Raw genomic sequence first — 72,089 nt, forward strand, 5'->3', positions numbered from 1 at the left:
AGAAAGGATGCTCCCTCCAGTCCAGGGCAGGCTTGAGGCACAGAGACTGAACTGCTCCCTCCCTCCATCCCTCACCCCCTAAGAGAAAGGGTGCTCCCTCCAGTCCAGGGCAGGCTTGAGGCACAGAGACTGAACTGCTCCCTCCCTCCATCCCTCACCCCCCTAAGAGAAAGGGTGCTCCCTCCAGTCCAGGACAGGCTTGAGGCTCAGAGACTGAACTGCTCCCTCCCTCCATCCCTCACCCACCTAAGAGAAAGGGTGCTCCCTCCAGTCCAGGGCAGGCTTGAGGCACAGAGACTCAACTGCTCCCTCCCTCCATCCCTCACCCCCCTAAGAGAAAGGGTGCTCCCTCCAGTCCAGGGCAGGCTTGAGGCACAGAGACTGAACTGCTCCCTCCCTCCATCCCTTACCCCCCTAAGAGAAAGGGTGCTCCCTCCAGTCCAGGGCAGGCTTGAGGCACAGAGACTGAACAGCTCCCTCCCTCCATCCCTCACCCCCTAAGAGAAAGGGTGCTCCCTCCAGTCCAGGGCAGGCTTGAGGCACAGAGACTGAACTGCTCCCTCCCTCCATCCCTCACCCCCTAAGAGAAAGGGTGCTCCCTCCAGTCCAGGGCAGGCTTGAGGCACAGAGACTGAACTGCTCCCTCCCTCCATCCCTCACCCCCTAAGAGAAAGGGTGCTCCCTCCAGTCCAGGGCAGGCTTGAGGCACAGAGACTGAACTGCTCCCTCCCTCCATCCCTCACCCCCCTAAGAGAAAGGGTGCTCCCTCCAGTCCAGGGCAGGCTTGAGGCACAGAGACTGAACTGCTCCCTCCCACTAAGAAACAGAAAGAGTGCTCCCGCCTAACAAATGATGGGTTTACAGCATATACTTACACATCTGCCTCATTCAAGACTACCTCTCGCTTCAATTCGGAATACAAACTTGTCATGTGACCGAGGTAGCTCATAAGAGCTTCAGTGACGTACTAAAAGGGTGCCCGGCGCAGTGATTTAAGACACGTCGTCGTTTCAAATAAAAACAACCCGATCAACCCCCCCACAGAGTTGTATTTAATGTATTTACATTTTGTTGCGCAAGGCGTGGACAATGCGACGCACTGGCCGATTCAATTTCCATTACAACTCAGACGTGTCAGAAAGCCTAACGGGACAGGAAGCCTCTGCCTGCTGCTGTATTACTGTTAGCCGCAGGTTTTCAGTACGGTCCATGCTTTGTGTGCAGCACAGGTATGTGATACTCTCAATATGGGTGACACGATTTCCACAGCTCAAAACCGGGACACATTGTTAAATAATATACGACTCATTTGTTAACAATTTAAATATAGATTATTTAAATAGTCAAACTCTCACTTTTAGTATTATCTTCCTTTTGTTTTGAGCAGCTAGTAATTTCCCGATCTTGTTTATTCAGGGCTGCCAAAGCTCATACTCTTATGGTCCAACACTGCAAAAGAGCAAGTAAGAGCCGGGATAAAACCTGTCTGAGTTTCTGTACCTATGACCCGTACACATGCGTGCTACACTTGTATTACACGATGCAGTTTACAAAAGCAGGGTAAAATAAAAGCCTGGACAACACACATTGCAAAATATTCAATCATTGCAACACTATCATTTTTCATTAGTTTTAGAATCATGATGAATGTACAAGACAAACCCTCCAGGCGGTTGTCCAGTAAGGACGGTGCAGTCTTGTCTCTGGGATGCTACATACCGGGGTCGGGATACTCGTTCCCATCAATGTATTTATTTTCAAGTCTATGCAGTTTAAATGCTAAACCCTGAAACTCATTCCCCACACTGAGTTATCAATTTCTCGTGACTCGTCCATCAGATGAGGTGCAGAATAGTTTCCTTTCTGCATATTCCCGCTCCCAGGCACTGACTGCATTGACAGCCTGAGTTAAACTGACAGCAGAGAAGCCTCTTGTGACGTGTCCGCGTCTCCGCCCACTTTCTGACACAATCACAGTGCAAGAGAGCTGAAGAGCATTTTGAACATTTAAAAATCAAGCTCTTAGAGTGATACACAAAACAGTAAATTACACAGGATAATGTAAGGTAATGTTTTTTTCTGAATGAACATGGTCCTTAGGGTTTCTCTCCTGTATGAATTTGCTGGTGTGTTTTCAGGTTTTGTAACACATTGAAACTCTTCCCACAGTCAGAGCACCAATACGGTTTCTCTCCGGTGTGAATTCGCTGGTGTGTTTTCAGGTTTTGTAACACATTGAAACTCTTTCCACAGTCAGAGCAGCGATACGGTTTCTCTCCTGTATGAATTCGCTGGTGTCTTTTCAGGGATTGTGTGTGACTGAACCTCTTTCCACAGTCAATGCAGCGATACGGTTTCACTCCAGTGTGAATTCGCTGGTGTATTTTTAGGTTCTGTAACACACTGAAACTCTTCCCACAGTGAGAGCAGCGATATGGTTTCTCTCCTGTGTGAATTCGCTGGTGTGTTTGAAGATTTTCTAAGATGTTGAAACTCTTCCCACAGTCAAAGCAGTGATACGGTTTCTCTCCTGTGTGAATTCGCTGATGTGTTTTCAGGTGTCCTAACTGATTGAAACTCTTGCCACAGTCAGAGCAGCAATATGGTTTCTCTCCTGTGTGAATTCGCTGGTGTCTTATCAGGTTTTGTAACACATTGAAACACTTCCCACAGTCAGAGCAGCAATATGGTTTCTCTCCTGTGTGAATTTGCTGGTGTGTTTTCAGATGTCTTAACTGATTGAAACTCTTGCCACATTCACAGCAGAGATATGTTTTCTCTCCAGTGTGAATTCGCTGGTGTGTTTTCAGGTGTCCTAATTGATTGAAACTCTTGCCACAGTCAGAGCAACGATACGGTTTCTCTCCTGTGTGAATTCGCTGGTGTCTTCTCAGGTTTTGTAACACACTGAAACTCTTCCCACAGTCAGAGCAGCAATACGGTTTCTCTCCTGTGTGAATTCGCTGATGTTTTGTCAGGGTTCCTCTTTCTCTGAAACGCTTCCCACAGTCAGAGCAGCGATACGGTTTCTCTCCTGTATGAATTTGCTGGTGTGTTTTCAGGTTTCCTAACTGGGTGAACCCTTTCCCACAGTCAGGATATTCTCCACCGCCCGCCCTCGCTTTAGCTGCTGGACTGGAACCTGGAAAATATGAACAGGAAAGAAAGTAAGTGGGACTGCTTGTAGGCTTCGGGCATGTGGCTGGGTGGAGGAGTGGATTAAAGCATGTGAATTTCAGCTGTGGGGCTTTGGGTTACACCAGTTTAAAAAAGCAAAGAAACTTAAAAGCAAAGATAAATTTAAAGCCTTTACTTTGTGTAAAAGCAGAGTCCCTAGCCCTCTATTTCCCCGAACACACATTGCAATTCGAAGTAATGTTTCAGGTCTAGTTCCCCTGACAAACCCTACACTATATCTTTCTCCTCAGCGTTAGATTATAATTATAGATATCTTTCTCATGATGGTATTTTATGAGTTTTTTCTAATCTTGGGGTCTGTACAGATGCATACACTGAACTGCAGTGTAATCCGCATCAGCTGTCAATGATGTGCTTGGAGACTGGAACGGCTCCCTCCCTCTCTCTGTTTGGAATCATCTTGTTTATTGTTGTACAGATATACATCACGGTGCATTAGAAATGTGCAGCCCCATGCCATAGCATTACATTACACATGTAGGGTTTATGGGCAGGATTTTCAAACACCAGTGTTATTGTATTGAACTTGCGGTATATTAACGACAGCTTTAGTAGCAAGTGGTTTTCAAACGAAATTTGTTAATTAAATCAATCCGTTAATGCTTTGAAATTGAGTGAGATCGTTAATGAACACATTCCTCATTAAAAAGCTTAATTGTCGCAGGTCACTTACATCACTTCCTGTCTCGATGATTAGATAAGTGGAACTCGTTAATCAAAATGCAGGTTAATGAGCTGAATTGAAACGAATGGAAGCAGAATTCGCTGTTATGGAAACTAGCGTACAGGGAGACGGCTCTCCCACCAGCGAGCAGCAGCCAAATGGAAATGAAGAATGGGAATATCTGTTCTGTGCGTAATGTAAACTTCATTTAAAAGTGTGCATTTTGTCATGCAGAATTGACAGGGTCTTACGTCACGTGCGTGGATAGCCGCTGTTTACAAACTACAGAGAGACAACTGGGGGTGGAGTTGAAACGCCGGCACAGGCGCGCAGGATTTATTAATACAAACAGAAAAGTAAAGGTGGTCATGTGACGTTACCAGCCATGGTAACGCACAGAGGACACATACAGCAAGCTGTACAAAAGGCAAAATAAAACACAGTACAAAAACTACAAATAAAAGGTGCCCCAGAGGGCGAGCGCTAGCCTTATAAACGAGGCGTCCTGCTCCAGGAACCGGCTACACTACGTAACCCTCGCTATACATCACATGGGATCACAATCCCCTAACTAACCTACTGATGAGCCGGTATTCATACAACGACTCGTGCTGCTTCATACGGCCTTGGCTGGGCATTGCCTTCACAAGCACCGCTTGCAGTCTCAGGGTTGCGTAGCTGTCGTTCCTGCAGCGCGGACCCTCTCCTCCCGAGTATACGCCGCTCCCCTCTGGCATGGCGTTACGGTCGCCGCTCCCCTCTGGCATGGCGTTACAGTCGCCTCGAACCATCTCCCGCGGATGCTTTTGAACAGATGGACACTCAATCAAGACCCGCCCACCTGCTGATTGAGGTCCAGCACAGCCAATCACTTGCTGCCCTTCCCCTCAACCAAGCCTAGCAGGCATCAAGTCTCAATCGAGCGCCCGTCTGTAAAACAATAATTCAATTAAACAAATCTACTCCAAAACGACACACAAACCCATTTCCCCATACAAATTATATCCACACTTAATACACACGTGCAGGGCAAGCGCCCTGCTACAAGAATGGACATTTATTTAGAACAAGTCACATATAAAATGATGATTTATGATTATCTGGCGTGTGGGTAGAAATCGGACGCATGGATTAAAAAATTTAATTAAATCCCACTTGTAATTTCCATTCATTCGGAGGGATATTATGCCACAGCTTACTAGATATAACTCTTTTACTGTGCATTTTGCAATTTTGTTTGGTTAACAAGAAAACATTTTTTTGGATGGGGTAGTAAGCAGGGCCCTATGAAATCTGAGAACACAGACGGAACCGCAGAATCAAAACAAACAATCAGACAAACAAACTAAAAGCCCTTTGGCAGTAGAGCATGAAGCACCGATGTGCACAGATTCTGTACATGCGGGGAGGCTCCAAACTAACACACACACGCACGCACGCACACACACACAATGCATAATCAGCTTGTGGCCAAGTGGTTTGTAGTGCACAGGTGCAGTGGTGATGCGGTGCTCAGGAATGAGAGACCCAATAATAATACCCTTCACTTGTACAGCGGTAATGCACTGGGCTGCAGTGTGGAGGTGTATGAACCATGATAACACTTCATAACATTACTTTTTGAAGTCCTTTACCTTGTGACGAGTCACGGTTCTCCGTGTCTGTCCTTTTAAGAAAATTGAGTGTAATAAATGACACGCCCCCTTGAGCCTTAATAAGGCGCCGGTTTCTTTCTAGAGAGAGAGCGTATTTTCTTTTTTTTTCCTGGACTGGATGCATCTGTGGTTTTTCGTTACTGCTGTTTTCTGGGGTAGTAATCTTTAATTCTAAACTCTGTTCTACGTTTGTCACAATAGTATGAAGCTGCGTTTCAGTAGATGAACAAGATTCGGCTTTCGACTACCTGGGTTGAGGCTGGAAGTGGAACCTTGTGAATATGTAAACAATCGTGGAGGACTCTGATGTGGTGGAATTCCTAAATGGGTTTTTTCGCTGCAAACACGGATGGATTATATTACACGGGATACAAAATTCATGGAGGTCTCTTCAGTCCTTAGTAGGAGTGGGGTTGGACTGTTAATTTAAATCTACAGAGTGAATGGTGTGTATTGACAAACGCTGACCCAGAAAGTAGATCAGTGGGTACTTGTATTTGTTCTATTTTCGTTGTTTGTTTTTCTGTTTCTTTTTCTTTTTGTAATTATTACGTTTCTAATGACTCCTTCTTTAATTCTTGTCGTTATACTGTGTTAGTTATTATGCACGATTTGAGAGAAAGTATATAGTCCTTCTAAAGACTGTTTGTTTATTTATAGACCTCTCGTTTTCTGCTAACTTTTATATAGTTTATAACGGTGTCACAAAGACGGCCAGAGTGGGTGGCGTCAGACCAGAAGCAGGAAGGAATACAGACAGAGACGGTGGTGATGATGAGCTGAGTGCAATGGCTGCACTCAGCGTTTATTAACAAATAAAAGGTTTGAACAATGGAATACAAAACAGGACACGGCACTGGTAGCCAAAATAAACAGACAAACGAAACGAACTAAACAGTGCACAGACAGACGCACAAAACACGGTGAGCAGATACAACTAATATTATTATTATTCTTCTTCTTCTTATTACTTTTACCTCTCCACACCCGTTCTCCACTCACCGAACACCAACCCCGAGTGCAAGAAATGTGCGTCTATATATACTATTGTGCTGGGATTCAATTACTAATTAATTATTCACTTGAATCCCAGCACGTGAATTAATTCTGTGCAACCCCGTGCTCACATATTACATTTAACCAGCACGTGAAGTGATTTGTGCTCTCCTCGTGCCTAAATACAAATCTACACTTTTTAAATACACGTGAAACACAGACCCGTTTATATCCCGTGTACCAATCTATACACCGACATTAACATACGCACGCATACATACAAACACAGATCACACAAATGCACACAGGGGCGGGGCACTTTGCCACATATACCCCCCCTTGTGCGCAGCACACATGGCCTCAACGGCCACCTCCCCCCTTAAAAACCCAGCAGTCCAGAACAAAGTCTCGGGCTGGGAAGGGAGGCTTCAGTGGGCCCTTGGCTGGCAATGCTGTCAGCACCCCTGCCGGTAGTGGCACGGCTGACAGCCTGTTGGTCCCGTCCTGCAGCGAAAAAGCTGCGGGGGCAGGTGGTCCCCCGACCTCCCCCTTCTTCGTAGCCGGCAGCTCCCTCCTGTGGGGCTCCGGCCACAAGAACTCCTGCAGCGAAACTGCTGCTGGGGAAAGTGGTCTCCAGACCTCCTCCCCCTTCTTCGTGGCCGGCAGCTCCCCTTTCTGGGGCTCCGGCCACCGTACTCCCTGCGGAGGTACGGGCAGCAGAGGCAGCTCCAGCTCCTCTGCTCCTGGCGGTGGTGGAGGCAGAGGCAGCTCCAGCTCCTCTGCTCCTGGCGGTGGTGGAGGCAGAGGCAGCTCCAGCTCCTCTGCTCCTTGCGGTGGTGGTGGCGGAGGCAGAGGCAGCTCCTGCTCCTCTGCTCCTTGCGGTGGTGGTGGCGGAGGCAGAGGCAGCTCCTGCTCCTCTGCTCCTGGAGGTGGTGGAGGCAGAGGCAGCTCCTGCTCCTCTGCTCCTTGCGGTGGTGGTGGCGGAGGCAGAGGCAGCTCCAGCTCCTCTGCTCCTGGTGGTGGCGGAGGCAGAGGCAGCTCCTGCTCCTCTGCTCCTTGCGGTGGTGGTGGCGGAGGCAGAGGCAGCTCCTGCTCCTCTGCTCCTGGAGGTGGTGGAGGCAGAGGCAGCTCCTGCTCCTCTGCTCCTTGCGGTGGTGGTGGCGGAGGCAGAGGCAGCTCCAGCTCCTCTGCTCCTGGTGGTGGTGAAGGCAGAGGCAGCTCCAGCTCCTCTGCTCCTGGCGGTGGTGGAGGCAGAGGCAGCTCCAGCTCCTCTGCTCCTGGCGGTGGTGGAGGCAGAGGTAGCTCCAGCTCCTCTGCTCCTGGCGGTGCTGGCTCCCTCTGCTGTGGCGGCTGGGCATGTGCGCACCGTGCTGCCTTCAGCAGCATAGCGAGAGGCTGCTGGGGGACACCAGCCTCCTGCCCTTCTCCCCCCCAAAAATTTTCAGGGGGTTGAGCCTGTAACCCCTCCCCTTCCGGCTCTTGGGGCTGAACCAGCAGGCATTTCCCCTCTGCTGGTGGCTTGGGTCCCAGAGCTGTGGAAGCCCCGACTTGCCTCCCTTTGGGCTGTGGACGCACCGACTCCTCCCTTTTGGGCTGTGGACGCACCGACTCCTCCCTTTTGGGCTGTGGACGCACCGACTCCTCCCTTTTGGGCTGTGGACGCACCGACTCCCCCCTCTTGGGCTGTGGACGTTCGGGCTCCTCCCACTCAGGCGTAGGACGTTCGGGCTCCTCCCACTCAGGCGTAGGACGTTCGGGCTCCTCCCACTCAGGCGTAGGACGTTCGGGCTCCTCCCACTCAGGCGTAGGACGTTCGGGCTCCTCCCACTCAGGCGTAGGACGTTCGGGCTCCTCCCACTCAGGCGTAGGACGTTCGGGCTCCTCCCACTCAGGCGTAGGACGTTCGGGCTCCTCCCACTCAGGCGTAGGACGTTCGGGCTCCTCCCACTCAGGCGTAGGACGTTCGGGCTCCTCCCACTCAGGCGTAGGACGTTCAGCCTCCTTCCGCTTGGGCTGTGGACGCTCAGGCTCCTCCCGTTTGGGCTGTGGACGCTCAGGCTCCTCCCATTTGGGCTGTGGACGCTCAGGCTCCTCCCATTTGGGCTGTGGACGCTCAGGCTCCTCCCGCTCGGGCTGTGGACGCTCAGGCTCCTCCCACTCGGGCTGTGGAGGCAAAACCAGCAGGCATTCACCCTCTGCTGGTGGAGATGGGGACAGCAGGTACTCACCCTCTGCTGGTGGAGATGGGGACAGCAGGTACTCCTCTGCTGGTGGTCCTGCTACCTGGGCTGCTGTTCCATTTATGGTTGCCTCCAGGTAGCTGAGGACAAACTCCACACCTTCCTCCAAGGTGTTTGGGGTGTGTTCCTCCTGATATGCCTCCCATCTCTCACAGTCCATCATCCACAGAGCCCGGACGACCATGGGCAGAGACTGGGCCTCCAGCCCAGCATTCTCCAGGAACCAGCCCCGCAGTTTGATGGCGTCTTCTGCCATTGACTCTCTTTTTTTTTTTTTTTTTCCCCCAAAACAATATTTGTAATCCTCTTTTTTTTTTTTTTTTTTTTTTTTTTTTTTTTTTTTAAATCCAGACCCCTCCTGGTCTGACGCTTGGAGGCGCGGCTATCCCACGATGACACCACGTGTCACAAAGACGGCCAGAGTGGGTGGCGTCAGACCAGAAGCAGGAAGGAATACAGACAGAGACGGTGGTGATGATGAGCTGAGTGCAATGGCTGCACTCAGCGTTTATTAACAAATAAAAGGTTTGAACAATGGAATACAAAACAGGACACGGCACTGGTAGCCAAAATAAACAGACAAACGAAACGAACTAAACAGTGCACAGACAGACGCACAAAACACGGTGAGCAGATACAACTAATATTATTATTATTCTTCTTCTTCTTATTACTTTTACCTCTCCACACCCGTTCTCCACTCACCGAACACCAACCCCGAGTGCAAGAAATGTGCGTCTATATATACTATTGTGCTGGGATTCAATTACTAATTAATTATTCACTTGAATCCCAGCACGTGAATTAATTCTGTGCAACCCCGTGCTCACATATTACATTTAACCAGCACGTGAAGTGATTTGTGCTCTCCTCGTGCCTAAATACAAATCTACACTTTTTAAATACACGTGAAACACAGACCCGTTTATATCCCGTGTACCAATCTATACACCGACATTAACATACGCACGCATACATACAAACACAGATCACACAAATGCACACAGGGGCGGGGCACTTTGCCACAAACGGGTATATTTTTTGTTTGTATAAATACTTTGTTATTAGGTGTTTAGGTTAAAAACCCAGGTGCTGAATTAAATGTGATTAGGGTTTTAGTGTGTATTGCTAATTCACCATTACGCTTAATTATTTATTGGTAGTGGTTAGGAGTGTGATAGTGTGGCTTGTGCTGCGGCTTTGATTGAATAATACAATTATTAATTGCCTCAGAACTTTGGTGTCCTGTTTTCTTTATTTCTTGGTATAGTTTTATTAGAGTATGGTACTTAAGGTTATTTCTTATTAGGTGGGTGGGGTTATTGGTGTGCTCTGTATTTCTTTTGGTTTTTGTTATTACAAAAACAGGTACATTTAGTTTTTTGTAATTAATTGTAATCTTTTTTTGTTTACTTGATAGTAACTCTGCTTCAGGGTGCAGGTCAGGTGGCCCCTGTGTCACTGGTATCTGTAATCTGGTAATGGTGCTTATTTCATGTTTTTTTATACGTTTTGTTGTTTCTCTGTTATTGTTGGTTTTGATTACTTTTCTATTGGTAAGGGTATTTCCCTTCCTGGCACCCCAAATGTATTTATTCTAGTAGCACCGTTACAACCTAAATAGCTTGACACGTAACACAAAAATCACATGTACCAGCTCTACAGTAAATAAACATGTAAGAAAACTGGCAAGTATTAATAATGCGATGAAATATATTAGACCACGAAAAATTCCATAAGCAAAACAGGAGGAGGAACATGAATAAAAATAAAGAAGGCTGAGAAAAATCAAGGGGAGACATACAGCACTCACGAACAGAAAAGCAGCCTACACAGCTTGATTTGGCTGAAGATCCGGATTTCAAATGTTGGATCCCTCTACAGTACGCTCAGCCTCCTGCGTTGCTGTATACACGAAACCCTTGATTAAAAGTAACCTTATAAAACTGTATTTCTTTTAAAACACATTTTAATTTTATTACATGTAAATACTGTTCAGAAACATCAAGCGTTCACGTATAGCGATCTTAATCTACCCAGGCGTCAAATCTAAGGGGTACAGAATTCTATGGGGATACAGAAATCTGCATAACACCGGAATCCCCTCTCCGTCTCCTGCTGTGAGCCTCAAGACCAGGGCTCGATACAATATTGTATTCACGTGTACCACCTTAACACTAGCCACAGAGTCATTCTGATGGGTTGAGGTTTCAAATTTAAATTACTCTGCGTGCATGAAAGTGATGCGGTTGTCCGTATATATATATATATATATATTACACAAGCCTGTTGTTATCTCTGCTGGACCTGGCAGCCATCAATTCCTTCTTTTTGTACAAGGAATGCACCGGGGAAAATATCAGTATGAGAGATTTCATCTTGAAGCTAGACACAGCGGTTCAGCAGAAACATTTCAAGCAGAAAACTGCAAAGCTGCAGGATTCTGGATTCTGTGCTGCACCGAATGACACACGCAAGAGCTAACACGTGTCACTTTCGTTTTAAATTAAAAACTACCGTATTTACTAATACATGAGTAAAAAAAAAAAACCTTGTGAGCAAACCTTTAATGTCTGCAAAAGTCATGGCCGGTGTGTGGTTACTACAATCCCTGTCTTTAGGACCCAGGGTAGCCCTGTGCGTGAGGCAAGTTCACATACAGTCTGCTAGGAGGGACTGTCGCTTGTTTGTTATTTTTCTTCATCAATAGTTTGTATTAGCGCTTGAAAAGAAAGAAAGTTTGGTTATGATCAGGTTTACTTAGGTCCGAGAGAACGAACTCGTTCTGTTTCACTGAACATGCTTTTATGATTCACTACACTGCTGCTGTCTTTCCCTTGTGGATTACAAACTAATGAAGATTTAATTTGGACGCTAAAACTCGGAAGATCTCACTGCTACACTTCTCTAACTTTGATTAGGGTCCAATGAATCCTTTAAGATGCAGTAACCCTTTAAAATTGCCTATACAAAAATAACAAAGCATCACGTTGAGATTTTGGAGCTATTCTATAAAATGCTCGTTAATCGAGCGTTTTTATTTAATATGTATCAGGAAATGTAATGGTCTTGTAATATTGCACCTGTATAACAAACATAACATGGACTTACTATAAGTTAGGGATTTTTTTCCTTCCCATTACTGAAGTTTGTTTAATGATATCCTCCAGTAAAAAAACTGAAGTAGAAAAATTATGACAACAGATTTTTTTTCCCAGACCAGTACTACCTGACTGATGTCGTCTTCATGGAGAGCTGCAACCACCACACATTCTCACAAGCTGTTTGAGGCAATGAATAGGATCCAGCTCAGCCTCAGTGATGTTTGGGCAGTTGTAACTGACGATGCAGCACACTGTATCAAAGCACACAGAGAAGCACTGACATGTGTCATGCCCACCAGTGTACACGCGACACGTCTGTCACATATTCAATCTGATAGGCGAGACATGGCATTGTCACTTCTTTAGCGATGTGGCATCTTTAGTTACGTGGATGAAATCTGCTTTCTTAAAGCCAGCCAGAAAGTGAAGATGGGTTGCTTTTCTTAAGTCCAAAGATGTGCACAGCACATAGGTCCCCCCGAAGCAGTACATACAAGACAGAATAGCTGGTTTCAGGCAGTAAAATACCATGCAGAGCACACTGAGCACTACCAGGACTTTTTTGAAAAAGATAAATCATCACCAGAGGCTGTGAAACCTTCCGACATTACTTAGCAGTCAGAAGAAATCAGACTTGCTGAAATTTAAGACAGCTTTCATATCTGAAGCCCCAAACTGACACAGTCCTGACAATCTTTGAGGGTACCCACCGCCCTACTGCTGTCTCAGCGCTCAACATCATGGAAGACCTGGGGTCTCACTTGCATTCTGGAACAGCCAAAACCTGTGGGTTTGGTGAAGAAACTTTTGGATGACCTTTTCACGAGAGAGAAGAGAAATATACTGGGCAATCGGGGTTGGAAGCTGTGAGCCGGGTTGAAATAAACAGTAACTGGGCTTACCAAACTGGGGAGAAAATAAGAAATAATTGGAGATTCCAAATTAAAAAAATAAATAAAATAAAAAACACATGGACAGTTTAACAAAAACAACAACGCAAGGAGAAAAAAAACACAGTTGTTGAGACGCGGTCTGCACTGTCTCAGAACCTTTGTTTGGTGAAGGGCAGTGAAATGAAAAAAAGAAAAATGTTAATTTTAAAAGGGTGCGTGCTGAATGCGGTTAACCACATAGCAAACTGAAGGAGGTGCACATTTCACTTTGATATGGGATCAGTATTAGTGCACTAAATGAATACACAAATGAATATTTTGCACTTCCTAATTTGCCTGTAGTTGCTGTGGGGATTGTTGTGGGCTGTAAAATTCATCTTGAGTGTTTATCAGTAAAAGTGGGTATGGCTGGCACCATTTTGTGGGCGGAGACTAATAGAACCTCGGGTTTACCCCAAAGGATGAAATGAGAGCACTGATGAATATATATATATATATACACACACACATGAAGTGTGTGTGGGGGGGGGGGGTGTCTGACAACATTACAAATCCGTTCAGGCAAAATCCATGTGAATGATCTCGATCACATTCCTAGTGGATCTGTGTGTCCTCATACGCCTGTTCTGTGTTCTTGTGCGGATTAGACACAGGTGTTAAAAGCCAAGGAAATCCGCAATCCCCTTAGGAAACTTTATTGTAATATCTAATATGCCGTTTTCTATATCAAGATCTCATTATTTACTCTGAGGTTTCTATTTGTATAATTCAAATAAAATCTACAGTGGAGGTCAGCTGTCATGTAATGTACGTATCCAGTACAGTTGTTACATTACACTGGGTGCAAATAACAGTATATCATTTTATCAATACAACACAGTAAAGCAAGTAAAACAAGTGAATAAATCTCACTCATAACCACAAGTATAGAAAAGGCTAAAATATTTTCATAACTACAAATATTGAATTATCTAGGTAGTCTGTAAGAAATTGACTCTGGTCCTGTACACTCTCTCTCTGTATCGTTGGTGTCACAACTGTGAGTTATATTCTCTTTCGTTAATTAAAACCCTCCTTTTCCAAGTGCAAATTAACTCCTGATAAATTATGACAATTAACTTTGCTTTTACATTCTCACACAAACAAAAGAAATAGTCTCAAGAAGCACAGCTCAATATTTTGTAAATCAAGAATTTTGAAAATCACATTAGCGTGGTTATTTAATAACGAGATAGGCATAACAACCACGTGAAAACACCAAAATCAATGCTATATACCGATCTGCTGATTAACACTGGAGTTATCATTTACAACCTTTTGAAAATCCTGCCTTCAGGCTTTATTTGATTACATGATGCTAAATAAAAAGGTCTAAATTATGTTTATATATTTTTTATTATGCCTCAATCCTACAATTGTAGGAGACGCAAAGCTTTTGTCCATAGCTGTAGAGCCCTGTCTAATCCAGCCCCTCTACAAACCAGCATTCTAATTCGGTATGATTTTGGGGTCCCGATCAAATCCCTATTGAAATGAATGGTGTGATCCCCTCTACAATCCAGAGCCTGGCTATTCTGGAATCTGTCCCTTCTGTCTGATGTTGTGTATACACTACCATGTCCAGCCAGCTCCATTCTGAATTGTGCAGTTGTTGAACAGCAAATACATGTCTAATCGTCCACACAGCGAGCGAACTCTTGAAAGAAAGGATGTGCTTATCAAAAACTACAAATCAATCAATCAATCAATCTTTATTTTATATAGTGCCTTTCACAGTGGACCACCATCACAAAGCGCTTTACTAGATGCAGTAACAGCAAGAAAATCCATAATACATTAAATACAGAGAAATGCATAATACATGATATACAGTAAAAAAAAACAATGCATAACTCCAAATGGAGATGAGTATAACAACATGGAAGGATATAGGTTAGCTAGGAAAGAGACACGATAAGGGTCGCAACATACATTAAAAACGACTTAGAATGGGAAATACTGGAAAGTGATGGTAACAACAATGAATCAATGTGGATTCAATGAAATGAAATCCAAAGGTTTAATAGTGGAAGTCTGTTATAGGCCCCCAAGTTCTGATGGATCACTAAGTGAAAACTTATATACAAGAATCTAAAAAATAGGTAAGTAAGGAAGGAAGGGGTCACCCGAATTATGGGAGACTTCAATTTCCCAAACAAACTGGGACCACACGACGTCAGACAGCAGTTCAGACATGGGAATGATAGAGTTAGTGTAAGATTGATTCTTAACACAAATGGTGAATGCCCTGACTAGAGACAATTCATGTCTAGATTTGGTATTAACAAACGGGGAAGCAAGGATACACAACTTACAGGTGATGGAACCACTAGGAATAAGCGACCAGAATATGATGAAGTTTGTAGTAAATAAATCAAAGGCAGTATATAAATCAATGACAACGGTTTACAATTTCAGGAGAGCAGATTACAAAGGAATGCAAGAGGAGCTTCTAAACACAGACTGGGATAGAATACTAAAAACAACTAGATTACATTTAGGGATATAATGTTAGAAATGCAGGACACATATCCCAAAAATGAGAAAAATAAACCACGATGGGTAAATCAATCTACTAAGCTGGGTATGAAAAATATATATATATATACTAAATCAAAGGGAGCAGCCTCACAAATAGAATACAGGGAGGCCTGTAGAGACTTTAAAAAGCAGACTAGGAGAGTGAAAAGGTTAGAGAGACAAGCAGTGGCAGAAAATAAACTTAATCCAAAACTGAAAGAGGTAGTCATTAGTTTACAGCAGTGGTGATTTAGTGACTAAAGACAACCAAATCACAGATGTACCTAATCAATACTTTGTACAAGTATTTACAAAGGAGGATTTATACAATATACCAAGGTTAACAGAATGTGCACAAACATCATTACCAGAGTTTGCTATAGAAGAGAATGAAGCACTAATGGAGCTAGCAGCACTGAAAATAAACAAATCCTCAGGGACCGAAGGAATCTGTCCAGGAGTCCTCAGGGAAACTAGAGAACAGATTTTTAAACCAATATGTTACATATTCAATACATCTATAAGTAATGGAGCCATCCCACTGGACTGGAAAATTGGCAGTGTTGTTCCTATATTTAAAAAGGGAGATCAATTTGACCCTGGGATCTACAGACCTATAAGTTTATGTAAAATCATGGAAACTATAATAAGGACCAAAATGGAGGAATATTTATATAGTAACAACATTTATAGGAGACAGCCAGCATGGCTTTAGGAAGGGTAGATCTTGATTAACTAATTTACTAGATTTTTGTCAGGAGGCAACTACTAGAGTGGACTAGGATAGTGCGTATGACATCATCGACTTAGATTTTCAAAAAGCATTTGACAAAGTACTGCAGGAAAGCCTATATCTAAAGATTAAATCAGTAGGAATAAATGGTAAAGTAGCTGCATGGATTCATAACTGGTTACAAGATAGGAAGCAGAGAGTTATAATTAGAGGCCAGGCATCAAACTGGAGTAACGTAACAAGTGGGGTACCACAGGGATCAGTACTGGAACCATTGCTATTCTTAATCTATATAAATGACTTGGACCAAGTGCAGACGACACAAAACCGGGAGGGGTAGCCAACTCCCAATCAGAAACTTTAATAATACAAAGAGATTTAAACAAGATTCAAGCTTGGGCTGACGCATGAAATTTAATGTGAATAAATGCAAAGTCTTGCACATAGGGAACAAAAACATTAGAGTCAAGTATAACACGAACAGTAACGAAATAGAGGAGGCTATGCATGAAAAGGACTTGGGGGTCGTAGTGGATGAATCTCTAAAGAAGCTATAAACAAGGCAAATAGAATGTTAGGTTATATATTCAAGACAGTTGAATTCAAATCAAGAGAAGCTATATTAATTATACAATGCACTGGTACGACCACACCTAGAATAGTGTGTCCAGTTCTGGTCCCCTTATCATAAGAAAGACATTGAGGCATTGGAGAGAGTACAGAGAGCAACACGATTAATTCCAGGACTGAAGGGCATGTCATATGAAGAGAGACTGAAAGAGCTGAATCTGTAGAGCCTAGGAAGGAGGAGAGCAAGAGGGGACTTAAGAGGGATTTAAAATTGTCAAGGGGTTTACCAAAGTAACTGCTGGGAATTATTTTTCAGAGAACAGAACCAGGGGCCACAAGTGGAAGCTGAAGGGCATATTCAGAACCAAGGGGAGAAGGAGCTTTTTCACAGAGAGGGTGCTGAACCATTGGAACAGGCTATAGAAGAGACTATCGAATCCTTCAAGAATAGACTGGATGCTGTCATGAACAACACTGTATAACCTTCCTTGTGATCATGATAAGACCTTTAGCTAGCCATCTGGAGGAGGGGCGCTCTGTTTAGCCATGGTCTCCCAGAGGTTTAATTTCCCTAATAACTAAATGGTTTTACCTCTCCTGAGTGTTAACGGACCATGCTTGCATTAAGCAAGCGAGCATAGGTGGGCCGAATGGCCTTTTCTCGTTCTAGAATTTCTTATGTTATTATGTTCTAAAGTAATCTAACCAATAAGCTCCCTCCCTCTCAACCACACTGTGGATTTCATGCAATCTAGCATGACAATGTCACAGCTACTGGGAGTCACTCACCTGCTAGACTGCATTCTGAATGGGAGCGCCCGTCTTCCTTTCCACCTCCTTGCATGCTGTTGGGAGAGCCTTCCTCTCCAGCGCCTTGCTCTCTCACGCAGATTCTCTCCAGCACCACGCTACACTCTCGCAGGCGTACAGGCTCCAGCTCAGGGATGTTTGGTTTGAAGTCCTCTGATTCTTCCGTCACTGGTTCCATGTGGTCAAACTCTACTTCACGGGGCTCCTGTTTAATACAGACAGTTTCCAGCACCTCTTCTTGTTTCACAGGAAGGGGTTCTTCTGTCTGGGGGATCTCCAATTCATTGTGCTCAGCTTTAATCTCAGAGACCTCTGGCTGACTGCTGTAACATTGCATCTCACAGAGCTCCTGTTTAATGGGGAGGGAAGCCAGCCCAGAGAACTCCACTCTAATGGGGATAAGTTCAAGTTCAGGGAGCTCCTCTTTAATCTGGACAGATTCCATCTCCACACTGTCCATGGCAGCATACGGGATTATGTTTAGTAGCTGCTGGAAAAAGAAAAGTATTTATTTTATTTAAATACAGTGCTATTAATCTTTTTTGTAATTATTATCTTCCATGAGGTGTTCTGTTGAAGGTTAAGGGCTATCAAGAGACAGACAAACTCTGGCAGTAGCAGGAGTGGCTTTACTATTGAAGGAGCACAGAATGTATTGTAATAAGTTTATAATACCATTTGAACGGTTGAAAAAGATACACATTTAACCATTCGATATACAATAATGTGTCACGTATGCAGCTGTGATGGGATCATAGAAGGGAGGATATGTAAATGAATCCTGTTTTAAAGGCCATTATACACATCTATAACAATGACTATTGCTTTGAGATTCAGCTTTTATTAGGGGGCACCCCTAAATCCCTTGTTTATAAGACACAGGGTATTGATGCCTGTGTGCTGTGTGGGTGCGTGGATTCGCTGCTGAGTGACAGGCAGGAGATCGAGACGGAGGATGAAGCTGATACACCCCCCAGGCAAACAGGATTTATTTACATATTGTAGCGCTGAATCTTTGCTTCTTTCTTTCACTTTTATAGTGACTTTTTTGCCCAGAACTTGCTCTATTACCCCTTTACGATTATTTTTAAACAAGGTATTCAGCCCCAGGCGATCGCTGGCATGTTTGCTAGCAGACTCTTTGCTGCTACCCCACATAAAGATGTTGATTTCTTCCAGCCACATTTCAAATCGTTTTCATGTTTTCCAATTGTAATTAAACATGTGTCTATTCCATCAGTAGTTATTTTGGACAAACAGTTATTTTTAATAATATTTGATTTATTACTTGCCTTTCTGCTTATTATTCTCCACATTTACACACTGTGTGTATAACAGCATGGAGCACAACACATCAGCTGTGTTAACATGCTGACAAGACATGTTCTACAACAAGAACACAACACGCAACACAGGACTAAACTGTGTCAAACTAAACTGTGAGGGCATCGCTTAGGCAAAAATCTGATTCCAATAGGTAGTCCTTGATGCTACAGTATTAACACACTTCATAAACCTTACATGTTCCTTTGATTATCTTAACAGATCTAGATACCCACACGCATTTTCTTGAAGGTTTTGCAATGCATGTCACGTTACACGCTAAATGCTTCTCACAAACGTTTTGGAAAGGCAGCCCTCTGATTTAGCAAATGCTGTTCCTTCCCAGCCTCAGCTAGCTGGTTTGCAAATTTGAACAAAGCACAAGACATGCACTTGTATTCAACTACTACACACAAGCTCACTGAACAACACTCTCCTGCTTCAGAGAACACACGCTGCCAGTCTAGAATGTATTTTTAAACACTCTCCTGCTTCACAGAACACACGCTGCCAGTCTAGAATGTATTTCAAAACACTCTCCTGCTTCACAGAACACACGCTGCCAGTCTAGAATGTATTTCTAAACACTCTCCTGCTTCACAGAACACACGCTCCCAGTCTAGAATGTATTTCTAAACACTCTCCTGCTTCACAGAACACACGCTGCCAGTCTAGAATGTATTTCTAAACACTCTCCTGCTTCACAAAACACACGCTGCCAGTCTAGAATGTATTTCTAAACACTCTCCTGCTTCACAAAACACACGCTGCCAGTCTAGAATGCATTTCTAAACACTCTCCTGCTTCACAGAACACACGCTGCCAGTCTAGAATGTATTTCTGATCCTCCTTCCCAGCAACACCACGTGATGAAACTTACTTCATTGAAAAAAACGTGGATTTGAAATGTGAAATAGGTCATGCGTTTAGTTTTTTTTTTTGGGTAGGAGCGGTTGAAGCTGGCACTATAATTGTAGTATTATACAGTGTACTGCGAATATCCAATATCAAAACAACGTCACCCTGGTCTATAGCACTGTATTCTCCATTAAGCCGTGGTACGGTGTATAAGCATATCCACAGCGACAATATCTCATACCTGCGCTGCACAAACAGGTCTGTATTGGAAAGACCATTGAGGCCCGACCGCCATGCCTTGATATTCTGACTGCCACACCAGTAACTAAAACGAAATTTTAAAAATAAAACGTGTAACTTACTTTTTATCGTCTACGTCTTGCAAACTGATGCGCAACAGAATGTACACAAATTAAATAGAACTTCTGACTGTTGTTTTTTATTCTCTTTGGAACGACGCTGTACCTCAAATGACGGCGGCAGGCACCCTTTTAATACGTCACTAAAGCTCTTATGAGCTACCTCGGTCACATGACAAGTATTATGTATTATGAATTGAAGCGAGGGTTAGTCTTGAATGAGGCAGATGTGTAAGTATATGCTGTAAACCCGTCTCTTTGTTAGGAGGGAGCACTCTTTCTGTTTCTTAGTGGGAGGGAGCCGTTCAGTCTCTGTGCCTCAAGCCTGCCCTGGACTGGAGGGAGCACCCTTTCTCTTAGGAGGGTGAGGGATGGAGGGAGGGAGCAGTTCAGTCTCCGTGCCTCAAGCCTGCCCTGGACTGGAGGGAGCACCCTTTCTCTAGGGGGGTGAGGGATGGAGGGAGGGAGCAGTTCAGTCTCTGTGCCTCAAGCCTGCCCTGGACTGGAGGGAGCACCCTTTCTCTTAGGGGGGTGAGGGAGGGAGGGAGGGAGCAGTTCAGTTTCTGTGCCTCAAGCCTGCCCTGGACTGGAGGGAGCACCCTTTCTCTTAGGGGGGTGAGGGAGGGAGGGAGGGAGGGAGGGAGCAGTTCAGTTTCTGTGCCTCAAGCCTGCCCTGGACTGGAGGGAGCACCCTTTCTCTTAGGGGGGTGAGGGATGGAGGGAGGGAGCAGTTCAGTCTCTGTGCCTCAAGCCTGCCCTGGACTGGAGGGAGCACCCTTTCTCTTAGGGGGTGAGGGATGGAGGGAGGGAGCAGTTCAGTCTCTGTGCCTCAAGCCTGCCCTGGACTGGAGGGAGCACCCTTTCTCTTAGGGGTGTGAGGGATGGAGGGAGGGAGCAGTTCAGTCTCTGTGCCTCAAGCCTGCACTGGACTGGAGGGAGCACCCTTTCTCTTAGGGGTGTGAGGGATGGAGGGAGGGAGCACTTCAGTCTCCGTGCCTCAAGCCTGCCCTGGATTAACCCAGCTCTCCAGATCAGGGTTAGGATCATTGAGTAATTTAGTCTCCAGTTTAAACACTGTGAGTACAATGCATTTTGGGTGAATAAAATGTAACATTACCTTGAAGTCACGAGTACTTACAGTAAATACAGTACATGCTTTCATGCTAACTTGGGGCATGCATGAACTACAGCCCTACATTTTCACTGTAATGTTACGACTGTACAAAAAACTTCCCTTTGCTTATTCTCTACCTGAAAAAAAAAAGTTTTTGTTTTTTTTCGCAGAGTTTTTAATATTAATAATATATCATAGTCCAGGAAGTTGCTCCTCTCGATGTAGTTCGCTACTGCGCAGCGCTCCAGATAAGGGGCCGGGGCTGGGAGTAACGTACCCTCTAATTTTAACAGAGAGTAAAATGTATTTTCATGGGTTAAAATGCAGCATTACCTTGAAGTCATGAGTAATCTCGATAAATACTGTACAATGTTTAATGGTGATGGGGTAGGCATTAAAAACAGCCTTCCATGTTAAGTGCAATGTGAACCGCTGTACAGCTGCGAGTGTACAAGCCTCTATCGGATCAGCGCATTTTTCTCGAGGTATCACTGACTGCAAATTAATTATGTTACTTATAGTTAACATTAAATTCCTGGTGAACACGTGACAACTTCAATATAAACACAAACCATACACATCAGTAAAATAAGGACATGCATTCATAAGTTATAAAACAGTTCGTTTTTATAGGAACTTCCTCTTTTTCCAGTTCGCGACGGAATACAAACTTGTCATGTGACCGAGTCAGCTGATAAGCGCTTCAGTGACGTGTTAATTTGTCTGCTGCAGTCATTTAAAGACACAGCGTCGTTTCAAAGAGAATAAGAAAAACAACAAACGTCAGACGTTAAAAAACGACCGAGCCCCGCAGAGTTATATTTATTGGCAGGCGTGGACAATAAAAAAAAAGGTAAGTTACATTTAGTTTTTAATTGAAGTTTCGTTTGTTTGCCACGCAGTGGTGCGGGAGAGCCAGGCTGAACAAGACCATATTCATTCAAATCCTTTTCAGCACGGTCCATGCTTTGTGTGCAGCACAGGTATGAGATATTCTCAATATGGGTGACACGATTTCCAAGCTCAAAACCGGGACACACTGTTAAATAATTGATACGACTAATGTGTTAACCATTTACATATAGACTATTCGATGGTTATTTGAATAGCCATCCTCTTAGCATTATCTCCCTTTTAGTAATGTCAGCGCGTTGTTGATGTGGTTTAACCTGCTGAACTCGGATGCGCGCAACCTCTCGATGCTCTCCTAGTGTCTGGGATAAATCCCGACTGAACTGAACAGATACTGTACGAAACTACACGTGATTGTAGATTCATATTGAATATAAACTACATGAAAACGGCATTGCGTGCTGAGAAATAAGCACGTCTGTCTGTGTTAATGACTTTATAAAACATAATGTTCTTGATTACAATAGTACTTGTTTTGTTTTCACTGCAGGTGCCTTAAACTAAATGATATAGACGCGGTTGTTTTAAACTAAATGATATAGACGCGGTTGTTTTAAACTAAATGATATAGACGCGGTTGTTTTAAACTAAATGATATAGACGCGGTTGTTTTAAACTAAATGATACAGACGCGGTTGTTTTAAACTAAATGATATAGACGCGGTTGTTTTAAACTAAATGATACAGACGCGGTTGTTTTAAACTAAATGATATAGACGCGGTTGTTTATGTTATTTTGACAAAAGGTATTTAGAGTGTGTCGCGCTACAGGAAGTGGCTGAAAGCCGGTGTAGGTGCAGAACGTGGTACATCATCAGAATGTGGTACTGGTACCAAAACTTGACCCGTGTGACGTCAAAAAATGATACACTGCCAATGCTGTGGTCGACTACAAACAAGACAAACTGTAGTTTACCCACAATCCTACATGTTTACAATGTTAGATAACACAAGCTGTTGCTCATCATTTAAAGTAACATATATTTGCTGGATTGTGAAAAAGGTCTTTTTAATCAATCAATCAATATTTATTTTATATAGCGCCTTTCATAGTGGACCACCATCACAAAGCGCTTTACAAGATAGTGAGGAACAATGTATATTACATTAAATACAGTGAAATACAGGGCATGGTACATTAAATACAAACAGTAAAAAACAATGCAAATACATTAAATACAGGCTAGGATGTGAATTCTAAACATTGTGGATGCGTATGTCAAGCAGAATTAAACAAATAAGCTGGAGTGAAAAACCTGAAATAGCAATTTAGACAGCAGCTAATAACAGATATCGGGCTTAAAGAGCATGGAAAGCAAGAGAGAACAAGTGGGTCTTGAGAGTTGATTTGAAGCAAGTGACTGTGGGAGCTGCACACACTAAAGCTGGGAGAGAGTTCCAGAGAGTCGGGGCCATGAAGCTAAGAGAGCGATCCCCGAGTGTGGTGCACTTTTGCTTGGGTATAACAAGCAGGCCTGAGTCAGAGGACCTCCGCTTGTGTGCAGGGACATAGTGGGTCAGCAGGTTGGAGAGATACTCTGGACCTGTGTGATGAAGGGCCTTGTAGGCAAGCAGGAGAATTTTGAAAGTAATCCTGAACTTGACAGGTAGCCAGTGCAGCTGGGCAAGACAGGGGGTAATGTGATCATGTTTTTACATCTGGTAAGGATCCTAGCAGCAGCATTTTAGACCAGCTGCAATCGGTTTATGGCGTGTGACGGGAGACCACCATAGAGAGAGTTGCAGTAGTCAAGTCGAGAGGAGTTGAATGCATGACAGAGTATCTCTGCATCTGGGAGGGAAAGGTAGGGATGGACCTTTGAGATGTTTTGGAGGTGGTAGAAGGAGGATTTGACTACAGAGGAGATTTGGGCATCTGTGGTGGAGTGTCCCGCCCCAAAATTTATTTGTATTATTATTTGTATTTTTTTTGCGGCGCAGGTCAAAGCGCCGCGTATTTGTTATTGTTTTTATAATTTAAAAACTTTGTGAGGATGCGTGGCTGATCAGCTACTGATTATTTAACTAGCTGACAGTCACGCATCCTTATTAAATGCGTGCAGACTGTGGCCGAGGGGTAATAAGATAATTAACAGCTAGTTAACACCTCGGCCAGAGTATAAGAACCGGCAGCTGTCCGTGCTGAGGAGAATGTACAGAGGAGAGTACGGGAGATCGAGCAAGGGGGGCTAAAACAACGGTCACAAAACAATTGCTATATTTAAATATACTTGTTTCTGTTTATTTGTTTTGCCAACGTGCCCTTTTGTTTCGTGTTTGTTTAAATCTTTTGTTTTTGTTTATTATTTAATAAAAGAAGCTGAACGCCGTAGTGTTTCAGCTCTCACCGCTACTTCCTGAGTCTGTGTTTCTGGTCTGACGTCATCACTGAAGCCATCCTGTTCACAGCATCAAAGGAGAGGTTACTATCCAGAAGTACAACAAGGCTTCGTACAGTGGCGGAAGGCAGCAGCAAATTAATATAATTTTAAGGGCAAACTCAGTACATTGTAAGGTTAGATTTCTTCTAAAAAAAAAAAAAAAAAAAAAACTTCTGTTAAGTTTTAATCAAAAGAGTTTAATTTCAGGAACAAAGCAAATCAAATGTGATACATCAGTGATCTTGACGCACAGGCCTCAGTTGGTGGTGTTCTGAGCTGGTATCAGTGTAGATGTTTCTCTTCTGAGCTTTCAAGGCATCAGAGATGTTCGTTTTCTGAGCAGTATGGCACAGAGATGTTAGTTTCTGAGCCAATAAATGACTTTGTACAGCACAGATATACAGCTAGCTTATGTAATGTCTATGATCTGTTACATTTGGTCTTATTTCCCGAGTATGATGTGAGACAAAGCAAATTAACAGTTAACATCTACGTTTCTTCTTCGCTTCACCAAGGTCAGCAGAAACCCAGATTACAAGTAGTTACATTTAAGAACAATTTGATATGAGTTTTGCTAAATTCTTAGACTGCAAAGTGCTGTACCCACGGATCACAAATCCGAACAACAAGGCTGCTGATTGCAAACTGCTGATGTACACCAGCTATGTACAGCTTCATTAACCCTGCGTTGATTCAGAGCTTACGTTAAACACAGGAAAATCACACAATATTACAGGCAGTTCTTACTTCTTCACCATTTAAAAGGTAAGCATGAGCAACGGGTTGCTTAGTGAAAAGGAACAAACGGCTGTTGAAACAATAAGAGCTTGTGCCATTGAACTGAAACAGAGCCATGTGTACACCGCCCCGCACAGGGTCCGTGTTTATCAGAAAAAGCCTCCGTGTTCAATTTGTATCGGGTGTTATTATTTCTTACAGCATCGCACCCGTTCAGACGGCCGTTCACTTGTTTTCTGAGCTGAAATCAGTTGCGCATGTCGGCAGTGGACCGTCGCGAGGCAACGGCTGGAGGGAAGCCCCTGGCCATGAAGGTGGCAGCGGGAGCTCCACTCCTCCCCCTGGTGAAGGAATCAGGACTAGCTGGGGTGCTGGGGTTGACCCTGCTCGTGGCCACTGCGGCCGGACGGTTTTCCCCCATGCTCCACTCAGCAGCATATGCAGGGGCTGCTGAGGACCGGCAGCATCCTGTCCTGGTCCTGTAGTGGTGAAGGGAGAGGCAGCTCCTTGTCGCAAGCAGCTTTGGTTTGTACATCCTGTTCTATAAGAATTTAGACCCTTTTGCATGGAAGGCTGCTGTAGCTTTGGCTTCCAGATCCTCATTGGGTCCAGAATCAGTTACTATGAACTTCCCCACTGATGATATAGATGAAGGAATATGCTGGAAATCTAGTGATATGAAGAATAGTGAGTTCTGGCCCACACCTGTGTTCTGGATGAAGGGAATCCCTCTTAAGGTTACCCTTTGTGAGCAGCGTGAAATGCATCATGACAATAGCTATCAATCCAGTACGATTGGTGAAAGAATGACTCTGAATAAAGGAACCAGGAGCAAGTCTCTGGTAAACTGTGGATGTGACAAATGTAAGGGTGAGTTATCAATGACAGGGCCTAAACCCTGCCCTGCTTGTAGCCATATGGGTAAGCATTGTCGAATGCTCTTTCAATGTGATGGACCTGAAGGTGTGTCATTCTCGCACCTGAATATTGATCCAGATAATGTAAGACGAGTCGAATGTGTGGGGTGTGAAACTGATCATACTGTAGGATGGGCACATTGGGTAAACTGGAATGCGAAGAAGGTATCCCTGCTAGATGTGTTCAGATATCTTGCAGGTATCAAGTGAAGGCTGATGTCCCTCATACCTGTTATGTGAAAAGATGGCTATCTCATCCTGTTGTGGCCTTCACAGAACCACTCGGAGCTGAACCAGAGAGAGAAGTTGAATCCTGCTGGAGCAGGGCTGACTTGCTTGAAATCAATGGGAGAATCTAAGATTGTTGAAGTACCTTACTTATAAATGTATTATGCTATATTCTTTGTGTTAGTTTACAATAATATAATATGATGTACCTTGTTATTAATCTACTGTATGATTGTTTAAAATATTCTTTGTAACCAGTAACAGTGTTATTAGTGGAATTGGATGGAGTCTGTGTAAACGGTTCATTGATAGAAACTCCTGCTAGCATGTTGAAGTCTGGGGCCTCTCTCTTACCAGGGGGTAGGATCTCTAACATATACATGGAGCCTCCTTAGCATTCCAATCCAGTAAAGCAAAGGAAAGTAAAATGAAAATAACCCAAACAGTGTAAAGACAGTTAGAATTGAATTATAAGAAATACTAGTTTGTGATTTTACTGTAAGGTAGAACAATATGAAGTGTATTAGCAGAAAGTGTATAAGAATTTGGCACTAAGAGAATCTAGTGCAGAAATGAACCTAAAGTAAAAATTTCAGTCAAAGCAGAATGGTACCAGTCTGTGTCAGGCATCCAGCAGGCTTGCCAAAGAGAAGGTAATTAACCTTGGTAACCCTTGCTTGTTTACAGTACCAGACAGAGGGTGAAGTCTGGGGGTTTGGAATCCAAGGTTTATATAATGAGTGATCTGTTACATATAAGAAATATCTCTTGGAACAAATGAGGGGGGGCATAGCATAGGACCATGGAATGCCATACATCTGAGAAGGGAAAAAAAAAAACAGAGAGAGGTCATGTTTAGTTTAAAGCACTGAATGGCTACAATGAGACTGTTATAGTTTGACTATGTTCCTGATAGACTGTATTTAAGTGAGAATGCTTGGATATATAGTTGCCTGCATTGAAGTTTGCTATGAGCCTTCTACCAGCACCTATTCAATATGTTTTAGTTAATCATTAAACCACATCTATACATGTAATGAAGCCAATCAAATAAGGAGGATGTCTTTTGATGTTAAAAGGGATATATATATATATATATATATATATATATATATATTGTGATAAATGTACAGGAGTAAGTAGTAATGCAACATAGAAGGGTGAGGTTCTATAGTTGCATTGCTACAGGGCAATTTATCACAAAGAATTTGGTGATACCTCTTTAAATTACCTCACAGAGTAGCTGCCGTAGGGCTCCACTTCTGGGATGGCTAAAGGGGTTAATTAATAGCAGCTGGAAGGGGGAAGGGGAGCATTATATAAGGCGGTGAATAGCGAGGATAAAAAAAAAAAAAAAAAAAAAAAAAGAACTGAACAGCAACAGGGCAGTCGGTGCGGGAGAGAGCGTTATTCTTTGTGTGCAGAAACAAGCGTTTAAAAAGTAAACAACGTGACCAGGAGCGTGGGTCTCGTTTGAAATAAAACATCAGACCAGGAATAAACGGAATACTGTGGAGGGTACCAGCGAAACAAACTATGGACACGGGAAGACAACTACGGTGCAGCAAGGTAGTTGAATTGAACTTTTAATAATCTCAACGGGAGTGTGATTGGGATTTTAGAAGGAGACCTGTGTCGTACATTATTAAGCTGGGAGCTGTGAGTAAAGACAGCAGCCAAAGACTGTTTTATTCCTGCAGTAACACAAGCGTGGAGTGTGTTGATATTTTTTTTAAGAGCGAGTTCACTGAACTTGGAGTGCAGGGTTCAGGAAATAACCCGCTTGTAAAATAACGCTGGCACCAGAGACTGTACTATTTCATAACAAGTAGCGCGTTGTGCAAATCGTGTTTGTTTAAGGACTGTGTATTATTCAAAAGGATCACCAGGTCACGCGGTGATATCCCTGCAACATATAACTATGCGTTGGAACCACGAGTAATGGACTGTTTGATAGAGAGTCAACACAGTTAAGTTCGAGATTTTTAGTTTTAGTTGTTGGCTGGAACAAGTACGTGGTATTTTGAGTTGGCTGTGGAGAAAACAAGCCTTGTTATTTTCTTTATTTTTACTTCATAAACGCTGGGATTATTTCATCCTCCTTGCCCAGGACTTACCTGCAGGGGGCACTCTCGATCATCGGTGGACACTGGAAACTCTGAGCAGGGATAATACAATTGCAAAGGCTAGTGGCGAGTGGTGGAATTGCAGGCCAGGAGACTTACCAGTGACTGAACTCTTACCACCCCAGAGTGTGTGGTGGTGTTTTTGTGTTTGAGTTGAGTGAGGGCTAGCCTTGCCCAACTGTTAAGACTAGGGAACTGAAGCAGTTAAGACTAGGGCCCGGTGAGTGGGCTAGGTTTTTATTTTCTGGCAACCCCCTGGAAAGTTGTGTTTTTTTCATTGTAAATAAACCCTCACTTAGACTTCATTTCCTGCCTCTTGTCTGGTCCTTCATCAGGTTACCACCCCGAAACAGAGCTCCAAGCTCACAATATATATATTACTTAGGATTGGGAATAATTACACCAAAGTAGGTGTTACATATTAAACACATCTTTCGATGTATTCTTCATATACTTGCACTGCATTCACATGCATGCTGTGTTTAGGAACTCTCTGGTACCAAGAAAGAATAACATCAGTTCAAATCAAATTCAAGTATCAGCAAAATAAAGAATACAGTAAATTATAAGTAAGAGCGAGTTTGACTAAGAGCAGCTAAAACAGTAAATATTTGCTTACATGAGTAAAGTCCAGTAAGAACAAGTAGTAAGTATGATAAATGGATGAGAATGATTTCAAATAAGAGTGAGTATGGTTACCTATAAGAGTAAAATCAGATACAAGACTCGCTCGGTGTGGGTGTGTAGAGGGCGAGAGGAACGAGAGAGAAAGAAGCAAAACTAAACAAAACTAAACTTAAAATATATATATATATATATATATATATATATACAGGAACAGTGACAGCGACTGCCCAGCCTGACCTGTATATTTTGTGTTCGAGATTTGTTTTGTTTACACCTTTTATTTTGCTCTGTGAGCAAGTTTCTTTTTGTTCAAACCTTTGATTTATTTTTTAATTGAAATAAAACGGCGGCCAGCCGCGTCTTTCTTTTTGAAACACCAGTATTTACGTTCCTGCTTCTGCCGTGACGAAACCGACTCAGCCAGCCTGTCACAAGCCCTAAGAGTTTAAGTATATAGACAGGAAGAGTTTAAGATGTTTGTGTTAATAAAAGGTTTTTAAAACATGCTTTTCACGTCTTTTCCTTGAGAAACTATATAAAATAGGTTGTAAATGAAAAGCTTATTTAAATAAATAATTTAAAAATATTTAAAAATATATATCAAATTATTTAAATCATGACTTGATTTAAATCAGCCAACCCTGGTTAGGAGCAGTAGTTGAATCCAGCAAGGTATGGAGCAGTTCAGTGCAAGTACAAGCTGATGCAAGTACTGGTACAATTGGGTGCCATCTAGTCCAGTGTAGTGGAGAGTTGTGAGGTTTACAGATGCTGTCTGAACAGGTGTGTCTTGAGGAGGTGCTGGAAGGTGGTCAGGGACTGAGCAGTCCTGATATCCGTGGGCAGGTCGTTACACCACTGAGGGGCAAGGGAGGAGAAGCAGCGGGCTCTGGAAGAGGGGGAGCGGAGTGGGGTACAGCTAATCTGTAGGAGAGGGCGAGAGAGGGTTTAGGGGGAGATGATTTCCGTGGGTAGGCCATTCCTCTACAGGGAGGCAAGGGTGGAGATGGAGCGGGTTCTGGAGACAGGGGGTGGGGGGGTGGGGGGTACAGCTAATCTGCCGGAGGTGGAAGTGGCGAGCAGGGGGTGCAGGGAGAAATGATAGTCTGGAGATAGGAGAGAGCAGAAAGGTCAAGACAGCGATAGATGAGTACAAGAGTTTTGAATTGGATGCGAGCAGCGATAGGGAGCCAGTGCAGAGAACAGAGCAGCGGTGTAGCGTGGGAGAAACGAGGAAGGGAAAAGACAAGACGAGCAGCAGAGTTTTGGATGAGCTGGAGCAGACGGATAGCAGAGGCAGGGAGGTCGGCCAGGAGGGAGTTGCAGTAGTCAAGGCAGGACAGTACCAGGGCATGGAGCTGTGTGGAGTAGCCGTTGAGGAAGGGGCGAATTCTGTATATGTAGCTGAGGAAGAAGCGACAGGAGGGTGCCAGAGTAAAGTTGTGCTGAGAGTAGAAGAGGGAGGGGTCTAGGGTGACACCGAGGTTCTTGGTAGATGAGGAGGGAGAGAGGGTGGGGGATTCAAGAGGAAAAGAGATGGAGAGATGAGCGGTGGGGGAGGAAGAGGGGGAAGATAAGGAGGTCTGATTTGGAGAGTTTGAGTTTGAGATGATGCGAGTGCATCCAGGAGGAGGTGGCTGAGAGAGGTAGAGATACGGGAGGAAATGTCAGTCAGAGGGTGGAGAGAAAGATATGGGCATCTGGGAAATGTCGGGGCACTGGGACCTTTTTATGGGAAGATGGGATGCCTGGTCGCTATATATATAATATATATATATCTTCCTCCTCAGACCCGAGGGTCCCCTGTTAGTTTTCATTATTATTCTTATTATTTTTAAATAATGGTATTTTCTTAAACTTAACTTTAGGTGAGCTGAAGGATGTGTCACTAAATTTCTACATTCACTTTTATGGGGCAAGATATCCCTTTAAATCAGGGGTAGGTAACATTCATTATTTAATTCACCCTGTTGCTTTTTACAGTATATAGCTAATATTAATTGGCTTTTCCACATGGTATAGACATTCTGTAAAGTCACAGGGATGTGACAAAAACAATGCTAAAACAACCTTATTGACAGAAGATATAAACATAACTAAAGTATTAATTAAGACTTGTTATTTTGCATGGTTTAAACTGTGTCTGAATGAACCACTCGCAGCGAGTCCAGCCTTTGATATTAAGACATCCTACACACAGGTAATTGTGCTTACATTGAACTAAAACTATACACACACACACATACATGCATGCACACACGAACATGCGTGTGCACACCCACATACGAGGAAGGTATCAGGAACGTGGGGATTCTGATATCTTGCTTCTGAGCTCAAAACAAGAATCAAGTTTTTCTCGGTAGTAGTACTGTGTGTTAAAGAAACTTAATTTCCCATGATTCCAATGGTTAAAAGTCAGGTGACCTGCCCCCGGGAATTCGGGGGGTTTAAAAGCAGGCATAGAGCGAGGAGAGAGGAGGGTAATGGTGGAGGTACTCTGTGCTGTACAGCAGCGGGTCTGTGCTGCCAAGCGGTGTTGTCGGTTTTACCCCATTACAGATAAGTGCATTGTAAAACAGCAACTATTATAACTGTGTGTGTGTGTGTGTGTGTGTGTAATAGCGGAGCAGAGTCAAGAACAGCCATGCTTTCTGTGTATAGAAACACGGAGACAAAGAGATTGAAAAAGGCGACCAGAGAAGAACTTCAGATTCCAGAATCAAAGGTGGCTGTGTGGAGGGACTTCAGACTGCAAAGCGAGTAGCATTTTGTCGTTGTCTTGCCGGAGGAAACTGCAGCGTGTCTGCAGCCTGGATTGAAGCCTAACTGATGCATTCTCCAAACAGAGATCTCTACAGTGAGTAATTCAAACCGCGAGCTGACGGTATTCAATTGTGCTCGGTTTTTAAAGCAGCGTTCTGTGTGCATCTGTTTTTATAAAGAAAGCCACAGTGTTATTGGGACTGTTTTTACTCACCTGTTCACCTACCTGCTGTGCACAGCTCTTACTCTGCTTGCCCCAGCTGTAAAGGTAAAAATGCCAAACTGAACACTAGTTTTACCAGTGCAAACTGTGTGCATGCACTGTGTGCACGCAATGCAGACAGGCTAAAAGAATTGAATCTATTCAGTCTTGAACAAAGAAAACTACGCGGCGATCTGATTCAAACATTCAAAATCCTAAAAGGTATAGACAATGTCAACCCGGGGGACTTCTTTGACCTGAAAAAGAAACAAGGACCAGGGGTCACAAATGGAGATTAGATAAAGGGGCATTCAGAACAGAAAATAGGAGGCACTTTTTTACACAGAGAATTGTGAGGGTCTGGAACCAACTCCCCAGTAATGTTGTTGAAGCTGACACCCTGGGATCCTTCAAGAAGCTGCTTGATGAGATTCTGGGATCAATAAGCTACTAACAACCAAACGAGCAAGATGGGCTGAATGGCCTCCTCTCGTTTGTAAACTTTCTTATGTTCTTATGTTCTTATGTTCTTATGGAAGCATTACAGCCTATAGTGAGTGGACTGTCTTTTTGTTTAACCCAAGGCCTTGTTGCCCAAGCAGTGTTTGAAAGGAATTTATGGACCCAGACACTTTTTTTAATGAACTGTGTGCCATGATAAAGAAACACAAACAAGCAACCGCGACACAGACTGTGTTAAAGTTTTATTGTTTTGTTGTGGAATTTGAACCAGGAGGCTGCAAAGTGCTGACTGCCAGACACAGTGCTCACCAGCAGAGGGCGCCAGCACACCTGAAAGAAAGGGGTTTTACATTAATCCAAAGGACTATAACCAAACCAACCTTACTTACCTGTTGTTCCTGTGTGGGCCACACGGGTTTGCAATCTCATCGGGCGCAGAGAGAGATACCAACTGCTTACCTGCAAAAGGATTACAATTATATTGTATGCTTTACTTACCTAGTGGAGCCTACTGATCCAATGCTGGATCTGCACTCAGCAGCCACTCAAAGGAGCCTGATCTGGACTTAAACAATTTCCACTTGCAAACGAGACAAGCTCATGCAGGTTTAGAGAGGCTTGAAGGAGTGAGCTTAGTGTGCAGGTTTTCTTTTGTTTTATTATTTTCATAAACGTTTTGGTTGGTCTGTGTGAACTTTAAAACAAGCAATAATAAAACTGCCTCCTCTTCATCCTTCCTTTCTGCCTCCGTGTGTCGCCTCTCATACTGCCAGTTGGCTACCACGTTAAATACTGAACAGATCGTTCACAATAATACATATAGGGTTTTTAACCCTAACTCACCATTCCCACCCACTATTAAAGTTGAAACGGTTCTGCAGCCTGAAGTGGGTGTGTATGTGTTGAAGTGTGCATGTATATCCATGGCTACAGCACCGGTGGACCATGAGGGTGGGTGTCTCTTGTGTCACCTGGAAAGAGTTGCATGTTCTGTGTCTTACCTGATGACGGCAGTCTGCGGTTGCTTGTGTTGTCTGGTTCCTTTGGCTGCTGTGTGGGGGTGGGAATGGCAGAAATAAATGCAATAACTAAACAAAAAGTCATGGAATTATGGCAAAACCAATGGGAAGACAATCCTAAGGGAAGGTTTTATTATGATAGACAGTCAAAGGTTTGATTAGGGAGTGAAACATCTAGAGGGCAATTGAATAGGGTGTAAGAAACTATAATGAAGAGATTGAGAATTGGATATACAGCATTGAGTCAGCATCTGTTTAGAATAGGGAAACACGTAGATGGATCATGTGGAGATTGTCAAAGGTTGGAAACTGTACAACATTATATTTTGGAATGTAGTAAATTCAAACAAAGAGGTGTTAATAAATCAGTTGAATGTATTAGAGGTGGATAATAAATTAATACACAGCGTATTGAAGGAGGGAAAAGGAAAACAATGTATTCAGAGTCCTGGAAAATGGGGATGTGTCTGATGTTATAGAAGGGGATAGTGGGCGCTCATCATCTGCTGTTAGATGGCATGAGACAACTTCCTTTATTACACTCTGGTGTTACACTGCAGTTACAATGATTATTACACTCTGGTGTTACACTGCAGTTACAATGATTATTACACTCTGGTGTTACACTGCAGTTACAATGATTATTACAGTCTGGTGTTACACTGCAGTTACAATGATTATTACAGTCTGGTGTTAAACTGCAGTTGCAATGTGTTTTTTGCCATTTCCAGGAAACATTGAAATTAGTGACCAGAGCAAAAAACATGCATTATCTGTGCAGACAAAAGTGGAGGTGCTGGGGGCTCCCGAGTGGCGCATCCAGTAAAGGCGCTCCACGTGAATGCAGGATGCGCTCTATAGCCTGCAAGTCGCGAGTTTGAATCCAGGCTAGTCTTTTGCCGATCGAGGACGGGAGCTTCCAAGTGGCGGCGCACAATTGGCCGAGCGTCGCCCGGGGGGAGGGAGGGTTAGGTCGGTCAGAGTATCCTCGGCTCACCGCGCACCAGCGACCCCTGTAGTCTGACCGGGCACCTGCAGGCTTGCCTGTAGCTGCCCGAGAGCTGCATTGTCCTCCGACGCTGTAGCTCTTGGGTGACTGCATGGTGAGTCCGCAGTGTGAAAAAAAGCGGTCAGCTTGACGGCACACGCTTCGGAGGACAGCGTGTGTTCATCTTCGCCCTCCCGAGTCAGCGCAGGGGTGGTAGCGGTGAGCCGACCGTAATAAAATAATTGGCCATTCCAAATTGGGAGAAAATAATAAAAAATAATTGGCAACGACTAAATAAAAAAAAAAAAAAAAAAAAAAAGTGGAGGTGCTGAAAGCGATGGAAAATGCAGCACCGTACAAGAAAAAGAAAGATGCTGCTGCAGATTTCAACATTCCCACAAGCACTTTGAAAACCGTTCTGAAATAACGGGATACAATAATACAGGCCTGTGAACAGCAAACTGGATGCAAGTCGTCAGCGTTTCTGATTTGCTCAATACCTGATGCTGAGGACGCCTTGCTTCTGTGCTTTAAAAATGCCTGTGATCAGAATGTGCCTGAATCTGTGAGCACTATGAGACACACCCTGAGGAATGAGCACAGCAGCTGGGACATGCACATTTCAACTGCAGTTCAAATTTGCAATGCATACTCACAACCGTATTTTCAAAAAAATGCACAGCATTTACATTTATATGCTTTTCATTGTACTGTAATTTGAAAATTCAGTATTACTGTAACTTCAGTAAAAACTCACAGTATGCATTTGGCCTAGACTTATGATAAAAAAGAATTACTGATGAGACCCATTTTTTTGCTGGTCCCTTGACATTCATATTAATGAGAGTTGATTGTGTATATATTAGGGATGGGAATTGTGAGTAATTTAGTACTCAAGCGTTAAGTATTTCGTACTCAAACCTAATGCCAGACAATATTATTCTACATATGCGCCACATAAATGACCACAAGTTAAGGTGAACATATGGCTTCATGGTCACCAGGACAAATTGCTAAGATGAATATTGTTGCTTAATTACTGTGGGAATCAAACAAGTAATACATATCAGCTGTTCACTATTCCTCCCTCTGTACATATCAGCTGTTCACTATTCCTCCCTCTGTACATATCAGCTGTTCACTATTCCTCCCTCTGTACATATCAGCTGTTCACTATTCCTCCCTCTGTACATATCAGCTGTTCACTATTCCTCCCTCTGTACATATCAGCTGTTCACTATTCCTCCCTCTGTACATATCAGCTGTTCACTATTCCTCCCTCTGTACATATCAGCTGTTCACTATTACTCCCTCTGTATATATCAGCTGTTCACCATTCCTCCCTCTGTACATATCAGCTGTTCACTATTCCTCCCACCGATCAGAGGGAGTGAACAACTGGAATCGATCATTTAAATTAATTAAAATAAAAATATATGTTTGATAAGCATTTTATTCCTTATTATTATTATTATTATTATTATTATTATTATTATTATTATTATTGCTGTGTAGTGTAATTAAGGTGTAATGCTTAATTTCCACGTTAATCTCTTAGTTTAAGGGTAACTTTCAAATCCTGTCCTGTCTCAGTGTCCCGATGACCATGGAGTAATATAGTCGCCCTGCCAGTCCTATTTCTAAATGCTAATGTAACACACAATTAAATAATAGGTTAAGTACTGAGTGACATTTGCTTTCTGGTAGAGTTAATTGTATCTTATGCAAGTCTTACTAGATAAATGTCAATCTATTCTAATTGAACTAATGAACACAAGCTTTACTACATTAAATCATTACACACAAAGCCTGGCAAGCCTGTTTAAAATGTAACTCGAAAGCCCTTGCAAATAGCAGATCCAATGAACAAACAAATACAACTTGTCTTAAATATTCCTGGATGTTTGATCAAAAATCCCAGAAAAACCCATTCATCTAGTATAGGGAGGAGTTGCAATGCCAAATCCATTAAGAAAGATCCATATTTTCACATGCTCCAAAAATATGTTCAGTCTGCCATGCTCACAAGGTACCAGACCACGCCTACAGCAGGAAGACTGTATATAGAATGGCTAAATACATTGAGTAAACTTTTTCAACAGAGACAATCCTGTGGTATTATAAACTTACTACAAGACATTCTGTGTGCCTTCAATAGTAAAGCCACTCCTGCTATTAAGGCCAGATTGCATTTGTCCATTGAATGCCCTTCATAATACTGTATTTAAATAAATCAATGATTTTCTTTTTTTGACAGCTACTAAACAGAATCCCGTGTGCTGCCATGGACAGTGTGAAGATGGAATCTGTCCAGATTAAAGAGGAGCTCCCTGAACTTGAACTTATCCCCATTATAGTGGAGTTCTCTGGGCTGGCTTCCCTCCCCATTAAACAAGAGCTCTGTGAGATGCAATGTGACAGCAGTCAGCCAGAGGACTCTGAGGTTAAAGCTGAGCACAATGAATTGGAGATCCCCCAGACAGAAGAACCCCTTCCTGTGAAACAAGAAGAGGTGCTGGAAACTGTCCGTATTAAACAGGAGCCCCCTGAAGTAGAGTTTGACCACATGGAACCAGTGAAAGAAGAATCTGAGGACTTCAAACCAAACATCCCTGAGCTGGAGCCTGTACACCTGCGGGAGTGTAGCGTGGTGCTGGAGAGAATCTGCGTGAGAGAGCAAGGTGCTGGAGAGGAAGGCTCTCCCAACAGCATGCAAGGAGGTGGAAAGGAAGACGGGCGCTCCCATTCAGAATGCAGTCTAGCAGGTGAGTGACTCCCAGTAGCTGTGACATTGTCATTCTAGATTGAGTGAAATCCACAGTGTGGTTGAGAGGGAGGGAGCATATTGGTTAGATTACTTTAAAACCTGTCCAATCTGGCATCGCTTGGGACTGGAAAGTGGTGCCGGATTAGAGAGTTACTGTAAAACATTGAATACTGACCTAAAGGTAAAATGACTAAACAAACTCAGCAAACTCTTCACCTGTTATTATCACAAGCCTGTTTAACCCATTCCCATAGAAAGACCTTCACGTGCTCGTACTGTACCTGCATGAGGATTCAGGTGCTTTCTGCTGCATTCAGGGTTTCTCACTGTTAGCTCTTTTGAGTTGGTGTTTGTTCAGCTGTTCTTTCAAGAGTTTGCTCGCTGTGTGGACGATTAGACATGTATTTGCTGTTATAACTGCACAATTCAGAATGGCTCTGGCTGGACATGGTAGTGTATACACAACATCAGACAGAAGGGACAGATTCCAGAATAGCCAGGCTCTGGATTGTAGAGGGGATCACACCATTCATTATATTGCAAAAGTCTACCGGAAGCCAGAATAGTAGTACAGTATTTCATGTTTGTAGTGTTTAAAGGGTTAAAACTGAAATCTATGTTCTTTTATAAGATGCATTGTTAAGAAGAGAGTCTCCTATTCAGGTCTTAATGGGGTGATGCTTATCTTTAATTCTATTGGTTACTGATGTACTCAGATGATGCAGCTTAGAACCCTCATGCTATAAAAACTATAGAACTTTGTGGAAAGCCAGTGTAGTGAAATGGAAGCTGTGAACACGACACGCTGTGCTCCTGCTTGTATCAATGTGAAGAGCTCTGAATAAACACGACACGCTGCGCTCCTGCTTGCATCAATGTGAAGAGCTCTGAATAAACACGACACGCTGCGCTCCTGTTTGCATCAATGTGAAGAGCTCTGAATAAATACGACACGCTGCGCTCCTGCTTGCATCAATGTGAAGAGCTCTGAATAAACACGACACGCTGCGCTCCTGCTTGCATCAATGTGAAGAGCTCTGAATAAACACGACACGCTGCGCTCCTGCTTGCATCAATGTGAAGAGCTCTGAATAAACACGACACGCTGCGCTCCTGCTTGCATCAATGTGAAGAGCTCTGAATAAACACGACACGCTGCGCTCCTGCTTGCATCAATGTGAAGAGCTCTGAATAAACACGACACGCTGCGCTCCTGCTTGCATCAATGTGAAGAGCTCTGAATAAACACGACACGCTGCGCTCCTGCTTGCATCAATGTGAAGAGCTCTGAATAAACACGACACGCTGCGCTCCTGCTTGCATCAATGTGAAGAGCTCTGAATAAACACGACACGCTGCGCTCCTGCTTGCATCAATGTGAAGAGCTCTGAATAAACACGACACGCTGCGCTCCTGCTTGCATCAATGTGAAGAGCTCTGAATAAACACGACACGCTGCGCTCCTGCTTGCATCAATGTGAAGAGCTCTGAATAAACACGACACGCTGCGCTCCTGCTTGCATCAATGTGAAGAGCTCTGAATAAACACGACACGCTGCGCTCCTGCTTGCATCAATGTGAAGAGCTCTGAATAAACACGACACGCTGCGCTCCTGCTTGTATCAATGTGAAGAGCTCTGAATAAACACGACACGCTGCGCTCCTGCTTGTATCAATGTGAAGAGCTCTGAATAAACACGACACGATGTGCTCCTGCTTGTATCAATGTGAAGAGCTCTGAATAAACACGACACGCTGTGCTCCTGCTTGTATCAATGTGAAGAGCTCTGAATAAACACGACACGCTGTGCTCCTGCTTGTATCAATGTGAAGAGCTCTGAATAAACACGACACGCTGTGCTCCTGCTTGTATCAATGTGAAGAGCTCTGAATAAACACGACACGCTGTGCTCCTGCTTGTATCAATGTGAAGAGCTCTGAATAAACACGACACGATGTGCTCCTGCTTGTATCAATGTGAAGAGCTCTGAATAAACACGACACGATGTGCTCCTGCTTGTATCAATGTGAAGAGCTCTGAATAAACACGACACGATGTGCTCCTGCTTGTATCAATGTGAAGAGCTCTGAATAAACACGACATGATGTGCTCCTGCTTGTATCAATGTGAAGAGCTCTGAATAAAGCAGCTTGTTCTTTTGCAAGATACCGTCTCCTTTTTCTCTTTTATTTTCCCTCTGTTAATACATAACAGTGTTAGTTTTTTTTATAATTGTCTCAATCCTAAAATTCTAGGTGATGCTTGTTTTTCTGTCTGTGTACTGGAGTCCTGTAACCCACTGTGTTGGGATTCAATTATAGGAATTATAAATGGAGAGAATTGAATTAACAAAACACATAAGCCCTGCATGTGTAATGTAATGCTATGGCATGGGGCTGCACATTTCTAATGCACCGTGATGTATATCTGTACAACAATAAACAAGATGATTCCAAACAGAGAGAGGGAGGGAGCCGTTCCAGTCTCCAAGCACATCATTGACAGCTGATGCGGATTACACTGCAGTTCTGTGTATGCATCTGTACAGACCCCAAGATTAGAAAAAACTCATAAAATACCATGATGAGAGAGATATAATTGTAATCTAATGCTGAGGAGAAATATATATTGTAGGGTTTGTCAGGGGAAATAGACTTGAAACATTACAGGAGAACTTCAAAGTCAGATTTTGATCCCAGGGTTCGATTTCACCAACATCAGTCTTTACTGACTTTGCTTTCACACAGAAAGGCTTTAAGTTTAACTTTGTATTTTTAAACTGGTGTAACCCAGAGCAAACCCCACAGCTAAAATGCACACACTTTAATCCACTTCACCACCTAGCCACATGCCCTTAGCCCACAAGCAGTCCCTCTTACTTTCTTTCCTGTTCATATTTTCCAGGTTCCAGTCCAGCAGCTAAAGCGAGGGCGGGCGGTGGAGAATATCCTGACTGTGGGAAAGGTTTCACCCAGTTAGGAAACCTGAAAAGACAGCAGCGGATTCACACAGGAGAGAAACTGTATCACTGTGCTGACTGTGGGAAGAGTTTCAGAGTTTCAGGAAAGCTGAAAACACACCAGCGAATTCATACAGGAGAGAAACCGTATCACTGCTCTGAGTGTGGGAAGAGTTTCAGAGTTTCAGGAAAACTGAAAACACACCAGCGAATTCATACAGGAGAGAAACCATATTGCTGCTCTGACTGTGGGAAGAGTTTCAGGCATGCAGACTCCCTGAAAAAACACCAGCGAATTCATACAGGAGAGAAACCGTATCGCTGCTCTGACTGTGGGAAGAGATTCAGTCAGTTAAGTAACCTGAAAACACACCAGCTAACTCACACTGGAGAGAAACCGCATCGCTGCTCTGACTGTGGGAATAGTTTTGGTCGGTTAAGTAACCTGAAAACACACCAGCTAACTCACACCGGAGAGAAACCGCATCGCTGCTCTGACTGTGGGAATAGTTTCAGTGTGTTACAAAACCTTCAAACACACCAGCGAATTCACACTGGAGATAAAACGTATCGCTGCTCTGACTGTGGGAAGAGTTTCAGCAAGTTAGGACATCTTCAAACACACCAGCGAATTCACCCTGGAGACAAACCCTAAGGACCATGTTCATTCAGAAAGAAACATTACCTTACATCAGCGCTCCAGAGAAGGTTTTGGGTCTGGGAGTAACTTACCATCTAATTTTAACACTGAGAGTAAAATGAATTTTCAGGGGGTAAAATGCAACATTACCTTGAAGTCCTGAGTAATCTCGATAAATACTGTACAATCTTTGATGCTAATGTGCAGGCATTAAAAAAAAAAGCCTTCCATTTTAACTGCAATGTTTCTTTTGAACTACGGTACAAACACAGTTCTACAAGGTTCTTTATCGGCTCAGTGCATTTTTTCCCAGGTATCACACTGACTCTGCAAATTAATTATGTTACATTTTAACATTAACCTCTTCTGCGCTACGGCATACCTTGCACGTCATAAAAAGTACTTTCCCTGTGCTACGGATAGGAGTGTTGCGATATGACGATAAAGATAATCGCGATATGCATTCTAATGATTATTCTATCGTCAGTAGTTTCAAATATCGCAGTAATTTTATATTTATGATTTTACACACTGAGAGACGCATCAACTATACAGAATGCAAAAAACTACAATAGCAACATCCAGGAGATGGCGATAATGAACCTTCCACTGGGTTTAATACAGCCAGAAAAATCAACAAGAGCAGGGCACAACAAATATGGAAGATAGCGAGAACGACAGAAACTAACTTTCCTCCTAAAAAACAGATATAATCAGTTATCTGGGATCATTCTGGTTTTTAAAAAAGACGATGGTCAGGTTATTGAAGAGGGAGGGCCACTTTGTAAATTGTCGAGCTGTTCTTTCAAAGACCAGCAACACGACGAACATGTTCACACATTTAGATCACCACCAAGCTCTTTATAAAGAAGCAACATTGGTAAGGAACACAGTGTTTATTAAAAACAGTCTTAAGTAAAACCAATTGCATGTATAATAATAATCCTAATGCGTTTTAAGTATTCCCGTTTTATGATTAAAAACGAAAATTATATATTTTCATCTACATAGCTTAAGTAGGACAAACATTTTAACACTATTTAAAACACACAAGGATATAGTGAGTGTGGTGTGACTCAAACAGGAACGTCAATACATCTGTCTGCTCCCTAAACTCTCAGAGCACACTGTCCTTGCAGCTGTTTTCTAATTATTTATTTCCAACTAAATATTAGCATTTTCAAACATTAATTTAATTCACGTCTATCATTTTGTTGATGTACAGGTCATCAGTAAAGTCATAAAACCCCCTGGGTTCTGACTGTAAGGAGAGGCTCACCACAGCTGGTCTGTATTGACATTTTTTCTATGTGTTCATTTTCATATGCTCAATTACTGGTACTGGAGTAAAACTAGGCTGACGTAACCAGCTCCATTTAGAAATGCGTTTAACCCATTAATAGTGTAGCTATTGGATTTGGGAATAAGACATTTAACACCCTTGAAATCAGACTAACAATTATGAGAAACACCCAAACTAATCTGGTAAAAAACAAAACAAAAGACATTTAAAAAAATAAAAAATACGGACCAATCTTGATTAAAATGGCACTTTAGTTTATCTACTGTAATTGATACTTATGTTTTGTAGATGTTTAAAAATGGTTCTGAGTTCTGTATTTAAAATATTGAGTGTTTTGTAAATATCTGTTGTATTAAGCACCGTATTTTTTTCAATTTGGTTTATAATGTTGTAAAACATTTTTTAGCTTAATAAGTAGTTCACATTTTTTGTAGTTCTTTGTAAAATATCGTGCTGTATCGCACTTATCGTGATAATACCCCACAGAATAATCGTCTCAGAGAATTTTCATATCGTGGTATACCTGTTACGTTATGATTAAAAACAAGGTTTAAAAAATATGGATTGCTGTTTTTTCACTCGGGGTCGCTCATCGAGGAGTTATTACACAACATATTAATGTCATTATATTACACAGATAAAATATATTTGATGTGACGCAGTTGTTAAATGTAATTTACAGCCTGTTTGAATGCAATCTTGCTGTTTGAATGCATCTTTGGCTTGCACTGGAAACATCCAGAATGAATTTAAAACAACCTGTGTGTAACTTTTGTTTTCTTTTCAATGAGGATTGATAATAAAAAAAGTTTACCTTTTGATTAGTAGCTGTTTTATCGAGCTGTGCTTCATGATATCAGCTTTGAAGTTACATACGACTATTTGTCTATGTCTTGTTTTGTTCATGTGACAGAGAGGAAGATACTTCCTGCTCCTGACTGTCACCGTATGACACCATTGTAATGCACCGAGCGTGTGGGAGCTACTGTATCATCGTGTGACACCATTGTAATGTACAGAGCGTGTGGGAGCTACTGTATCATCGTGTGACACCATTGTAATGCACCGAGCGTGTGGGAGCTACTGTATCATCGTGTGACACCATTGTAATGCACCGAGCGTGTGGGAGCTACTGTATCATCGTGTGACACCATTGTAATGTACAGAGTGTGTGGGAGCTACTGTATCATCGTGTGACACTATTGTAATGTACAGAGCGTGTGGGAGCTACTGTATCATCGTGTGACACCATTGTAATGCACCGAGCGTGTGGGAGCTACTGTATCATCGTGTGACACCATTGTAATGTACAGAGTGTGTGGGAGCTACTGTATCATCGTGTGACACCATTGTAATGTACAGAGTGTGTGGGAGCTACTGTATCATCGTGTGACACCATTGTAATGCACCGAGCGTGTGGGAGCTACTGTATCATCGTGTGACACCATTGTAATGTACAGAGTGTGTGGGAGCTACTGTATCATCGTGTGACACCATTGTAATGCACCGAGCGTGTGGGAGCTACTGTATCATCGTGTGACACCATTGTAATGTACAGAGCGTGTGGGAGCTACTGTATCATCGTGTGAAACCATTGTAATGTACAGAGCGTGTGGGAGCTACTGTATCATCGTGTGACACCATTGTAATGTACAGAGTGTGTGGGAGCTACTGTATCATCGTGTGACACCATTGTAATGCACCGAGCGTGTGGGAGCTACTGTATCATCGTGTGACACCATTGTAATGTACAGAGTGTGTGGGAGCTACTGTATCATCGTGTGACACCATTGTAATGCACAGAGTGTGTGGGAGCTACTGTATCATCGTGTGACACCATTGTAATGTACAGAGTGTGTGGGAGCTACTGTATCATCGTGTGACACCATTGTAATGCACCGAGCGTGTGGGAGCTACTGTATCATCGTGTGACACCATTGTAATGCACAGAGTGTGTGGGAGCTACTGTATCATCGTGTGACACCATTGTAATGTACAGAGTGTGTGGGAGCTACTGTATCATCGTGTGACACCATTGTAATGCACTGAGCGTGTGGGAGCTACTGTATCATCGTGTGACACCATTGTAATGCACAGAGTGTGTGGGAGCTACTGTATCATCGTGTGACACCATTGTAATGCACCGAGCGTGTGGGAGCTACTGTATCATCGTGTGACACCATTGTAATGTACAGAGCGTGTGGGAGCTACTGTATCATCGTGTGACACCATTGTAATGTACAGAGTGTGTGGGAGCTACTGTATCATCGTGTGACACCATTGTAATGCACCGAGCGTGTGGGAGCTACTGTATCATCGTGTGACACCATTGTAATGCACGAGCGTGTGGGAGCTACTGTAGCTGCAACTTTATTTATTTGTTTATTTATTTTGTCCTGTGGCGTAAACTCAGTGATCAGAGGGTAAACAGTTACTGTGAGTGAAACCTCATATCTCAGACTTGTTGTGTCTGGTTGAGTTGGTTGGAGAGGAACTGTTAGGCTAATGAGTTTGAGCATAGGAGTGATCTAGTTTATTTATTTTTCAAATAGTGTATCTTATTTTTTTGTAATCCCTGTAGTCATATTTCTTACTTTTATAAATTTATATTAGATCTAATTTCATTTTTTTACCGACCCTCAAAAAACTGTTATTCATTTTTTGTATATTTCATCTGATCTTTTTCTCTTCATTTGATTTCTTTCTTTTCTGTCTATTTATTTTTTAAATAACATAAGAAATTTTAGAACAAGAAAAGACCATTCGGCCCACCTATGCTCGCTCGCTTAATGCAAGCGTGGTCCGTTAACACTCAGGAGAGGAAAAACAAAAAACCCCAAACCATTTAGTTAGTAGGGGAAATGAAACCTGTGGGAATCCGTGGCTAGACGGACCGCCCTTCCTCCAGACGGCTAACTAAAGGTCTTATTATGATCACAGAGAGGGTTATACAGTGTTGTTCATGACAGCATCCAGTCTATTCTTGAAGGATCCGATAGTCTTTGCTATAGCCTGTTCCAATGGATTCAGCATGGGGGGTCTTTAGATTACAGAGCACAGGATAATATACAATGCAGTGTGGTAATGGGAATAAACATGGGGGGGCAGATATATTTTGCAAGGGATTTATTTACCTTTAGTACACAAATACATAACGATGCAACACATGCTTTCACTCAAAAAAATGTTTTTTCTTTCTACAGGACAGCTCCCAGCCTGACTTCTGAAGCATCCGTAAGATAAAATCCTGCTGAAAGTCAGGGCAGATTAATAGAGGTGCTGATGTGAGAACCCTTTTCAAGGCAGTAAAGGCCTTCAACACTCATTTGTCCACAGGATCTTATTTGGGTTCGATATATTCGTCAATTCTGTGAGCGGGCCACCACTGTGATGAACGACTGCACGAACCGCCAGTAGTACCCCGGAATTGACCTAACCTGTTTCTTGGTGGTTGGAACTGGAGCATTTATTAGGGTTTATACTTTGTCAGTCAGAGGCCTAATCCTTCCATTCCCTAAAATAGAACCCAAATACCGAACTTCCTGTTACCCTATTGTGCACTTACCTGGATTTGCAGTTAACCCTGGCTGTCTCAAAGATCTTAGAACAGCAGTCAGCCCTCGCATGACTTTCCCAGTCAAGGGTCCATCAATCTGGGGCTCTGTGCAATTCAAAAGGCTTTGTCACAGAGCTGGTTAAAACCCTGGAGGCTGTCAAGTTTTTGAGACTTTCTAAAGTAAATACTGATGTTCAGGTAGGCTCCTTGTCAAATGCGATGCTGCAAATACCTACTGACTGTGTCTATTATTATTATTATTATTTATTTCTTAGCAGACACCCTTAACCAGGGCGACTTACAATTGTTACAAGATTTCATAATATACAGATATCACATTATTTTTACATACAATTGCCCATTTATACAGTTGGGTTTTTACTGGAGCAATCTAGGTAAAGTACCTTGCTCAGGAGTACAACAGCAGTGTCCCCCATTGGGGATTGAACCCACAACCCTCTGGTCAAGAGTCCAGAGCCCTAACCACTACTCCACACTGCTGAGGCAGTGCTACAGCGCTGAGGTGTGGAAGGTGGCGGACATGGAAGCCAGTCGATATTATATTAGGGACATTAAAATGGCTCAAGTGAGCAGACTTGCTTGTAAGATTTGTTTAACCATTTGAGTGAGCTTGATAGTTATCAAACACATTGTAACCACATGAGCAGGGGGTCTGTGCTGATATCATATAGGATGGGTGGAAAGGAAAACTGAGCATTAAAGGCTAGTCAATATATACCAAATTGATCTCAACCTCCGATCTTGACTTGAGCTTGTGAGCATTTGAACCCGGCCTTTGCAGCTGAATCCTGATTCGAGACTCTGAAAAACCATGACTTACTTGACATCACCTGCCTGCTCTGAATTAATTACACCTCACAGAAGGGGGTAAGCATGAATTCATTACCTGAAAGATAGATGTTTCAAATATGAGTGGGATTAGCATATGCATGTATAGTGTGGTATAGATAGATTATATGCCTGACTAATGCAGTAACTGTTTAGCTATTTTTCTTTCGAGTCTCTCTTTATGCAAAGCTTGTTTAAATAAATTAAATATCATTTTCAAATAGTACAACATATTGTCAGAAGCAATGCGGTATTATTGCAGTATTGTTCTTAATTAAGCGTAGCTTCTCTGAAGTAGGCTGTTATCCTGAAACAAGTGTGGTGTCTAGTTTTAGTTTCTCATGAAGTTTACTGGGTTTGATGTGTTCATTTCCCTCTGGCCTAGAGCATGAGTATACAACCTTTAAACCACTAGAGCATGAGAATACAACCTTTAAACCACTAGTGCATGAGTATACAACCTTTAAACCACTAGTGCATGAGTATACAACCTTTAAACCACTAGAGCATGAGTATACAACCTTTAAACCACTAGAGCATGAGTATACAACCTTTAAACCACTAGTGCATGAGTATACAACCTTTAAACCACTAGAGCACGAGTATACAACCTTTAAACCACTAGAGCACGAGTATACAACCTTTAAACCACTAGAGCACGAGTATACAACCTTTAAACCACTAGAGCGTGAGTATACAACCTTTAAACCACTAGAGCGTGAGTAGACAACCTTTAAACCACTAGAGCGTGAGTAGACAACCTTTAAACCACTAGAGCATGAGTATACAACCTTTAAACCACTAGAGCATGAGTATACAACCTTTAAACCACTAGAGCGTGAGTATACAACCTTTAAACCACTAGAGCGTGAGTATACAACCTTTAAACCACTAGAGCAACTTATCTGTGGTGATTCTCGTTTCCTCCCCCACATTATCACAGCGTTGCCAGATCTCACTGGTTTGATAGCAACTGGAATGCACTGGGGTTGATGACATCTATTATTATTATTATTATTATTAGTAGTAGTAGTAGTAGTAGTAGTAGTAGTAGTAGTAGTGGTAGTAATTCATGCACTATTGCATTCATCTGGGATAGTTCTGGAGAACACTGCCCTTCTTATAAGCCTCATCACCAGTGCAGATTAAAGCTGTCTCCACCTTGCACAGCAAACACTAATGACTGAGACTTTGAAGTGCAAAGAAATAAAGCAGACAATGTATTTAACACATGCCATTTCCACCCATCTAGGTCAAATAGAATGTCAGTATTACCAAGCATAACCTTTCGGTTTCTGACGGTGCAGATTACTTTTTCATTCTTGATTGTCCTGATTGATGGTTTAGAATCTGAAAATATTATTCTCAACAAAAAAGGCCCCAAAATGAAATACTGTAAAAAAAAAAAAAATAAAAAAAAAAGAGATAAAAAAGCCTACCATTCTGCTCCTGTGAAAGCGGCAGTTATTTCACAGTAATTATAAAACTGGACACATTCCTGCATATCTGTTGTACTTGAAGGCAGCTTTTGGCAAAATAATATTCCTGTAAAATATAATGAAGTCTTAATATCTTCTTAGTGCACTTTTTCTCTGCATGAAACTACCAAACAGCATGCTCAAGTCTTCCATCATTGCCCTTTTCTTTCACAGCTTTCATTTCTGGAGCTAACACTCCATCGTACTTGCACCACATGCCACAGGCTCCACTCCAAAAGGAGCCATGAAGACACTTCCATTGCATAAAGAGCATGCAAGTGTGGTGTACGTTTAAAATAAAAATCAATATTTTGCTCAACATGTACAAATAGATCACGTGTTACGTAAAATGGAAATAAAAGTAAAATGATTGAAGTGTTGAAAGATTTTTTTTGTCTGAAACACATCAGTTAAAGACTATTTAACATAAATGTAATACGTTTTCATGTTAATTGTCCAAACAGAACATACTGAGTGAGTTAATGATCCTTTGTGAAAAACCCTTTATGCCAAATCAATGCATAGTTCTTTACAAATGTAATGTTAAAACTCAAATGGGCGTGTGTGATAAAGTTATATAGCTGCTTCTGTACTTCCTTTATCCCCAGAACATCCACAGACTGTGGGAGATGATTGGGTTAAGTCCTGTGTCTTGGCTGAGAAAGGAAACACTAAGGATCAGTACAGGTGGCGTGTCTTGCACAAATTTCCGAGCTTCACACACCCGTCTTGCACAGCATACATTCCACACCTTCCTATTCAAATTCATTGAACAGCATTAGCATCAGTCCATAGCCAGTAATCACATAGTTACAGTGTATATTATTCTATACCCATATTACAGTAATACAATCCTATTATATTACTATTACAAATGATTTCTTATTATATAGACTTCAAAATATGAAGGTAACAAAACTAGCTGTTTATTGTGCACCAAAACAGGAGTTCTGCTTTCCTCACACTGACAAATACTGTCCTGCAGAGTCACTGTACTGTACCATTCTGTCCTGCAGAGTCACTGTACTGTACCATTCTGTCCTGCAGAGTCACTGTATACCATTCTGTCCTGCAGAGTCACTGTACTGTACCATTCTGTCCTGCAGAGTCACTGTACTGTACCATTCTGTCCTGCAGAGTCACTGTACCATTCTGTCCTGCCGAGTCACTGTACTGTACCATTCTGTCCTGCAGAGTCACTGTACTGTACCATTCTGTCCTGCAGAGTCACTGTACCATTCTGTCCTGCCGAGTCACTGTACTGTACCATTCTGTCCTGCAGAGTCACTGTACTGTACCATTCTGTCTCTACAAATAAGAAAAAAACAGATGCTATTATTACCACAAAGTCAATACAGTAAGCTTTGAATTAATATGACTAATATCTTAAATTGTGGTTGTGGTTCTAACTTCATGTGAACATTGCCCTGTCTACTGTCAAAAAGAAGCATGCATAATGTTTATAAATCATGCTGCTCACATACAAATGGACACCATGAAACTACTAATTTTATTACAGTGTATATAAAATGGCATTTCTTTTAAAATCTGTCTTTACATATACTGTATATCAGCTGCTACTTTTAATGCTCAGGGGTATGGATTTGTAGGACCTGTGATTTCCAACATGTACCTCGTTCTTAACAGATATTTAAAAGATGCTTTCAGCAAACCGCTTGAAATGCAAATATCTGGAAACCAGTGTCATTTTACCCCCAACATTATGTTTTATGGACACGTTTGCTTTGAGCAAGTTGTTCTGGCCACTGTTTCTTGTGTCACAGCAAAGTGTTCCACAAACCTCTCTGCCTCACTCTCATATAAATCCCAGTGTGCATCAGCTAGATCAGACCTACAATATGCCTGAAGCCACAATGCTCTGCCCTCTTGCCACTGGCTGGCATCAGAAAGGATGGCAATGTCCAGAAGAAGCTGCAGACCTCTGTGTCGTGGGGGAGGTTCTCAAACCAATGTGTTCGTGGATCTAATTGTGTAGGGGGAGGCTGTTTAGCGTGTGTGCAGGGGTTGCATTCTGTGTGTGTGTGTGTATGTGCCTCTGCTGCCTTTGACACTGTTGATCACTCTATTCTACTATCATCTCTTGCTGACCTGGGGATCTCTGGCACTGCTCTGGCCTGGTTCTCCTCCTACCTCTCCAACCGCACTTACCAGGTAACCTGGCGTGGAGCAACCTCCACACCTCACCCACTCTTAACTGGAGTCCCCCAAGGGTCAGTCTTGGGTCCTCTCCTGTTCTCTCTCTACACCCGCTCCCTGGGCCCCCTCATCGCATCCTATGGTTTCTCATACCATTTCTATGCTGATGATGCTCAGATTTTCCTCTCCTTCCCCACCTCTGACTCCACCATCTCCTCCCGTATCTCTACCTGTCTGTCTGCTATTTCCTCCTGGATGCACTCTCATCACCTCAAACTCAACCTCTCTAAATCTGACCTCCTTTTCTTTCCCTCCTCCTCCCCCTCCTCTGATCTCTCTATCTCTGTTCCTCTGGAATCTACCACACTCTCTCCCTCTTCCTCCGCTAAGAACCTTGGAGTCACCTTGGAACCCTGCCTCTCTTATTCCCAGCACATCTCCACTCTGGCACGCACTTGCCGATTCTTCCTGAGCAACATCCGAAGAATCCGACCCTTCCTCACCAACTATGCTACCCAGCTCCAGGTCCAGGCCCTGGTACTCTCCCACCTAGACTACTGCAACTCCCTCCTGGCTGGCCTCCCTGCGTCCGCCACCCGTCCGCTCCAGCTCATCCAGAACTCTGCTGCCCGCCTGGTGTTCTCTCTGCCTCGCTTCGCCCATGCTACTCCACTACTCCGCTCGCTCCACTGGCTCCCGATCACCGCTCGCATCCAGTTCAAGACTCTTGTACTAGCCTACAGATGCCTTGACCAGACTGCACCCAGCTACCTCCAGACCCTCATCTCTCCCTACACCCCCACTCGACCTCTCCGCTCCGCCTGCACTAGAAGACTGGCTCTACCTCCGTTACGCTCCCCTGCCTCCAGAGCCCGCTCCTTCTCCACCCTTGCTCCGCAGTGGTGGAACGACCTTCCTACAGATGTTAGGACTGCCCAGTCCCTGACCACATTCCGGCGCCTCCTTAAGACTCACCTCTTCAAACAGCACCTGTAGAACTCCTCTGTTGTATCCTGGGACACTATCACCCTTCATTTAAATGTGCTTTATTTTGCTCTTATCTGCCCCCTATTTTACTGCATTTAATCCTGTACTTCAGAATATTGTAATCTGCCAAGTGTTTAACCTGTAGTATTTTGTACTTAATCATATCCTGATGTAACTATCACTATTTAATCATATCCTGATGTAACTTTCACTATTATCTGCTGTATTATTGAATTGTGGTTTGTCACACTTGAAAAAAAAAAATTATTGTATTTCTTGCTCTTATTGTATTACTTGTATTGTAACACTTGAATGTATTTGTATTTGCTTGCGATTGTAAGTCGCCCTGGATAAGGGCGTCTGCTAAGAAATAAATAATAATAATGTGTGTGTGTGTGTGTGTGTGTGTGTGTGTGCATTTGTGTATGTGTGTGCAAGAGAGAGTTTTGCAGCATGTTTGGCACGGGAAGAACATGAGGATATGCACCCTGACAGAAGGGGGAGACCTGAGGGTATATAGGGGGCACATGGGAGTTGCCCACGTCGTTGGGGGAATATGAGGGTGTGTGTGTGATTAAAATAATTGAGAATAGAGATGAAATAAATGACAACCTTGTATTTTATTTTTCAACTCCCAGTTCCCTTCCCTTCTGTTTTATTTATTTTTTGTACAAATAAATGGAGATTATTGCTTTTTTATCTGTCTCTGTCTATTTCCATCCAAACCGGACAGAAAACTCGACATTATTATTTGTTTATTACACTTTGCAAGTTTGTAAATGGAGGAAAGAATTAACTGAAGTATATATCTGTGTATACATTTTATTATAGTGTTATGCTGTGCTTTGGAATAAAATTACTTTGACAGCTTCTTAAGAGTTGAATATAAGGGTTGTGTCCACTGTCTCCCAGTGCAGGGGTTAGGATGTGTTGCAATGGAGCTGCATTGACTCATGCTGGAGGCTCATTGCACCATTATTAAAATATGGATGCAGTGTTCAGTGTAATAAGAAGACTATTGTAGTGTGTTATTATTATGATGATGATGATGATGATGATGATGATGATGATGTTAGTGCTCTGTGCAGTAAAGTGGTACCTGGAGGTGTTTTATGCAACCGGTCCCTGGTTTTCAGGAATTGTGACAGATGACATTTAGAATGAATTAAAAACACACAAAACAAATGCACTGACTCGCTTCTTTAATATCACAAAAAAATACAACACAAAACAGCCACATATAAAAAGCATCATTACATTTAGATTTGAATACAACACAAAACAGACACATATAAAAAGCATCATTACATTTAGATTTGAATACAACACAAAACAGACACATATAAAAAGCATCATTACATTTAGATTTGAATACAACACAAAACAGACACATATAAACAGCATCATTACATTTAGATTTGAATACAACACAGAACAGCCACATATAAAAAGCATCATTACATTTAGATTTGAATACAACACAAAACAGACACATATAAACAGCATCATTACATTTAGATTTGAATACAACACAGAACAGCCACATATAAAACCACTGGCTTCAGTACTCCCTGCAGGGCAGGCTTGAAGCACAGAGTCTGAACTGTTCCCTCCCACTAAGAAAAATGAAGAGCGCTCCCTCCTAACAAGGAGACGGGTTTACGGTACAGACTCACACAGCTGCTTCACTGCGGAATACAAACCTGTCATGTGACCGAGGCAGCTCATAAAAGCTTCAGTGACGTATTAAAAGGGTGCCTCTTGCTGCAGGCACAGCGTCGTTTCAAACAGAATAAGAACAACAACAAACGTCTGCAGTTTAAAAACCGACCGACCCCCGCAGGGTTGTATTTAATATATTTAAATGTTGGGCACCCGTTGACAAGGCGTGGATGATAAAAAAGTAAGCTACATTTAGTTTCTCATTTTAGTGTAGTTGTTTGCGACGCGCTTGTGTTAACAAGGCAATGCTCATTCAAACCCGTTCCAGCACAGGCTTGTGATATTCTCGCTATGGGTGACCAGATTTCCAAAACCGGGACACACTGTTAAATAATTCATAAGACTACTTTGATCATTTAAATATTGCTTATTTGATAGTTATTTTAAAATACCCATCCGCTCACTTTTTAGTATTATCTCCCTTTTGTTTTGAGCAGCTAGTAATGTCAGCGCGGTGTTGATGTGGTTTAACCTGCTGAACTCGGATGCGCGCAACCTCTCGATGCTCTCCTAGTGTCTGGGATAAATCCCGACTGAACTGAACAGATACTGTACGAAACTACACGTGATTGTAAATTCATATTGAATATAAACTACATGAAAACGCATTGCGCGCTGAGAAATAAGCACGTCTGTCTGTGTTAATCACTTTATAAAAATAATGTTCTTGATTACCCCTTTACTTTTATAAAATGTTATTTTGTTTTCACTGCAGGTGCCATAAACTAAATGATATAGACGCGGTTGTTTTAAACTAAATGATATAGACGCGGTTGTTTTAAACTAAATGATATAGACGCTGTTGTTTTAAACTAAATGATACAGACGCGGTTGTTTTAAACTAAATGATATAGACGCGGTTGTTTTAAACTAAATGATATAGACGCGGTTGTTTTAAACTAAATGATACTGACGCGGTTGTTTTAAACTAAATGATACTGACGCGGTTGTTTTACGTTATTTTGTTGTTTTAAGTATTTAGTGTGTCGCGCTACAGGAAGTGGCTGAAAACCAGTGTAGGTGCAGAAAGTGGTACATGTCAGAATTTGGTACTGGTACCAAAACTTGACCTGTGTACCGTAAAAAAAAAAAATGATCCACTGTCACTACAAACAAGACAAACTGTAGTTCACACACAGAATCCTACATGTTTACAGTGTTGGATAACACAATGTGTTGCTCATCAGTTAGTCACATACATTTGCTGAATTGTGAAAAAAAAATGATATTAAAAAGATCTTTAAGTCCAAACTCAGTACATCGTACCTGTTAAGACGGGCATTAACTTGTTTTCTGAGCTTAATCATTTGCTATGAGACACCCTGAGCAATGAGCACAGCAGCTTGGACATCCACATTTCAAGGGCAGTTCATTTGCCATGTATACTTTTTAAAAGCTCACTTACAGCTGTATTTTCAATAAAATGCACAGTACTTTTACATTTATAATACTTTTCATTGTACTGTAATTTAAATTTGATTTCAGTGTCACTAACTTCAATAGAAACTCACAGTACCTGATAAAAATAATTACTGATGGTACATTTTTTTGCTGGTTCCTTGAAATTCATATTAATGAGAGTTGACTATATACAGTGCCTATAGAAAGTCTACACCCCCTTGAACTTTTTTCACATTTTGTTGTGTCAGTGCCTCAGAGTTTCATGCATTTAAATGAGGATTTTTTCCACTTATCTACACACCATACTCCACACTGTTAAGGGGAAAAAAGTTTTTATTGAGAAAAAGATTATATATTAAAAATACAAAACTGAAAGATCATAATTGGATAAGTCTCCACCCCCTGAGTTAATACTTGGTGGAAGCACCTTTGGCAGCAATTACAGCTGTGAGTCTGTTGGGATAGGTCTCTACCAACTTTGCACACCTAGATTTGGCAATATTTGACCATTCTTCTTTACAAAACTGTTAAAGCGCTGTCAAGTTCCTTGGGGAGCGTTGATGGACAGCAATCTTCAAGTAATGCTGGATTTAGGTCGGGGCTCTGACTGGGTCACTCAAGAACATTTACCTTTTAGTTCCTTAGCCACTCCAGTGTAGCTTTGGCTGTGTGCTTTGGGTCGTTGTCATGCTGAAAGGTGAACTTCCGTCCCAGCATCAGCTTTCTTGCAGAGGGCAGCAGGTTTTCCTCAAGGACTTCTCTGTACTTTGCTCCATTCATTTTCCCTTCTATCCTGACAAGTGCCCCAGTCCCTGCCGAAGAGAAACATCCCCATAACATGATGCTGCCACCACCATGCTTCACAGTAGGGATGGTGTTCTTTGGGTGATGCTGCCACCACCATGCTTCACAGTAGGGATGGTGTTCTTTGGGTGATGCTGTCACCACCATGCTTCACAGTAGGGATGGTGTTCTTTGGGTGATGCTGTCACCACCATGCTTCACAGTAGGGATGGTGTTCTTTGGGTGATGCTGCACCACCATGCTTCACAGTAGGGATGGTGTTCTTTGGGTGATGCTGTCACCACCATGCTTCACAGTAGGGATGGTGTCACCACCATGCTTCACAGTAGGGATGGTGTTCTTTGGGTGATGCTGCACCACCATGCTTCACAGTAGGGATGGTGTTCTTTGGGTGATGCTGTCACCACCATGCTTCACAGTAGGGATGGTGTTCTTTGGGTGATGCTGCACCACCATGCTTCACAGTAGGGATGGTGTTCTTTGGGTGATGCTGCACCACCATGCTTCACAGTAGGGATGGTGTTCTTTGGGTGATGCTGTCACCACCATGCTTCACAGTAGGGATGGTGTTCTTTGGGTGATGCTGTCACCACCATGCTTCACAGTAGGGATGGTGTTCTTTGGGTGATGCTGCACCACCATGCTTCACAGTAGGGATGGTGTTCTTTGGGTGATGCTGTCACCACCATGCTTCACAGTAGGGATGGTGTTCTTTGGGTGATGCTGCACCACCATGCTTCACAGTAGGGATGGTGTTCTTTGGGTGATGCTGCACCACCATGCTTCACAGTAGGGATGGTGTTCTTTGGGTGATGCTGCACCACCATGCTTCACAGTAGGGATGGTGTTCTTTGGGTGATGCTGCCACCACCATGCTTCACAGTAGGGATGGTGTTCTTTGGGTGATGCTGTCACCACCATGCTTCACAGTAGGGATGGTGTTCTTTGGGTGATGCTGTCACCACCATGCTTCACAGTAGGGATGGTGTTCTTTGGGTGATGCTGCACCACCATGCTTCACAGTAGGGATGGTGTTCTTTGGGTGATGCTGTCACCACCATGCTTCACAGTAGGGATGGTGTCACCACCATGCTTCACAGTAGGGATGGTGTTCTTTGGGTGATGCTGCACCACCATGCTTCACAGTAGGGATGGTGTTCTTTGGGTGATGCTGTCACCACCATGCTTCACAGTAGGGATGGTGTTCTTTGGGTGATGCTGTCACCACCATGCTTCACAGTAGGGATGGTGTTCTTTGGGTGATGCTGCACCACCATGCTTCACAGTAGGGATGGTGTTCTTTGGGTGATGCTGTCACCACCATGCTTCACAGTAGGGATGGTGTTCTTTGGGTGATGCTGCACCACCATGCTTCACAGTAGGGATGGTGTTCTTTGGGTGATGCTGCACCACCATGCTTCACAGTAGGGATGGTGTTCTTTGGGTGATGCTGCACCACCATGCTTCACAGTAGGGATGGTGTTCTTTGGGTGATGCTGCCACCACCATGCTTCACAGTAGGGATGGTGTTCTTTGGGTGATGCTGTCACCACCATGCTTCACAGTAGGGATGGTGTTCTTTGGGTGATGCTGTCACCACCATGCTTCACAGTAGGGATGGTGTTCTTTGGGTGATGCTGTCACCACCATGCTTCACAGTAGGGATGGTGTTCTTTGGGTGATGCTGCACCACCATGCTTCACAGTAGGGATGGTGTTCTTTGGGTGATGCTGTCACCACCATGCTTCACAGTAGGGATGGTGTTCTTTGGGTGATGCTGCACCACCATGCTTCACAGTAGGGATGGTGTTCTTTGGGTGATGCTGCACCACCATGCTTCACAGTAGGGATGGTGTTCTTTGGGTGATGCTGCACCACCATGCTTCACAGTAGGGATGGTGTTCTTTGGGTGATGCTGCACCACCATGCTTCACAGTAGGGATGGTGTTCTTTGGGTGATGCTGTCACCACCATGCTTCACAGTAGGGATGGTGTTCTTTGGGTGATGCTGTCACCACCATGCTTCACAGTAGGGATGGTGTTCTTTGGGTGATGCTGCACCACCATGCTTCACAGTAGGGATGGTGTTCTTTGGGTGATGCTGTCACCACCATGCTTCACAGTAGGGATGGTGTTCTTTGGGTGATGCTGCACCACCATGCTTCACAGTAGGGATGGTGTTCTTTGGGTGATGCTGCACCACCATGCTTCACAGTAGGGATGGTGTTCTTTGGGTGATGCTGTCACCACCATGCTTCACAGTAGGGATGGTGTTCTTTGGGTGATGCTGCACCACCATGCTTCACAGTAGGGATGGTGTTCTTTGGGTGATGCTGTCACCACCATGCTTCACAGTAGGGATGGTGTTCTTTGGGTGATGCTGCACCACCATGCTTCACAGTAGGGATGGTGTTCTTTGGGTGATGCTGCACCACCATGCTTCACAGTAGGGATGGTGTTCTTTGGGTGATGCTGCACCACCATGCTTCACAGTAGGGATGGTGTTCTTTGGGTGATGCTGCACCACCATGCTTCACAGTAGGGATGGTGTTCTTTGGGTGATGCTGTCACCACCATGCTTCACAGTAGGGATGGTGTTCTTTGGGTGATGCTGCACCACCATGCTTCACAGTAGGGATGGTGTTCTTTGGGTGATGCTGTCACCACCATGCTTCACAGTAGGGATGGTGTTCTTTGGGTGATGCTGCACCACCATGCTTCACAGTAGGGATGGTGTTCTTTGGGTGATGCTGTCACCACCATGCTTCACAGTAGGGATGGTGTTCTTTGGGTGATGCTGCACCACCATGCTTCACAGTAGGGATGGTGTTCTTTGGGTGATGCTGTCACCACCATGCTTCACAGTAGGGATGGTGTTCTTTGGGTGATGCTGCACCACCATGCTTCACAGTAGGGATGGTGTTCTTTGGGTGATGCTGCACCACCATGCTTCACAGTAGGGATGGTGTTCTTTGGGTGATGCTGCACCACCATGCTTCACAGTAGGGATGGTGTTCTTTGGGTGATGCTGCACCACCATGCTTCACAGTAGGGATGGTGTTCTTTGGGTGATGCTGTCACCACCATGCTTCACAGTAGGGATGGTGTTCTTTGGGTGATGCTGTCACCACCATGCTTCACAGTAGGGATGGTGTTCTTTGGGTGATGCTGCACCACCATGCTTCACAGTAGGGATGGTGTTCTTTGGGTGATGCTGTCACCACCATGCTTCACAGTAGGGATGGTGTTCTTTGGGTGATGCTGCACCACCATGCTTCACAGTAGGGATGGTGTTCTTTGGGTGATGCTGCACCACCATGCTTCACAGTAGGGATGGTGTTCTTTGGGTGATGCTGTCACCACCATGCTTCACAGTAGGGATGGTGTTCTTTGGGTGATGCTGCACCACCATGCTTCACAGTAGGGATGGTGTTCTTTGGGTGATGCTGTCACCACCATGCTTCACAGTAGGGATGGTGTTCTTTGGGTGATGCGCCGTGTTGGGTTTGCGCCAAACATAACGCTTTGCATTTAAACCAAAAAGTTACATTTTAGTTTCGTCAGACCACAAACCTTTTTGCCACATGGTTACAGAATCTCCTGAGTGTTTTTTTGCATTCTTGAAACGGGATTCAAGGTGGGGTTTCTTGAATAATGGCTTCCTTCTTGCCACCCTACCATACAGTGCTTGGGATATTGTTGTCACATGCACACTTTGACCAGTCTTGGCCGTAAAAGCCTGTAGCTCTTGCAAAGTTGCCATTGGCCTCTTTGTAGCCTCTCTGATCAGTCTCCTTCTTGCTCGGTCATCCAGTTTGGAGGGATGGCCACTTCTTAATAATTGTCTTGACCGTGCTCCAAGGGATATTCAAGGCCTTTGATATTTTTTTTATACCCATCCCCTGATTTGTGCCTTTCAACAACTTTGTCCCAGAGTTCTTTTGAAAGCTCCTTGGTGCTCATGGTTGAGTCTTTGCTTTGAAATGCACTACCCAGCAGAGGGAACCTACAGGAACTGCTGAATTTATCCTGAAATCATGTGAATCACTACAATTTAACACCGGTGGAGGCCACTTAACATGGTGTGTGATTTTGAAGGCGATTGGTTACACCTGAGCTAATTTAGGATTGCTATTACAAGGGGGGTGGACACTTATCCACCCAAGCTATTTCAGTTTTTATTTTTAATTAATTTTCTACAAATTTCTAGAATATTTTTTTCACTTGGAAGTTGTGGGGTAGGATGTGTAGATCAATGAAAAAAAAACTATTTTAATGCATTTTAATTCCAGGCTATAAGGCAACAAAAGGTGAAAAATTTGAAAGGGGGTGTAGACTTTCTATAGGCACTGTACATAATATATAAAAAAGTAACTATCACAAAACTGCACTGGTAAACCTGTCAGGCGGGTTCAAAAGCTAGTTGACTGGCAGAGACTGAAGCCGCTCGTCAGTTTGACTGGCAGCCATAGGTCTGTGACAGGCCTCTAGACCCCGCCCTTTAAAGGCACACTGTATTTAAATAAATCAGTGATTTTCTTTTTTCGGCAGCTATCAAACAGAATCATGTCTGCTGCCATGGACAGTGTGAAGATGGAATCTGTCCAGATTAAAGAGGAGTTCCTTGAACCTGAACCTCTCCCCATTAGAGTGGAGTTCTCTGGGCTTGCTTCCCTCCCTATTAAACAGGAGCTCTGTGAGATGCAATGTGACAGCAGTCAGCCAGAGGACTCTGAGATTAAAGCTGAGCACAATGAATTGGAGATCCCCCAGACAGAAGAACCCCTTCCTGTTAAACAAGAGGAGGTGCTGGAAACTGACCATATTAAACAGGAGCCCCCTGAAGTAGAGTTTGACCACATGGAACCAGGGAAGGAAGAATCCGAGGACTTCAAACCAAACATCCCTGAGCTGGAGCCTGTACGCCTGCGGGAGTGTAGCGTGGTGCTGGAGAGAATCTGCGTGAGAGAGCAAGGCGCTGGAGAGGAAGGCTCTCCCAACAGCACGCAAGGAGGTGGAAAGGAAGACGGACGCTCCGATTCAGAATGCAGTCTAGCAGGTGAGTGACTCCCAGTAGCTGTGACATTGTGATTCTATATTGCGTGATATCCACAGCGTGGTTGAGAAGGAGGGAGCATATTGGTTAGATTACTTTACTTTAAAACCTGTCCAATCCTGCATCGCTTGGGACTGGAAAGTGGTGCCGGATTAGAGAGTTACTGTAAAACATTGAATACTGACCTAAAGGTGAAATGACTAAACTATTTGAACACTAAACAACTGTGTTACTGTACATACACAGTGTAATAAACACAGTAATGCTTCAGCAAACTCTTCACCTGTTATTATCACAAGCCTGTTTAACCCATTCCCATAGAAAGACCTTCACGTGCTCGTACTGTACCTGCATGAGGATTCAGGTGCTTTCTGCTGCATTCAGGGTTTCTCAGAGTTAGCTCTTTTGAGTTGGTGTTTGTTCAGCTTTTCTTTCATGAGATCGCTCGCTGTGTGGATGATTAGACATGTATTTGCTGTTCAATAACTGCACACTTCAGAATGGAGCCGGCTGGACATGGTAGTGTATACACAACATCAGACAGAAGGGACAGATTCCAGAATAGCCAGGTTCTGGATTGTAGAGGGGATCACACCATTCATTTCAATAGGGATTTGATCAGGACCCCAAAATCATACCGAATTAGAATGCTGGTTTGTAGAGGGGCTGGATTAGACAGGGCTCTACAGCTATGGACAAAAGCTTTGCATCTCCTACAATTGTAGGATTGAGGCATTATAAAAAAATAAAATACATTAACATAATTTAGACCTTTTATTTAGCATCATGTAATGAAAGAAACCACAAAATTATATAGTCTACCGGAACAGTGGTACAGTATTTCATGTTCGATTTGGAAATGTCACATTGTAATATATAAGGAACAAAAAAGAAAAAAACAAAAAGTAATAACAGTAATTGTAATAATAACAAGAACAATACCCATAACATGGAATAAATAAAACCGGAAAATAATTGGAAATAGTCAAACATGCCATATAGAGACAAGAGAATATCATTTTGGCTAGAATGTCTTCCAGTACTGTGCAGCTCATTCGAGGGAGCTTCCCTTACAGCACTGGGCAGCTCATTCGAGGGAGCTTCCCTTACAGCACTGGGCAGCTCATTCGAGGGAGCTTCCCTTACAGCACTGGGCAGCTCATTCGAGGGAGCTTCCCTTACAGCACTGGGCAGCTCATTCGAGGGAGCTTCCCTTCCAGTACTGTGCAGCTCATTCGAGGGAGCTTCCCTTCCAGTACTGGGCAGCTCATTCGAGAGAGCTTCCCTTACAGCACTGGGCAGCTCATTCGAGGGAGCTTCCCTTACAGCACTGGGCAGCTCATTCGAGGGAGCTTCCCTTACAGCACTGGGCAGCTCATTCGAGGGAGCTTCCCTTACAGTACTGGGCAGCTCATTCGAGAGAGCTTCCCTTACAGTACTGGGCAGCTCATTCGAGGGAGCTTCCCTTACAGTACTGGGCAGCTCATTCGAGGGAGCTTCCCTTACAGTACTAGGCAGCTCATTCGAGAGAGCTTCCCTTACAACACTGGGCAGCTCATTCGAGGGAGCTTCCCTTACAGGACTGGGCAGCTCATTCGAGAGAGCTTCCCTTACAGCACTGGGCAGCTCATTCGAGAGAGCTTCCCTTACAGTACTGGGCAGCTCATTCGAGAGAGCTTCCCTTACAGCACTGGCAGCTCATTCGAGAGAGCTTCCCTTACAGTACTGGGCAGCTCATTCGAGGGAGCTTCCCTTACAGCACTGGGCAGCTCATTCGAGGGAGCTTCCCTTACAGCACTGGGCAGCTCATTCGAGAGAGCTTCCCTTACAGTACTGGGCAGCTCATTCGAGGGAGCTTCCCTTACAGTACTGGGCAGCTCATTCGAGAGAGCTTCCCTTACAGTACTGGGCAGCTCATTCGAGGGAGCTTCCCTTACAGCACTGGGCAGCTCATTCGAGAGAGCTTCCCTTACAGTACTGGGCAGCTCATTCGAGGGAGCTTCCCTTACAGCACTGGGCAGCTCATTCGAGGGAGCTTCCCTTACAGCACTGGGCAGCTCATTCGAGGGAGCTTCCCTTACAGCACTGGGCAGCTCATTCGAGAGAGCTTCCCTTCCAGCACTGGGCAGCTCATTCGAGGGAGCTTCCCTTACAGCACTGGGCAGCTCATTCGAGAGAGCTTCCCTTACAGCACTGGGCAGCTCATTCGAGGGAGCTTCCCTTACAGCACTGGGCAGCTCATTCGAGAGAGCTTCCCTTACAGCACTGGGCAGCTCATTCGAGAGAGCTTCCCTTACAGTACTGTGCAGCTCATTCGAGAGAGCTTCCCTTACAGCACTGGGCAGCTCATTCGAGAGAGCTTCCCTTACAGTACTGTGCAGCTCATTCGAGGGAGCTTCCCTTACAGCACTGGGCAGCTCATTCGAGAGAGCTTCCCTTACAGCACTGGGCAGCTCATTCGAGGGAGCTTCCCTTACAGCACTGGGCAGCTCATTCGAGGGAGCTTCCCTTACAGCACTGGGCAGCTCATTCGAGAGAGCTTCCCTTCCAGCACTGGGCAGCTCATTCGAGGGAGCTTCCCTTCCAGCACTGGGCAGCTCATTCGAGGGAGCTTCCCTTACACTACTGGGCAGCTCATTCCAGAATGTCGGTGCAGTCTAGCAGAAGCATCTACCACCTGAGGGTTTTTTTTTCTGAATAATGGGTATAGAAAATAACCTGGCATCCTCAGATCGGAGTGACCAATTAGGGAGACATGATGTTAAAAGATCTTTAAGGTCTAAATAGAGCAAGGCCGTTTACAGCCTTATAGATTAACACCTTAAAATCCTAAAGCCAGAAAGCCAGTGTAGGGATGCCAGCACAGGAGTGATATGATCTCATCTCTTCGTCCCAGTTAAATCTCTTGCAGCAGCATTTTGTACAAGTTGCACACGAGGTATCACATTGCTATCAGTACCAATTCAAAGACCATTACAATAATCAATTCTTGACGATATAAAAGCATGCATCATCGCTCAGCATCATGTCTGGAAAATGTTCTGGCAATGTTTCTTAAATGGGGGGAAAATGTATATATTTTTTGTAACATTTTTAATGTGTGCCTCAGATGAGAGGCCTGGGTCAAAAATGACACCTACGTATTTTATTTTTTATTGCTGCTGTAACATCTGTACAAAGACAGTCGAGCACAAAATCACTCGGGTGTATATTCTTGTATTGTTTCTGAGGTCCCAATATCAGCAGTTATGTTTTGTCTGAATTTAGCATTTGGAAGTTTTTAAACATTCAATTTTTGATGTCAGCAAGACAGGTTTTCAAAATATTAGCAGCAGACCCACCACCTTGCTTGAGGGAAAGGTGAAGCTTAGCATCATCAGCATAGCAATGAAAATGAACTCCACGTCTACGAATAATATTACCCAAGGGTAGCAGGTAAAGAGAAAACAGAAATGGGCCAAGAATCGAACCCTGGGGGGCACCACATGTAACCTTTGACAAAAAAGAGGTCTCCTCCTCAATTTTAACAAACTGAAACCTGTTAGAGAGAGAGAGACTACTGGAACCAAGACAGGACAAGACCTGACAGTCCCATCATATTTTCAATTAAAACAGAGTGATCAATTATGTCAAAAGCTGCACTTAAATCCAGTGAAACAGGAACCGTCTTCTTTTCAAAGTGTAGTAGGATTGGGATCTAATGTACCTGATGTGGGTTTTATGTTTTTCTTTTTCTTTAATTTGGAATCGCCAATTATTTTTTAAATTTTTTTTTTTCACCCCGTTTTCTCTCCAATTTGAAATGCCTAATTTCAAGCCCGCTCACCGCTGCAACCCCTGCGCTGACTCGGGAGAGACGAAAACGAACACACGCGTCCTCCGAAACGTGTCGTCAGCCGTCCGCTTCTTTTCACTCTGCAGGCACGCTGCAGCCACCTCAGAGCTACAGCGTCGGAGGAGCGCCTCTTGCAGGCAGATTTTGTGGATTTGTTAATTTTGTTGTGGACTGAAAGATAAATCTTGGGCTATTCTTACGATCAGAACAATAGACTGATCTAGCTGGAGACAAGGCAGCCTGTACTTTGAAAGATTATCTTTCCAAGTTAGATAATGTACCTGAAGTCCTGTAGCTCTCATCTGCATTCTAGTTTGCCATTCATACGTTTGTGTGTGCGTGTTGTATCATTGAACCAAGGAGATAATCTTTTTGTAGGTAGTTTCTTCAGTTTACAGGGTGCAGTAGTATCCAAGGAGATTGTTAGAGTGGCATTACAGTTATCTACCAACTCTCCGACCGCTCCAGAGTGAACACATTCTAAAACAGACAAACTTCCAGGATCTTTTTAGAAGTTTATAAATTTAGAGATCTAGTTTTAATACTGCGTGGTGACTGTTTCATAGAGTCGGGAAATAACATTTCAAAGACAACCGCATAGGTGTCTGAAATGGTTAGATCATTGATGGACAGATTCTGAATAATTAGACCACAAGAGATAACCGAGTCTAACGTATGGCCATGAATATGAGTAGGACCAGTAACATGTTGAATGAAACCCAAGGACTCAAGCAATGCCAGAAAATCTCTATCAAGAGGGTCTCCAGCGACATCAACACGTACATTAAAATCACCTAAAAGGAACATCCTATCATGTTTAACAATAAATGTTGGGATTCAATTACAGAAATAAGAAATCTTTTTTTTCTAAACAAAAAACACAGGGCAGGATGTTCAGAAGGCTGTAAATGCTAACTCCAGTGTTAATCAAAAATTCTGTATGTAGCATTGATTTTGGCATTTTCACGTGGTTGTTATGTCTATTTCATTATTAAATAATTGTGCTAATGTTCCAGAATTGTGTTAATATCTTAATGAGCAGGGCTTCTTGAGACTATTTCTTTTGTTTTTGTGGGAATTTAAAAGCAAATCCGTGTTGATATAATTTATCAGGAGTTAATCTGCACTTCGAAAAGGAGGGTTTTAGTTAATAAAAGAGAATATAACTCGCCTTGAAACAAAATTTAACAGACTGCAGCTGTGATACCGGTGATACAGAGAGAGAGTGTACAGGACCAGGGTTAATTTCTTACAGACTACCTCAATAATCCAATATTTGCAGTTATGAAAATATTTTAGCCTTTTCTATACCTGTGGTTATGAATGACATTTATTCACTTGTTTTAATCACGTGTGACCTCACGGAACATGTGTTGTATTGCTATAATGATATTCTGTTATTTGCACCCAGTGTAATGTTACCACTGTACCAAGAAATGATCACTGCAGCTGAACTCTGCATACGTACAATACATGACAGCTGACCTCTACTGTAGATTTTATTTGAATTATACAAATAGAAACCTAAGAGTAAATAATGAGATCTTGACATAGGAAACAGCGTATTAGATATTTCAATAGTTTCCTGGGGTGATTGTGGATTTGCTTGGCTTTTAACACCTGTGTCTAATCCGCACAAGAACAGGTGTATGAGGACACACAGATCCACTAGGAATGTGATCGAGATCATTCACGTGGATTTTGCCTAAACATATTTGTAATGTTGTCACATACTTTAATCCACTTCACCACCTAGCCACATGCCCTAAGCCTACAAGCAGTCCCTCTGACTTTCTTTCCTGTTCATATTTTCCAGGTTCCAGTCCAGCAGCTAAAGCGAGTGCGGGCAGTGGAGAATATCCTGACTGTGGGAAAGGTTTCACCCAGTTAGGAAACCTGAAAACAAACCAGCGAATTCACACTGGAGAGAAACTGTATTGCTGCTCTGACTGTGGGAAGAGTTTCAGTCATTCAGGACACCTGAAAACACACCAGCGAATTCACACAGGAGAGAAACCGTATCACTGCTCTGACTGTGGGAAGAGTTTCAGTGTGTTACAAAACCTGAAAACACACCAGCGAATTCACACTGGAGAGAAACCGTATCTCTGCACTGACTGTGGGAAGAGTTTCAGTGTGGTAGAAAATCTGAAAAGACACCAGAGAATTCACGCAGGAAATAAACCGTATCACTGCTCTGACTGTGGGAAGAGTTTCAGTCAGTCAGCACACCTGAAAATACACCAGAGAATTCACACTGGAGAGAAACCGTATCTTTGCACTAACTGTAGGAAGAGTTTCAATGTGTTACAAAATCTGAAAAGACACCAGAGAATTCACGCAGGAGATAAACCGTGTCACTGTTCTGACTGTGGGAAGAGTTTCAGTCAGTCAGCACACCTGAAAATACACCAGAGAATTCACACTGGAGAGAAGCCATATCTCTGCTCTGACTGTGGGAAGAGTTTCAGACAGTCAGAAACTCTAAGAAAACACGAACGCATGCACACTAGAGAGAAACCATTTCGCTGCTTTGACTGTGGGATGAGTTTCAGTCACACACAATCCCTGAAAGCACACCAGCAAATTCACACAGGAGACAAACCCTAGGAACCATGTTCAGGAGAAACCGATAACTCAGTGTGGGGAATGAGTTTCAGGGTTTAGCATTTAAACTGCATAGACTTGAAAATAAATACATTGATGGGAACGAGTATCCCGACCCCGGTATGTAGCATCCCAGAGACAAGACTGCAATGTCCTTACTGGACAACCGCCTGGAGGGTTTGTCTTGTAAATTCATCATGATTCTAAAACTAATAAATGATAGTGTCCCATAATGCACCTGGATTCTGTGGGAGACATTCGTAGTTGTAATTGAATGTACCGTGCCATGACATTTCACTTCTTAACCCTATGAGACTTGAGATGCTGTGATGTTTGTCTTTCCCCTTCCTCCCCCCAAAACAGCCTAAATCTGCTTCAAAGCACTAGATATCAGTAACAGGGTCGTAAAGATTTCAATTGGGGAATGGTTTAGATTCCCTGCTGTGCTGACCTGCCAGTCTTGTCTAAACAAACAAGCTGAATATTATCTTTCCAGTAAGAATGTCTGTCTGAAAGCCAATCTACAACTTTCTCCCTATAAAGGGTTAAGAAGTGCGTCACCTGGTGGATATGAGGTGCCGTGACACTCCCATGAAATGACTGAAACTGGTTCAAATATAGTTTGATGAAATGAGTCACAATTTAACTGATTAACCCTTTGCGGCCCATTTATTCAGCACGTCTCAGGCGCGTCAGGTCCAATTTATTTTCACACACGCAGTTTATTTTAGACGCGCTGTTTAAAAGTATTTTTTTCACAGTAAAACAGGTTTAAAAGGCACTGCATATCAACAGGACACTCAGTACTGCATCTCCAGCCCCGCCCCACCCCTTGTTCGTTGTATTTTTCACATACCTCTTCATAGTCGTGCATACTGAAAAATCATCTCCTGATCACTTGTTTTATCACCAAACTCCTCAATAATGCGATCCAAGTCATTATTTTATTACTATAACATCTCAAAAAGCTCTGCAAATCTCTGTGATGTTCTTTGAGCACTGGATGCGGAAGCAGCTGTCTTGTTTGTTTATGTCCGTGTTATCTCTGTGGTGCAGGGTTTATTGCTCAGATCCGCCCTGTTTTTATTTTTTTGGCTCCTATCGCTCTCACGCGGCCATTGAAAGGATTTCTCTGCTTTTTCTAGAGAAAAAATGCCTAGAGACCTGTGCTTGATGTCTTTTTGATCATGATTCGGACCAGAAAGGAATAATTGTAGTGTCGGACCTGGTCCGACATAGGACCGCAAAGGGTTAACCTGGTTAAATCATTTTAATAACTAATCTTGCTGACGCAAGTGTAAGAGTTTTTAAGAATGTTTTCCCAATACAATTGAAATGTTTATTGTTTTTGAATGACGTTTAAAGTGAAACCAATTAATATTACATTATTTTCCTTTAATTTATTGAATAACATATTTAGCATGCTTGTAATGGTAATTTAATTAGGAGAAGGAAACTGAACTGCTTATTGTTATAGTTCTATAAAGGTTACTGTTTCAATGAATTCTTTATCCATGGGGGAGGGACACTGCTTGTGTTAATGACATGCATTGCTTGTGTAAAAGTGAGGTGTCAGTCAAACTCTATAAGCCAATAAAAGGACTGATTTCGGTCAGGGGTTAGTTTCCTATTTTACCCCAAAGTGATTGGATCACCAAAGTAAACTCCTCTTTGGGCGCTATATTTAAAGAGAAGCAAAGATGAACTCGTTCTCTTGGGATCTTTGTCTTGGATTCAGACTCATCTCACAGTGAAGTGAAGCAAGCATGAACTCGTTCTCTTGAGATCATTATCTTGGATCCAGACTCATCTCACAGTGAAGTGAAGCAAGCATGAACTCGTTCTCTTGGAATCTTTATCTTGGACCCAGACTCATCTCACAGTAAAGTGAAGCAAGCATGAACTCGTTCTCTTGGGGTCTTCGTCTTGGATCCAGACTCATCTCACAGTAAAGTGAAACAAGCATGAACTCGTTCTCTTGAGATCTTTGTCTTGGATCCAGACTCATCTCACAGTGAAGTGAAACAAGCATGAACTCGTTCTCTTGGAATCTTTATCTTGGATTCAGACTCATCTCACAGTAAAGTGAAGCAAGCATGAACTCGTTCTCTTGGGGTCTTCGTCTTGGATCCAGACTCATCTCACAGTAAAGTGAAACAAGCATGAACTCGTTCTCTTGAGATCTTTGTCTTGGATCCAGACTCATCTCACAGTGAAGTGAAACAAGCATGAACTCGTTCTCTTGGGGTCTTCGTCTTGGATCCAGACTCATCTCACAGTGAAGTGACCTCAGAGCCGAAGCTGGAATGGGGCTCCATTCAGCACCGTAATGCCGATGTCCTTCCAAGATGTTGAATCTACATCCAAATGCAACTCTGTGTTACGAAGAAGACCAGCTGCATTTCAACTTAGTTTTTCAACAACGACCACATCTGCAGAATAAATATTACATATCAAAGACTCAAGTAAGATTTTTAAGATTCAATTAAAATACTATTTGTTTGGATAAGAAATATCTACATGCAAACAAAAAATAAACGTTTAATACAGTGTAACACAGCGTGACACTAAGATTAAAGAGACAATGCTACTTTGATGAACAATTGAAACAAAATGATGTGATATAAAAAGTACAATTTATATTTTCTTAAATGAGTCTTTATTCCAAAGTCAACTCTGATAAGAGATCTGGATAAACTCACCAGGACACAGAATGCCATTTGTTAAGCTAAATCCCTGCTGTGAAGATTGGCTAGGTGTGACTTTGTTAAACAAATTCAAATCTTTATCAGATTAAGTACCGAGATTTTGTTTACACCTTGTATCTTTAAACTGATAACATGACCACGTAAAGTTCATACGAGACATTGTGTCTCTGAATGGTATTCAATAAGAAATCTGGTCAAAAATGGTGTCATCCTGCCATCTAGTGAACAATGTAGATGGTACAGTTTGGAATTAAATTCCCATTGTTTTAAATGGGAAAATATGTTAACTGTTATAAAAACGATATTCTTGTGAACTCGGATTAAAATCTAATTAATTCATTATATTGATAATTATGGTACTTATATGATTTATGTTGGTATTGCATTGTTTGAAAACACACCAGGAATATAGAAATGTGATTATTAAGTAAAAATGAATAACTTAGGAAAAGTTATTTCACAAGTCTTTTTAACTGAATGCATTTTCTGTGATTTACGACCTCTTTGTCCGAATAGAGGGAGGTATCTTTGTAATGAATTTATGATGTAATCTTGCTTACATTGAAAACAGCCAATCATTGAAATGATAATAAGAAATATTCTAATGAGAACTCTTCTGTGATTCGATAATCTTGACCATGTCCTGCCCATTTGCAATGTTATAAAGACGCTTGCAAGATGTAAAATAAGTCTCTCTTGGAAAAGCTCCACAGAAACATCTAAGTGTGTACAATTGGACTGAATCGTTGAAGACTCAACAAATCTCAACATTTTAACTTCAAGGAACGAAAACTAAAACACAGCTTTTTAAAGAAAATATCTTAACCCTTTGCGGTCCTATGTTGGACCTGGTCCGACATTGCAATTATTCCTATCCGGTCCAATGTCGGTCCCTGTCCGACATCATCAAAAAAAACGCAAAAAGCCCAGAAAACCATTCAATGGCCGAGTGGGAGCGACAGGAGACAAGCTGAAAAAGGGCATATTTCATGAATAGTCATACTTGCCCCTGGCATCAGATAACGGGGCGGTCATAAGGAAACAAGCTGGCTGTTACTGAATCAGCACTCAGAGAATATCACAGACATTTGCAGAGCTTTTTTGAGATGTTATAGTAATAAAATAATGACTTGGATCGCATTATTGAGACGTTTGGTGATAAAACGAGTGATCAGGAGATGATCGATCGGTATGTATGACTATTATTATTATTATTATTATTTATTTCTTAGCATAGGTGAAAGCTATAGCGAACGAAAGGGTGGGGTGGGGCTGGAGATGCCTAGTGAGTGCTTTGTTGATATGCAGGGCCTTTTAAACCCGTTTGACTGTGGAAAAAAATACTTTTAAACAGCGCATCTAAAATTAACTGCGCGTGTGAAAATAAATTGGACCTGACGTGCCTGACACGCACTTAATAAAAATACGTTGTTGCTACTAAATCCACAAAGTAAACAGAAGAATACTGAAGTTACTTAATACCAAAGGGATTTTTAAAACGTTCCTTGTTGGCGCTGCATCACTGGGATCAAACCGCATTGAAGCACACAGGAAGAGGAAACCATTTGGTGTGTGGTTTCATTGCATTGTGGGGCATGGAGTCCTGAAGAAAAAGCAATCTTGTGTTTCAGATTGTGTTCCAAACTGAAAAGCTTTTAACCCTGATGAGAAAGCTATATAATTCTTCCTTGCGAGACTCTTTCAACTTTCTTCACATATAAGGACTGGTAACTAAACAATGATTAATTTCCATGGTGCATAAATCGATTATATGATTAATTTTGTTTAAATTGAGTATGAAGTAATATTAACCTGTGTTGAATTACATGGTAGACTATGAATGCATTGTTGAATATATTTAGAATCTTAATTACAACTGAATATATGGTTAATTTGTCTTGAACATACTTAGTATAATACTTGATTATACATTGAAAACTAATTATTACAATCTTATACAATCTACTTAATTTTTTTGTAACTTTTTAAATAAAAGAAGGTATTTACTTTCAAAAAGATTTATTTGTATTGATTTTGACTGTTGAATAGCACTTATATAATCACACTGAATCCTGCGTTCACATGTATGTAACCACACTGAATCCTGCGTTCACGTGTATGTAACCACACTGAAGCCTGCGTGTACGTAACCACACTGAAGCTTGCGTGCATGTGTACATAATCACACTGAATCCTGCGTTCACGTGTATGTAACCAGACTGAAGCCTACGTGCACGTGTACGTAACCACACTGAAGCCTGCGTGTACGTAACCACACTGAAGCTTGCGTGCATGTGTACATAATCACACTGAATCCTGTGTTCATGTGTACGTAACCACACTGAAGCCTGTGTGCACGTGTATGTAACCACACTGAAGCCTGTGTGCACGTGTACGTAACCACACTGAAGCCTGCGTGCACGTGTACGTAACCACACTGAAGCCTGCGTGCACGTGTACGTAACCACACTGAAGCCTGCGTGCACGTGTATGTAACCACACTGAATCCTGCGTGCACGTGTACGTAACCACACTGAAGCCTGCGTGCACGTGTACGTAACCACACTGAATCCTGCGTGCACGTGTATGTAACCACACTGAAGCCTGCGTGCACGTGTACGTAACCACACTGAAGCCTGTGTGCACGTGTACGTAACCACACTGAAGCCTGCGTGCACGTGTACGTAACCACACTGAAGCCTGCGTGCACGTGTACGTAACCACACTGAAGCCTGCGTGCACGTGTATGTAACCACACTGAAGCCTGTGTGCACGTGTACGTAACCACACTGAAGCCTGCGTGCACGTGTACGTAACCAC

General features: G+C 42.9%; 2 protein-coding genes across 2 annotated transcripts; one reads left to right on the top strand and one right to left on the bottom strand.

Annotated features, from left to right (window-relative positions):
- Positions 1-634: 634 nt before the first annotated feature.
- Positions 635-17,906, bottom strand: LOC131706976 (zinc finger protein OZF-like). The gene is made up of 2 exons (XM_059008971.1): positions 17,402-17,906; positions 635-3,142 (listed from the first exon to the last, which is right to left on the bottom strand). Exons 1-2 carry the CDS (start codon positions 17,880-17,882, stop codon positions 2,097-2,099), a joined length of 1,527 nt encoding a protein of 508 aa, XP_058864954.1. The 5' UTR covers positions 17,883-17,906; the 3' UTR covers positions 635-2,096.
- Positions 17,907-21,789: 3,883 nt separating this feature from the next.
- LOC131706984 (zinc finger protein 501-like) lies at positions 21,790-44,451 on the top strand. Its single transcript, XM_059008987.1, has 3 exons — positions 21,790-21,929; positions 36,697-37,204; positions 40,112-44,451. The coding sequence occupies exons 2-3, from the start codon at positions 36,724-36,726 to the stop codon at positions 40,819-40,821; spliced, it is 1,191 nt and encodes a 396-aa protein (XP_058864970.1). The 5' UTR covers positions 21,790-21,929; positions 36,697-36,723; the 3' UTR covers positions 40,822-44,451.
- Positions 44,452-72,089: the final 27,638 nt, after the last annotated feature.

Source organism: Acipenser ruthenus, chromosome 38 (assembly GCF_902713425.1).
Source record: "Acipenser ruthenus chromosome 38, fAciRut3.2 maternal haplotype, whole genome shotgun sequence".
NCBI lineage: Eukaryota > Metazoa > Chordata > Actinopteri > Acipenseriformes > Acipenseridae > Acipenser > Acipenser ruthenus.

Coding starts and splice junctions, on each gene's coding strand:
- LOC131706984 (XM_059008987.1), top strand. CDS start 36,724: ATGGACAGTGTGAAGATGGAATCTGTCCAGATTAAAGAGGAGCTCCCT. Junction 37,205..40,111: donor TTCAGAATGCAGTCTAGCAG/GTGAGTGACTCC, acceptor CATATTTTCCAG/GTTCCAGTCCAGCAGCTAAA.
- LOC131706976 (XM_059008971.1), bottom strand. CDS start 17,882: ATGGACAGTGTGGAGATGGAATCTGTCCAGATTAAAGAGGAGCTCCCT. Junction 3,143..17,401: donor TTCAGAATGCAGTCTAGCAG/GTGAGTGACTCC, acceptor CATATTTTCCAG/GTTCCAGTCCAGCAGCTAAA.